The sequence below is a fragment of the Populus trichocarpa genome, chromosome 13, assembly GCF_000002775.5.
Source record: "Populus trichocarpa isolate Nisqually-1 chromosome 13, P.trichocarpa_v4.1, whole genome shotgun sequence".
Taxonomy (NCBI): Eukaryota; Viridiplantae; Streptophyta; class Magnoliopsida; order Malpighiales; family Salicaceae; genus Populus; species Populus trichocarpa.
Window position 1 is genome coordinate 4,591,709 of NC_037297.2, and position 53,123 is coordinate 4,644,831.

The window sequence follows — 53,123 nt, forward strand, 5'->3', positions numbered from 1 at the left end:
ATTTATTTCTATCTACACTCCTGATTGGCTTCGAACTTTCAATTTTGTTCAATTTTACCCATGAAGAGCTTCAATTTAAACCCCAGATTTCGGCACATTTTTCTCTTTGGTCCTTGGTTTTGGATTTATGCAATTTGACCCTTAATTGATCAATAAACTTTTAACTTCTTCAAATTGACCCCTGATTTGATCGATTTCAGTCCCTTTATTTACGCGCCTTTTCCAATTTGGTCCTTGGTTTTTGATTTCTTCAATCAAAGCCTCTAATTGGCCATCAAACTTCAATATCTATCTATTCAATTAAGTCCATGATTTGATCAAATCAACTCTTAAAAATTATATTTTGACCCCATAACTTTAATTTTTTCCGATTAAAGCTTAAATTGACTTAAAAATTAATTTTTGTTGTAATCAATCCCTCTAATAAAATTTAGTACACTGCAACTTGTATTTATAGTCCTTCGGTCCTTTCATGACGCCTTGTAATGCTTTATGTTGTCAATGTGTATATGCTATAATCGATACTTGATGAGTGCCCATACTCTCTTTCCTAGTTGTTAGAAAAATCAATAACAATAAGTAAATTGTATCCTTTTTTAAGAAAAAAATATCTTTTTTTCTACTAAATGAATAATCTTAATCTTTGGCTTTTAATATATGATTTATTAATTTGTAGATGATAAAAACCATGCGTTAATAAATTGATTCGACATAGAACACAAGCTTGGAGTTACCGTGTCCGATTTTTTATTATATATATATATATATATATATATATATATATATATATATATATATATATATATATATATATTGTTGAGAAGGGTGTGTGCGTGTGTTTCACCTCTAGTAAATAAAATCTTAAAACTGTTCGGACAAACTTTGTTATGGTGGGTGAATTTTCTTTAATATAATAATCCATATATTTCTTACAGCCCTTCCATGTGTTTCATTCCGTTGTCGCTGCCAGAACAATTTTAAGGAGGAAGAACATATCTTGCATGTACATGTGTATAGCTCGTATATGGTTAGAGCTTCTGTACCATAGCAGGTATATTTCACATATGTTTGACAATTTCTTTCAGGAACAAATTAAAATCACCCACATAAAACATAAATGTTAATAATAATTATTATCTTATTATAATATCATTTTCGGTTTACAGTCTTCCCTGCCTAGCAACACCACTTACAAGCACGATACAAAATATTGAACAGTACAGCTTCTTTTTTCTTTTTCTTTCTTTTTTCCTAGTGATAATCTGCAACACTGGTAGAAAGGACCTCGACCTCCTCCACACCTGCAAAGACAGAAGGATACGTACGTTAGAAATCAAAACCATGGAAGAACAGAAAGTGTAACAAACGATTCACCATTTTTGAGCTTTGACTTTGACATAATGTAAGAAGCAGAGCATGCAACAAGGCCTACGTACATATAATTAGTTTATGATCTAGAGGCAACAAAGACAAAGAAAAATAATGGGAAAAGAATTAACGAAAAAACAAGACAAAAAACCATGCTAGTAGGGAACAAATATATGTGTATATACCTAATGCATGGAAGCAGTGCAAGATTTTTAGTCGCTGTCACTGCTGCTATGGCCATCATCATTCTTCTTCTTGTCCTCCTTCTATTTCTCTCCTCCTACACCACGGACACCACTAGCACCGCCACCCCCCGGGATCTTGCCCTTGATCTTGTCAACAAACCCTTCCTTGCGCACACCTTGCGCGCCGCCCCTGTGATCTTGTTGATTGTACCCACCTTGCGTCATGCCACCGACACCACTAGCACCGCCACCCCCCGGGATCTTGCCCTTGATCTTGTCAACAAACCCTTCCTTGCGCACACCTTGCGCGCCGCCCCTGTGATCTTGTTGATTGTACCCACCTTGCGTCATGCCACCGACACCACTAGCACCGCCACCCCCCGGGATCTTGCCCTTGATCTTGTCAACAAACCCTTCCTTGCGCTGACCTTGCGCGCCGCCCCTGTGCTCTTGTTGATTGTACCCACCTTGCGTCATGCCACCGCCACCGCCTCCGCCACCGCCAGCGCCAGGGATCTTGTCCTTCATCTGGCCAACAAACCCTTCCTTGCGCTGACCTTGTGCGCCGCCCCTGTGCTCTTGTTGGTTGTACCCACCTTGCGTCATGCCACCGCCACCGCCACCGCCACCGCCCAGGATCTTGTCCTGCATCTGGCCAACAAACCCTTCCTTGCGCTGACCTTGTGCGCCGCCCCTGTGATCCTGTTGGTTGTACCCACCTTGTGTCTCACCCTTGCGCTCATCTTTCTTGCCTCCAATGTTCAGAGTGTCCTCAATCTTGTGCATGATTCCTGCCATTGTGTATTTCTTTCTTCTTTTTTCTCTCTTTGAAATGGCTTTTGATATGAAGTGATGAATGAAACAAGTGCCACATTTATAGGCTCAGAAGTGGAGCGAAGGAAATGGAAGCAGACAGAAAAAGAAGATAAAACTAATGGTATAATTGGAAATCACAAAAATGTCCATCTACGTGTACAGACTACAGACAGTGTTGATGATAAATGTAATAAACTCCAACGTATCATTTCCTTTAGAAAGGCCTTTGATCTAATCTGAAAGGCTCAAGGTGATGTTGAAAGTTGTTAGGTCCCTGTTCAGGGCACCATACAAGGGAAGGAAGCAAATTTATTTTAATTAAACATATATCCATGTTATTATGCCAAATTTATTTTCTCCTGTGGGAAGATATGGATAGATGGGATTTAAGTAATGTTGATATCTTGTCCACGAAAGAGATAAAAAAAAAGAGATCAGAATCTATAATAGAAAAGTAGTGGATGGGGTTTGGATTAAGGTAGCATTTTAGTTTTTAAAAATAAATTTTAAAAAAATATTTTTAGTTACAGTTTTATTAAAATTATAATAAAATAAATTTTTGCATGTAAAATAAATAAAAAATATATTATTTTAATTTTTACAAAACTAAAAATTAAAAAATAATTATATATGATCCGGGTATAAAAAATATAAATTATTTAAATAATCAGACAGATTTTTTTATATTATTGAACAAAAACAAAAACTATACTAATACCCACACATAAAGCACGTAAAATATCCAAAATAGTATAAAGATTTTTTTTTCTAACCATATGATTACCCTCTGCCAACCACTAAAGGCCTGCCATAAATTTTAATTTTTTTTTTTAAATTGAGCAAAAGGAATAACTCCACTGCCATAAAAGTAACATAGATGATCACAATTTTGATAGCCTCATTATTTTTGTATTTAAAATAATTTAAAATCTTTTTATTTTTTTAAATTAATTTTTTTTTCATGTTTTCATATTATTTTAATATAATAAGATTAAAAAAATATTAATTCCAGATATTTCGAAACAAAAGTCACTTGAAAAAAAAACAACCGCGTGTTGAATTGAGGAGCAGTGCTGACAAAAATGATCAGATATGGATGATGAAGAAATATCTACAATGTTGTGGGACCAGGCAAAAGGGCCCCATCTCTATCGTACCCTTATTCCTCTCTCCTTCTATCTTCTGGGCATGAATTAATATGAATGCTTTAATTTACCGCCGTTGAAAATACCAGTTTCTTTATCCATTTAGTGCACCCACTGACACGTCGGCGATGAAGAGTAGCTTGCCGACACCTTAGAAATGTTATCCTTAAAAAATATTTTTAGTTACGGTTTAAAAAATATAAATTTAAAAACTAAGTGTTTTATTAAAATTAAAATTAAATAAATTTTTACAAGTAAAATAAATAAAAACAGTCTTTATAAATAAATATAAAATATTGTCACAAATATGCGGCGTCGTGGCGATTGTTCACCACCCTCATCAGGTGTGGAGTGTTTATCTCAGCAAATATAGAAAGACAAGGAATTCTTGTCTTTTATCAGTAGAAAAAATAGAATGAGAGTTGTCACCTAGTATTTTGGTCACATGAACTCTAACTGGTCTTAAAGATCGGGTACGGAGATTGGTTGCGTAAAGGGAAGGTATTAGCACTCCAAATACGTCCTACCTAAGATAAGATGCATTGTTTTATTGTCTGATAAAAACTAAGGTCTTGTCGTGTTCTCTAATTTTTTATTTGTCTATGGTTTAAGAAAAGTCCTCGTAGGTAAGGAGGTCCTTATCTTATCGGGTAAAAACCTAATTATGCTAACGTCAAATAAAAAAAACTACCTTTTTAATATCGCGAGTACGTTTTACGTATAAATTCGTAATCCCGGATATTAAAAGAAAACAAAATATTTTTTTGAGTGTTTTTTTGAAATATTGACCTAGTTCTTGTGACTTAAATAAATTGGTTATTAAAGCCTAGATGCATGCTAATACATAATTTTTGAATTTTTGTTGTATAAAAATATGATGTGATTTTTTCTTTGAGAGACTTGGCCGTATGCATGAAAACAAAAAAAAATATTTTTTTTAAGTTTTGACAAAAACCGGGTATTTTAATACCGCATTTGTGTTTTTACGGTATATAAAAAACAAACCGATATTAATTAAAATGGATAGAAAAATATGTAAGAAAATCATGGATGTTTTTGAAAATGTATTTTTTTTTTGTAAATTTTTGAACGGGCCGGACCCGAAACAAAATTGGGCTGGGACCAATTCGAATAAAAACACAAACTACCTTATATTGGGTTAGACTCAGCCCAGCCGCGTGGACTGGGCTGATGATCCAACCCGGGCTAGTTACCATGCCATGCACAGTAACCAGCTAAATGTAATTATCCGGTAATTGTGCTCATGCACAGTAACCGGGTAATTATTTTGCCTTGCATTGCAGAAACATGCACAGTGCACGTTGTGCATACAAGGGAATGAAACGGGAAAACAGAGACGAAAGGACGAGAATTACCTTGAATGGAGGCGCTCTGGTAGCTGAGCTGACGGTGGCTGGTGGTGACTGTTGAGAGGTGACGGTGGTGTTGCTGTAGTGGCAGACGGTGGTTGTAGCAAGAAGAGGAAGAAAGGAGAAGAAATCTGCAGAGGTTGACGAAAGTGACAGTCGCGGTGGTTGATCCGCCTCCTATGAAGATCTGGGTTGATGTATATGGAGGTGTACAGACTGGTGGTGGTGGTGGTTGTGGCAGGAGGCCGCGGTGGAGAGAGAAACAGAGAGGTTCTGCTGGCAGCAGAAACCGAGTTAGGAAGGCTGTTCTTTTTGCTGTCTTTGGACCGAAATTTCTCCACACCTGGAGCATTAAGATCAAATCTATTTATAGGCGGTGGAAGAGGGACACTTTTTCTCTTCTGGTTCGACCTGAAAGCATCCCAACCATTGGCTCAAAGTAGCAATGATGAACTGTCAGTTTTGCATGAAAAATGGCTGGTCGGGTTGGCCACTTTAGGGCGGTGCCACTGCCTCTACAGCCTCGATCAGCCCAAACAGCTTACACTAGCGTGTAGTCAGGTATCACAGGATCGTTTGCTTGTACGTTTCATCCAATTTGGTGAAGAAACGAGGCGTCAAATGCCTTTGGAAGGTGGCCACCCAACCAACCTTGCTGGAGAAGAAGATGAATAGTATCTTACAATTTAGTCCTTTAATTTGTGATTTATTTCTATCTACACCTCTGATTGGCTTCAAACTTTCAAATTTGTTCAATTTTACCCATGGAGAACTTCAATTTAAACCCCAGATTTCGGCGTATTTTTCCATTTGGTCCTTGGTTTTGGATTTATGTAATTTGACCCTTAATTGATCAACAAACTTTCAATTTCTTCAATTTGACCCCTGATTTGGTCAATTTCAGTCCCTTTATTTACACGCCTTTTTCCAATTTGGTCCCTGGTTTTAAATTTCTTCAATCAAGCCCCTAATTGGCCATCAAACTTTAATATCTATTCAATTAAGCCCCTGATTTGACCAAATCAACTCTCAAAAATTGTACTTTGACCCCAGAACCTTAATTTCTTCCAATTAAAGCCTAAATTGACTTAAAAATCAATTTTTGTTGTAATCAATCCCTATATAAATTCAATTAAACATCCAATAAAATTTAATTGGGTCCATAAACATATGATTTTGGATTTTTTTTCCTCCAATTGAATTTTTCTTTGTCAACAGGGCTCTTCATCTGTAAAATATACTGTCAAATTTTAATCTTTGAATTTTTGAGCCTCCTCAACCAATTTATAGCCATTTTCTGGGCGCTCTGACATCCTCTTCTCACTGTTATTATTTTTTAGATTTTTTTTTGTTTTTAGTTGGAATATTTTTAGATTTTTTAGAAGAGAAAAAGTAAATTTGGGGAATAGCCCAAAAATGAGTTATGACAATTGCCCCCCTCTTTACAATGCTTACGACAGAAAATCTTTTAGATAGTAAGCTTTGTAAAGAAGAAAAAGAAAAGACAACAGACTCACCATATCAAGAAATGATGAATTGTTTGAGGGCTGGAAAACGCACTCAGACTAAAAATTGAAAGATTTTTCTTTTGAAATTTGAAAGATTTTGAAATGGAAAAATTGTAATGGGTGACCTACCTAGAAAACGGATGGTCTCATTGTAATGGGTGACCTACCCAAGAGGAAAAAAAGAAGAGTGGTCGCGTTGTAATAGGTGACCTACCCAGAAAAAGGATGGTCTCATTATAATGGGTGACCTCCCAAAAGGAAAAAAAGAATGAGTGGTCTCATTAATGTAATGGGTGACCTACCCAGGTGAAGGAATGATCTCATTGTAATGGGTGACCTACTCAGAAAAAGGATGGTCTCATTGTAATGGGTGAACTATCCAAGAGAAAAGATGGTCTTATTGTAATGGGTGACCTACCCAAGAGAAAAAAAAGGAAGAGTGGTCTTATTGTAATGGATGACCTACCCAGGTGAAGGAATGGTCTCATTGTAATGGGTGACCTACCCAGATAAAAAAAAATAGAGAATTGATCGCGTTGTAATGGGTGACCTACCCATAAAAATATTGGTCTCATTGTAATGGGTGACTTGCCCAGATAAAACAAACATGGAGAATTGGTCGCGTTGTAATGGGTGACCTACTCAAAAAAATTGTTGGTCTCATTGTAATGGGTGACCTACCTAGATAAAAAATATAGAGAATTGATCGCGTTGTAATGGGTGACCTACCCAGAAAAATGTTGGTCTCATTATAATGGGTGACCTACCTAAGAAAAAAAAGAAAGAGTGGTCTCATTGTAATGGGTGACCTATCCAAGTGGAAGATTGTAATGGGTGATCTACCTAGATAAAAAACATGGAGAATTGGTCGCGTTGTAATGGGTGACCTGCCCAGAAAAAAAATGTCGGTCTCATTGTAATGGGTGACCTACCCAAGGAAAAAGGAAAGAGTGGTCTCATTGTAATGGGTGACCTACCCAAGTGAAAGAATGGCCTCATTGTAATGGGTGACTTACCCAGACAAAAAAACATGGAGAATTGGTCGCGTTGTAATGGATTACCTACCCAGAAAAATGTTAATGAGGGCTCAAAGGCGCACTCGAAAAGAGGTAGGGTTAGAAAACGCACTACCTAAGGGATGGTGGCTCAAAGGCACACTCGAAAGGAGGTAGGGTTAGAAAACACATTACCTGAGAAGTGAGGGCACAAAGGCGCACTCAAAAGGAAGTAAGGGCACAAAAGCGCTCTTCAAATGAGGTATGGTTAAAAAACGCACTACCCAAAAGTGATGATGAAACATCGATCTGTCAATGTTGAAAGCAATGCATTATGATCAATATGCATGTATACTTACCTGAGAAATATAGGTCTCCATTTCTTCATGGTGTCTTTCTTTTTTCAAAAGTTGGAGTGTTGGCAGTAGACTTCGATGGCTTTTTCGCTCTTGCTTACTCGAGTCATCTCTTGTGATCTTGACCTCTAGGAAGGACTTGATATCGTCATACTTCTTTGTCCTCCATCCCTTTATCTCAAGGGTTGCCAATTTTGCCCGACAGTTTTCTTAGGAAGGTAATCATGGAGCCAGCCCTACCAGAAGTTTTTTATTGCCCCCCAGCTTGATCATACCCCCAAGTATTCAATTTGAGTTTAGGGATGAGGCTATGTGAAGGAAGGTTTGACAATGAGTTGTTATCATGCAGATTTGTTTTGGAATTTCAAAGCTATTCCAGACACAAAAATCATTTTGACATCGATTCAAAGCAAACTCATTCTGAAGAAATTCAAGTGATTCATATGGAGAGGTTTTCAGAAGTGATGAACCTTTTGTCTTGATTTTGGTGAAAATATGAAGTGACATTTGGTTGGTCAAAATGGTTCAAGATTTAATATGAGAGTTTCAATGAACCAGTCTTTAAAGCATTCATTTTATTTGTATGGATAATAGAGCTTGGTTCGCATGAGAAAGCATCGCCTACCGATCCAGATTGCTTGTCTTTGATCAGAAAGGGCTTGATTAAACGCGTAATGTAGGCTTGGGCTATTGGTTATGAAGAAAAAGGATATTTACAAGCTCAAAAGGTGTTTAAGAGATTTCAAGTCTAAGGATCACTTGTGCTTGTTTCCTGACCTTTTGTCTTTGGAATATCTTTCCAAAATGGTCTATCGTGCCCCCTAGTGTTGGGCTTAGGCTCTTTCTCTTTGTTTTTGTTTTTTTTTTAATTGGTTTTGAGTATCATTGTATTGGATTTTTTTTTATGCTCTGAATTTTTGGATCTTTTGGATTTTTCTTCATGTCCTCAGCTTTGTTTTGGCACTTTCGATGGTTGAGAATTTTCTTTTATGCCCCCCAGTGTTGCTTGGGCACTTTTAATCATTGTTTTTTTCTTCTTCTCGCACTTGCCCCCAGTGTGGGGTGTGATCCTAGCCAAGGTTATTCCTAAAAAAAACTTTATTAGGCTCAAAAGAGGACTGCAAAGGATATATTTTAGCCTCGTGAAAAGATTATCAAAGATGGCCTTTCTTCATTCCAAACTCCTGCATTTAGGATCGGTAAGCCTTGCTTTCATGCGAGTATGCAAAGTGATTTCTCATTATTCATTCAGATAAAACTCAGCTTTGGAGTCACATCATGGTGTTTTTGTTGTTTGTTTTTTTTTTTTGTTTTCTAGGTGTATGATTACCTTTCTAAGGAATCGCTTGAATTTTCAGAACTTGTTTGTTTAGACAAATACCAATATGATTTCTGTCTCATATCAAAAACTTTGAATTCCAAAAAAAAAACTTTATGAACATGTGAAATCATGCATAATTGGAGGGAAAAAGTGAAACACGTAAGTGGTTTCGTGGGTAAAGGTTATGCTTAGTGTGTTATTTGCATGAAATGACAACAAAAATAAAGGTACGTTATGAGAACACAGGAAAACACATGGTCTTATTTAACAAGAAAGGCTCATTTGACAGAGAAAGTCTTGTGGTATTATGAGCCCAAATTACCAATAAGACTGAAACAAGTTAAAACTGACATGATCAAACAAAAGACAATAATAAGGCATGCTTCATCCTTTCATTTTGGCAAATCCCTTTTTAGGCTAGCTTCCCCACAACAGCTCTTGTAGAGGACTCATTGACGATATGGACAAAAACTATGGTCGAAATTCGAGACCTTCAAAATTTATGCTACCTTTTTCGCACCCTACCTAAATCATCGGTGCTTTCAGATTTCCCGGACATTCCACCGCTAGTGCATTTATGATCTACCATTTCAAGCATGATTAGATAGAGGGTTCGTGTTCACATTAGAAGTGTCTTCCAATTCTATCCACCCTGCCTTGATTAATTGCAAAAGTTTTCTCTTGAAGGCGTTGCAAGTATGGATACTATGTCCAGCAACACCAGCATAGTATGCGCAAGTGAGCTCTGGCTTGTACCAGCTAGGGTAAGGTGGCTGCACCGGCGTCAGAGGTTCGGGAGCTACATGCCTGATGCTTAATAACTTCTGGTACATCGCATTTAGGGGTAACGGTAATGGAGGTAGTTGTTCTTGGACCCTTTGGTAATTTTCAATTTGGCTTTTGGCTTGAAAAGGCTCAGGTTTTTTGATGTTGGCAATTTGGGACGGAGTGTGGTAGTTTTGGGATGAGTTTTTCCTACCCTTGTAGCCATCTTCAACATGGTTGACCTCCTTCCTTTCGAAGCCTTTTTTTCGGTGGGTGCAGAAATTCTACCACTCTTGACGCCTTGCTCTATGCGTTCGCACACTACCACAACGTCAGTGAATTGTTGAGCCGAACTACCCATCACATGCTCGTAATATGGCGCTTTGAGTGTGTCGGCAAATAAAGTGACCATCTCTTTGTTCAAAAGTGGAGGATGGACTTGAGCAACTGATTCTCGCCATCTTTGAGCATATTCCCTTATGCTTTCTTTGTCCTTTTTCCCTAGATTGGACAAGCTAGTTCTATCGAGAGCAATGTTCATGTTGTACTTGTATTGCTTGACAAAAGCCTCCACAAGATCTTTTCATCTCCGGATCTTTGTGTTGTCCAATCTCATGTACTAGCTCAATGCTGACCCACTTAAGCTATCCTGAAAAAAATGCATCAGTAGTTTTTCATCATGCACTACTTCTGCCATTTTATTGCAATAGGACTTGAGGTGAGTCATGGGGCATTGTGTTCCACTATATTTGATGAACTTAGGAACACGAAACTTCTTCGGGACAACCACATTTGGGACTAGACACATCTCCGCTGCCCGTACTGGATCATATAAGTTTACCCCTTCAATGAATTTGATTCTGGCTTCCAGTGTCGCTATCTTTTCTTGATTAAGGCCATCAGATGACTTGGCCTGGTGGGACTCGTTAGCAAATGCATCTATGACTGCCGGGGCTGGTGCAGGTGTCGTTGACTGCACAAATGCTGGATTATGTTGAGGCTCTTGACCATGTTCACTCATTATTTCTTCGGGTTGAGCTGTTGTTGGAGCCTGATTAAAAGTGACCGGTCGGTTAGAAGGACCTTCACCAGAGGCATTTCTCAAAGTTTGCTCGAGTAAGCTAGTAAGGTGAGCTACGCTTGTCTTCAGAGACTCCAACTCTTCTTGAAAATAGGCATCACGGTGAGCGCGTTCTTCATCTTCCATGTTTCTCGCTCGAAGTCGGGTGTTGTAGACTCATTGGGGACCTATATTTCAACCTGTTGTATGTATGTATGTTATTTACAAATGAATGGATGTATGCATATGGATGCAAATGTATATACATGCATATTAGGGAGTTCATACTCTAGCGATAGGTTTTGGGCCATTACAGGATGGGTGGCTTTTTACCTGGTCTCAAAAGGGTCTCTTGCTGTCCCAGTGATCACCCTTGTGAAGGCAATATAGGGGCTCAACAGGTAATGGGATGGCATGTGCACCAATCATTATCAGTTTAAGCTCTCAACGAAGAGTTGAGGTTTACACAAACGTAAACCTTGACTAAAAGTCGTAAGGTAAGCTGCTAGTCCCTCACCTAATTAAAGTTTTTCGGTATAAATTCCCTTAAAATGTGAATGATGCATTAAGCAATTTTACAATGCAAACAAATATGTACAAAATTAAAGCGTATGAGCAAATGAGGAAATACATTGTCGCACCCTCGCGGCGGAGCTTGGCATCGCGGCGGCCCTCAATTGATTTCTGGGTCGTTTTGTTTATTTGTGGATAAAGAGAGTCGCCACCTAGTATTATGGTCACTAAGAACCCTAACTGGTCTTTCAGAGATTCTAAGGCAAGTGACTGGTTGCGTAAAGAGAAGGTATTAGCACCCCTAGTACGCCCTACCTAAGGTAAGCTGCTTGGTGTTTGGTTTACCTTATAATTGCTATGGTGTTGGTGTTTTCTAATCCCATCAGTTTTCCTATGATACATTTTGCTATGTTGAACAAACTCGAACTGAAAGTCTAAAAAGAAAGAACCCTTGGTCAATGTGGATCACACCCTTAGATGTGTCTACAAAGTACCAAGGAGAACCAATGCAGATCTCTTGAAATCTGTGTTTGATTCACACTAAACTTATTAAGATAAAAATCCAAGGAGATTCCATGTGCTTTAAAAGCTTATTTTTCCCTTAGTATTTCAAGAGTTTGCGACTCGTAAATCACAAGGAGGAGGGACAAAAATTTAAAAATCTAAGGAAATTCAGGGCGCTTTAAAAGTCTATTTTTGCCTTAGTGTTTCATACTCTCACGGCTCGTAAACCATGGAGTAAAAAAAATAGAAATGTCATTGATTATAATCACTTAGGGTTTCTTTATCCAAATATTAACAGTGAATAATAACCAGTTATTCCCAATAATATTTTGGATATTCATTCCTTTGGGATTTCTTTAACCAAACATTAACGGTGAATAATAGATGAATTCCTGACAAAATAAGATTTTTATAATTTTTTGAAATATTGGCCAATACCCTTTGGAGTTTTACAAACATGTTGTAAAATCCAGAAATGTAAAAAAATAATTTTGTTGTGTTTAAAAAATCCATGCGAAGACACATTTTCGAAAACTTCCAATATATTTTTTTTATATAAAAAAAGAACGTTCAAAACATGTTAGGGTATTGACCGTATGCAATACACAAGAACATTTTTTCTGGTCAAAAACACGAAAAACATGAGAGTCAGTCGGTTAAAAAAACCATACACATCCATTCCAAAATTTGTAAAAAAAAACTCAAAACACTGATATATATAAAAATAAATTTTCCAAAGCTAAATTTTACTCACATAAGATTCAGTCGGTCCACTTAAACCCAAATCCTATGAAAAAAATCCTTATGCACCAGAAGACTAAGATTCGGAGACCGAAACCATAACAGGAACCATAACTCACCAATTCCTTTTTTCAATCTTTTAATACTGCCACGCTTGTTTCACGCATAAAGAAAAGACTTGAGCAGCACCCTTATATTAAACAATTAAAAACTAACAACACAAACCAAAGGCCATCTCTCTCTTGTTTTCAAAAGAAAATAACATAAATGAAAACGTGAACCAAAAGTCTGCCAAAAGACTACCTTGACTGTAAAGGGACTCTTCTCATGCCTTTTACTTTCTCCACGGAACATTCTACTTTCTCCTTTGGCCAAAGCTTTGTTTAGAAACAGAACTTCTCTTATGCAGCATTATAAGCCCGAGAGGTACCGGACAAAGGGGACTAGAGGTGGTGAAGGCCTTTAAGCCTCACAGTCTCTTACAAAAAAAAAAGGGAGAAGGAAGAGACGCATAACTCTAATATAGACAAACTATCTAAACTCAACATGTATGAAAAAACAAATGAGCAAGCGTACAACTTGTTGACAAAACAGAAAAAACGTACGTCCCAGACAAGAGCAGAAACAGGTTTTTTGAAAGAACAATCAGCAGACACCAGCTTTGAAATATTGCAAGGAAGGAGAAACTAAAACTTATACCTGCGAATCCTGCTTGTTCTGAATGCCAAAGATGACGTACCAGCCGATGGGCAAAGCTTCTGCATTCTCGCCTCTGGTGACCACAGAAAGACTCCTTCTCTTTCCTTTCTCCTCTCTCTATTTTGGTCTTCTCTGTCTCTCCCGTTTTTCTCCTCTTTTCTGTCTTTTTTTTCTCCTTTTTTTCCGTCCCCTTTTCTGTCCTCTTTCTCTCTTTTTTTCATCCTCCTTTTTTTCTATTCTTAGGTCAGCAGAGGCAGCGTATATATAGTATATACACAGCTCTTATTAGGAAAGATTCAATGCATTAATCTAGGATGCAAATCCCAGCTGATTTTCAGCCAAATAATTAAAATGAGGAAACTACAATATTCTCATTGATTATGTGCTGATTCTAGTGATTTCTTTCCAACATTAACACATCATCCCAGCCATCTATGTTAAGGATAAAATCCCAGCCATTAGATGATGGTGAGGTTCTTCTCTTTATGGCATTTTGCAGCTGTCAAAAGCTGTTGTTTCCTATGAATTATAGCTGCACAAAAACGTGATTTTCCTTATTCGGTGTGGTAGAAATCCCGTCATTTATGATCACCCAGCCCCCTCTCCAGCTTCCAATATCCTTCTTCAATTAAATCTCTCATTTTAGCACTTTTCAATTCAGTCCTTGGTCCAAAAAAAATCCCTCGAATCAGGCCCGCAAACATGGGCAAAAATCCTTCTCGCAGCAAGAATCCCTGCTTTCACACTAGATATTCATATGGGAATATTTTGAGCTTCTGATATTGAAATCAAGCGATTCAAAAGCCCAAATTCATCTACGTGTCCCAGACTACAACTTTGATGAAGGATTCGAAGTGAGATAAATTCGTTTTGAATAACAGAATTGAAACCAAACTCGGCTAGAAACCTTCTCGCGGCAGGATTCTATGTTTTCACGCTAGATTTCAAACATGAATATCTTGAGCTTCTGATATCAAAATCAATCAATTCAAAAGCCTAAATTCATCTACGTGTCTCGAACTACAAATTTGATAAAGGATTCAAAGTGAGATAAAATCGTTTTAGATAACAGAATCTGGCAGGGATCTGGTTGGTCAAAAAGGTTTTCTTGATCTGACAATGTCGAGCATCCAAATCTGACTGAGAGTCTGCCCTAAGAACAGTGACCCCTATGACCCAATAAAGGTGTAGGTCAATTCTTCGACATGTCATGAATGATAGCAAATAGCTAGGATGGTCAGATATCGTACGAAACCAAGTCAAAATCAGAGCCTAAGTTCAAACAAAAAATTGCAACAGCAGCAGAATCAGTTTTTTTAGTGCAAATTTTGAGGGATTTATCCAACCTTTAAAACAAGATAACGAAAGAACGAATTTAGCATTATGAAGACCCCTAGTCAGTCTAAAAAACCTGACGATTTTGGCAGCAAAGGGGAAGGATAAAGAGAGCAGAAAACAGCTCAAACAGGGTTTCAAAAAAATATTTATTTTTCTGCTTTTGTCAATCTTCCAACAAACATGAGTTAAACTCCTACACTTAGTTCAAAAGAGGTATACACCATCTCCAGCACGTAGAGTACAAAAATGAGTAACAACAATTGCCCTCTCTTTACAATGCTTACAAAGCAAAACTTGTCAAGTGCTTCGCGTAGTAAGTGTTGTAAAGATAAATTGTCTAATCATGCTAAAACTCAGTGCTTTTTCTAAACAATAGTCTCCCTATCAGGAAACCTGCCTATCTTAAGATTTCTAGAAAAACTCAACTTTTTTTTTTAAATGGTCCAATTATCAGGTGACCTGCTCATCCTAAAATTCTTAGAAAACTCACGCTTTTCTAAGAAATTGTTTCAATATCAGGTGACCTGCCTATCTTAAAATTCTTAGAAAACTCAACGCTTTTCTAAGAAACGGTCTCAATATCGGGTGACTAGCCCCTCTTAAAATTCTTAGAAAACTCCACGCTTTTCTAAGAAACGGTCTCAATATCGAGTGACCGGCCCATCTTAAGATTCTTAGAAAACTCCACGCTTTTCTAAGAAACGGTCTCAAAATCGAGTGACCGCCCATCTTAAGATTCTTAAAAAACTCCACGCTTTTCTAAGAAACGGTCTCAATATCAGATGACCGGCTCATCTTAAAATTCTTAGAAAACTCCACGCTTTTCTAAGAAAAGGTCTCAATATCGGGTGACCTGCCTATCTTAAGATTCTTAGAAAACTCCATGCTTTTCTAAGAAACGGTCTCAATATCGGGTGACCGGCCCATCTTAAAATTCTTAAAAAACTCCACGTTTTTTTAAGAAACAGTTTCAATATCAGGTAACCGACCCATCCTAAAATTCTTAGAAAACTCCACGCTTTTCTAAGAAATGGTCTCAATATCGGGTGACCTGCCCATCTTAAGATTCTTAGAAAACTTCACGCTTTTCTAAGAAACGGTCTCAATATCAAGAGACTGGCCCATCTTAAAATTCTTAGAAAACTCCATGCTTTTCTAATGAATGATCTCAATATCGGGTGACCTGCCCATCTTAAGATTCTTAGAAAACTCCACGCTTTTCTAAGAAACGGTCTCAATATCAGGTGACCGGCCCATCTTAAAAATTCTTAGAAAACTCCACGCTTTTTTAAGAAACGGTTTCAATATCGAGTGACCGCCCCATCCTAAAATTCATAGAAAACTCCACGCTTTTCTAAGGAATGGTCTCAATATCGGGTGACCTGCCCATCTTAAGATTCTTAAAAAACTCCACGCTTTTCTAAGAAACGGTCTCAATATCAGATGACCGGCCCATCTTTAAAATTCTTAGAAAACTCCATGTTTTTCTAAGAAACGGTTTCAATATCCGATGACCAGCCCATCCTAAAATTCTTAGAAAACTCCATGCTTTTCTAAGAAATGGTCTCAATATCGGGTGACCTGCCCATCTTAAAATTCTTAGAAAACTCCACGCTTTTCTAAGAAACGGTCTCAATATCGGGTGAACTGCTCATCTCAAACTTCAAAAGAAAACATCTTACCTCAGAAAATGAAGCAGTGCTGGTTCACAATTCCTATCCTTTTTTGTAGTTTCGTTGACCTGAGATTTTATACCTCAGCGGTTTTTTCCAAAAACTTGGAACTATTTTGGCTTTCGTCACATCTTCTCCTGCTAGGTTAGTGTTATAACAATATAGCATGCATGTTTTTTTGTTACCTATTTTGGAAACATAGGTCCCCCTTTCTGTTGTAGACTTATTGAGCTCCTGTTTTCATTTGTTTGTCCGACTCGTCCTCTTGAAACGGAATATGCTCCACGTGTTATACTTCCTATCCTTTTGGTGAAGAGATCTCTGGTTCCTTTTGGGGCCCTTTCTTGCTCTATTGAGTATTGTCTTTTATTATTATTTTAAAAAGGAAAACTCAAAAGATTTGGTTTTGTTCATGAAAACTAAAACTTTCAATGCAATTAGCAATTCTCATAAAAGATGCTTTTTTAGAAGTTTTTATGATGATACCCCTTTGGGCTTTAGTTCACTATGGACCCCTATGTGCACTTTTTGCCCTAGTGTGGTGTGCAATACCTGTCAGTTTTAAAATTGGTTTGGTTCCCTCCAATTGATGGAGTCATTTCCTTAGTCATACGTAAGAAAAAAGTTTATTTAAGTATGAGATCATGCGTTTTATGAAGAAAAGGTGCTTTTCAGAGAGAATTCATGGCCGAACTTTATTTTATTGATTGGGAAATTACGGAATACATCAAGCGTAATATTTCCTTACAGAGTCAGAATTCACTGGCCTAACTAGGTCTTCTCCATCCATTCTAGATAATAGCAAAGCTCCTCCCGATAATGCTTTCTTCACCATGTAAAGGCCCTCATAGTCCGGTGCCCATTTACTCTGATCTTCTCCTGGTAAAGGCAATACTTTCTTCAGTACAAGATCTCCTTCGTGGAATCCTCAAAGTCGAACCTTCTTATCATATGATTTGGCCATTCTTCTTTGGTATAGTTGATGATGGCAGATTGCAGCGATATCCTCTTTTCACTTATCAGATTCAACTTTTCATATCTAACTTTTACTCACTCTACATCTTCTAGCTCAGAGTCTATCAATACTCTTAATGAGGGGATTTCAACTTCTAAAGGCATCACCGCCTCTATTCCATATACCAATGTATACAGGGTGGCTCTTATTGAGGTTTGGATTGCGGTGCGGTACGTGTGAAGGGAAAATGGCAACATCTCATGTCAATCCTTATAGGTGACTACCATCTTCTGAATAATCTTTTTGACATTCTTATTAGCAACTTCTACCGCATCATTCATCTTTGGTCTATACGGCGAAGAGTTGGAATGCTTGATTTTTCATTTAGCGCAGAGTTCTATTATCATCTTGCCATTGAAATTCTGGCAGAGCCACCCAACCAACCTTGCAGGAGAAGAAGATGAATAGTATCTTACGATTTAGTCCTTCAATTTGTGATTTATTTCTTTCTACACCCCTGATTGGCCTCAAACTTTCAATTTTGTTCAATTTTACCCATGAAGAACTTCAATTTAAACCCTAGATTTCGGCGCATTTTTTCCTTTGGTCCTTGGTTTTGGATTTATGCAATTTGACCTTTAATTGATCAATAAACTTTCAAATTCTTCAATTTGACCCCTGATTTGGTTACTTTCAGTTTATTTATTTACGCACCTTTTTCAATTTGGTCATTGGTTTTGGATTTCTTAAATCAAGTCCCTAATTAGCCATCAAACTTCAATATCTATTCAATTAAACCCTTGATTTGACCAAATCAACTCTTAAAATTGTACTTTGACCCCAGAACCTTAATTTCTTCCAATTAAAGCCTAAATTGACTTAAAAATCAATTTTTCTTGTAATAAATCCCTATATAAATTCAATTAAACCTCCAATAAAATTTAATTGAGTCCATAAACATCTGATTTTGGACTTTTTTTCCTCAAATTGAATTTTTTTTTGTCAACAGGGCTCTTCATCTGTAAAATATAATGTCAAATTTTAATCTTTGAATTTTTGAGCCTCCTCAACCAATTTCTAAATATTTTCTAGGCGCTCTGACATCCTCTTCTCACTGTTATTATTTTTTAGATTTTTTTTTGTTTTTAGTTCGAATATTTTTAGATTTTTTGAAAGAGAAAAGGTGAATTTGGGGAATAGCCCAAAAATGGGTTATGATAAATATATTATTTTAAATTTTACAAAACTAAAATTTAAAAAATAATTATATATAAGCCAGGTGTAAAAAACATAAATTATTTAAATAATCATACAGATTTTTCTATGTTCTTGGACAAAAACAAAAACTATTGTAATACCCAAACAAGCATGTAAAATATCCAAAATAGTATAAAGATATTTTTTTTCTAACCATAGGATTACCCTCTGCCAACAACTAAAGGCGTGCCATGGATTTTAATTATTATTTTTTTAAATTGAGCACCAAGCAGAAGCTCACCCTGCTACAAAAGCATTACAATAACATCAAGATCTTGAGAAACGATAACCAACAAAGCAGAAACTGATTAAGAGGAAGAAGATTCCAATAGCTTCACATGATAGTTTAGCATTACAAAGCCTTTACTGAACCAACTAAATGATTTGCCTGGTCAAAGCATCACTTTCCTTTTCTCTTTTTTTAAGTCTAATGTTGATATAGTTTAGGTTCGTACTTGAATTCTTTATAGTAAACATTCGGTTATGTGTTTAAGACTGGTTGTTGATATGGTTCAGCCTTGGGTTTTTCATGATGAGTCTTTATCTAGGGATGTATTCGGTCAGATTGAGGTTCTTATTGATGATGTGTTTGACCCAATTATTTTGATGGGTAATTCAACTAGATCAGGACAGGTTATGCATGAGATGTTTTTAGGCAGCAAAGAAAGTTTATTTGGAGTATATTTTGGGTCTGGTTTGGTCCCTATTAATGAATATAGGTTTAGGACACGTGGGGTTCAAAGTTGGATTGGGTTAATTAAGATGTTATAATCAGATTAGATCATATTTGTTTTGGATTGATTTTCTAATTCTACAAGGACTTAAATCAGCAAAATACTCTCCTAAAATTCAAGAAAATTTCAATCATTATTTTACCTATTATTTAGGAGAATAGTTAACAACAAGGGATGTTAGGGGGACTGCCAGATCTGATTTCATAAACTAGGAAGGATTAATTAATAATTCTCCTAGTCTAGATAGGAAACTAAATTGGCAAGTATAAAAGAGAGATTTTCTTCATTAATTGTCCATGTTAAACAAGAAAACTAAGCACAACAAGGTAATAAAACTTCAGAATCAATTCCACATTCAAATCAGATTTCCTAGTCTATTTGGAACTTTTTAAGGGTGGCAAATCTGATTCATATTAACTTTGAATTTTTATTATTTTCTTCTTACTCTTTGGTTTATTATTACTTATTTGGGTCAATTTTGTAAGTGGGCTCAAATCAGTCCACACATGGGTTCCATTAGGGTTATTTGAAACATTATATAAGTTTTGTGTATGTTGAAAAGCAGAACACATGAATTTATGAAATAAACTTGTGTTTTGCATGATGAAACACATTATCTTTGCTGGGACAAATATCAAATCTGACTTATTAATGCTGACCTTGTGGTGTCATTCGTTTCAATTCCAATAGTGTTGGTGCCTTGAGACAGGTTTTTATTATGCCAAACTTCTCAAACCTGATTCTCGGCTTTCTTGGAGAAGTATCATCTTCGTTGGAGGTTGCTTAACCACGTTATCAAGAGGTTCGCATTAAATATTTCTCCATGATCATATTGTATTGATGAATCAATATATTTTATATATTTTATTTTATTGCCTAAGTCCATGTTTAAAAAAGCTAAAGGCGGGGGGATGAGAATCACATAAAAAGAGCATGTCAATCCTTTGAAAGTTCCAAGGTTATTGCTTTAGAGAGACCTACATGTTTTTTTTTTTTTCATATGAAGGAATTTGTAGTGTTAAAATTACATTTGTTAGGTTTTCTTTTCATTTTTAACTCCCTTTTTAATCTATTCTCATATATGACAAAACATTAATTTTTAAATACGAGGCACATCATGAATATTTTATTTATAATAAAATTCTTAAACTAGCCAAACAAATAAAAATTTAAACAAGAATAAAAAAAAATAAAAGGTAAAGAAAACCTACAAGAAAATTTGAAAATAATATAATCAAGATGGTAATTTTTTTTCTTTTATTAGAAAGAAAAGAAAAGAAATTAAATTAGTCATGCCTTCATACCCACAACCAATCAACATGATGTAGTAAATGGGAAAAAAAAAGACTAGAAATTGCCAGAAACTATAAATTTACGAAGAGGCTTGAAACAAAAAAAACAGAGAGAGAGAGAGAGAATCATTTCCTAGTCACCAACATCATCTATTTCATTAGCGTTTTGCATGCTTTCTTTTCTATTTTTGATGTATTAGCCTTAGCCTTGTGCTTTATTTTATTTTATGAATTTTATACAACTTAACCTTTTTCAAAAAAAAATAATAAAACAAAAAAGATGGTGTTTGTAACTTCTTTTAGTACTTGTTTAGCCATTTTATCTCTAGCTTAATTTGATCGAATTTTGACAATACTAAATATAAATTAAGCTTTGGCTATTCTTATCTTCAAGGTAATATTAAGTACATATTATATTTCACTCAAACAAGTACATGTTTCTTTTTGTAATTTTGGTAAAAAAACTAAATATACAAGCTTTTCAAATGTATTTTTTTTATTCTAATTAAAAATAAAAAAAATCTATTCCTTCATTTAATTAAATAATTGAGAACCATCTATGCAAAAGAATGCTTAAATATAGTAAAGATCATATGTGTTAATAAAAACATATAAAATTTTAAATTAATTTTTAACGTAGAATAAAAATAAGAATATAGCTTTTTGCAACATGTAAACATATTAAGTACATGTTATATTTCACTCAAACAAGTTCATGTCTCTTTTTGTAATTTGAACATCGAAGCAGTGACTATGCTTTAAATAAAATAAAAAATAAACCTTCCTTGTATTTGAACCTTACAAGGCATTTTATATATTAACAATATCTAAATGGTGTGGGGGAATCATTGTTTCCCCATACCTAAATCACTATGAATTACAACAGTAATCCACCGTGATTCTCCCCCCCTTCTTTTTTTGCTAACTTTTCCTTTTTTCTTTTTTTTCAAAATTACTTTTTTTTTTCAACTTTCCTATTTTTTCTTTTTTTTTATTTCTTTTTTTTTTCCAAAATTATTTTTGTTGATTTTACTTTTTAAATATTGACCTGGTTAAAATTTTTGCTTTGTAATTTTTTTCTTTAAAATATTGTGGATTGCTGCAATATTTTTCCACATAGTTTTTCTATTTTATTTCTTTATTTTTCAAAATTATATTTGTCGATTGTTTTTTAATATTGAGCTGATTGAGAATTTAGTTTTGTAATTTTTTTTCTTTAAAACATTGTTGATTGCTACAGTGTTTCTCCACATGGTTTTTTTACGATTTTCTCTGAAATTATCTTTTTTTATTTTATTTTTTTAATATTAAGCTGGTTAAAAATTACAGTTACAATATGCGAGGAAAGCACTGTAACTTTCTTCGAAAGTTACTGTTGATTGCCACATGGTTTTTTTCTGTTTTTGTTATGTTTTTCCCTAAAATTATCTTTGTCAATTTTATTTTTTAAATATTAAGCTGGTTAAGAATTGCAATTACAAGTAAATACAAGTTTTTCCTCACATGGTTTTTTTCCAGTTTCTTTTGTGTTTTCTTTTTTTGTGATATTTTTTTTCAAAATTATCTTCGTCGATTTTATTTTTTTTAATATTGAGTTGTTTAGAATTTAACTTTGTAATAAAGCTTAATCACATAGGGAAAGCATTGTAGCTTTGCTCATAAAACATTATGGATTGCTACAGTGTCTCTCCGCATGGTTTTTTTTGTTATAATTTTTTTCAAATTATCTTTTTCAATTTTATTTTTTTAATATTGAGTTGTTTGTGAATTACAATTACAAGTCATTACAAATAAGGCTAAATCATGTGGGGAAGTATTGTAGCTTTCATCACAAAACACTGTGAATTACTACAGTGTTTCCAACATGATTTTTTTTCCTTTTTTTTGTTATTTTTTTTCTTAAAATTGTCTTTGTCGATTTTTTTTTAATATTGAGCTGATTAAGAATTTAGCTTTGTAATTTTATTTTCTTTAAAACACTGTGAATTGTTGCAGTGTTTTCCCATATGATTTTTATTTTATTTTTTTCAAAATTATCTTTGTCGATTTTTTTTTTAATATTGAGTTTGTTAAGAATTATAATTACAATAAAGGTAAATCATATGAGGAAAACGTTGTAGTTTTTCTCACAAAACACTGTGGACTGCTACAATATTTCTCTAAATGGTTTTTTATTTTATTTTATTGGGAAAAGCGCTATAGTTTTCCTCACAAAACATTGTCAATTGCTACAACGTTTTTTCTCATGGGTTTTTTTCCTTCCAAAATTATCTTTGTTGGTTTTTTTTTAATATTAAGTTGGTGGAGAATTTAGCTTTGTAATTGTTTTTCTTTTTATTAACTGAAAAACTAAATCATGTGGCGAAAGCACTGTATCTTTCCTCACAAAACATTGTAAATTGCTAAAAATTATTTTGTTCAGTCTCTAAGTTTTTGATCACCAACACAACTTTTTTTTTTCATCATGAAATATTTGTTCCTTCATACCTTTAATTTCTATTATTTATCTAGCGTTGGTTCACAATTATAACACTATCAAGTACATTTATTTTATAAGCCCGCGGTAGCGCGCGGGCATTTCATCTCGTATATATGAAATTTCAGTATCAACTATATGAATATAGCTTTTAATTCATGTGATCCTCAAAACCAACTAGGATGACAATTCTTAAAGATAAATAAAATCACCGTGTAGATTTTTATTGATTATTTTCCATACATTTTATCATGGATATAAAAAAACACCGTACAATTATTATTTTTCATGCCCTTCGTCGCGGGTTGGATAATCTTTTTAGTAAAAAAACTAAATATACAAGCTTTTCAAATGTATTTCTTTTAATTCTAATTAAAAATAAAAAAAAAGTCTATGCATGCATTTAATTAAATACATTGAGAACCATCTATGGGAATAAATGCGAAAAAAAAAAAAGCGTTATCGCGTCTATTCAACTCTCCTTGTTGTGGATTGAATTATTATTTTTCTAAGACAAAAGAATTAATGTGTAGGTATTATTAACGCTTTTTCTAACATCAAGTAAGAAATATAACCGTGAATCAAAAAGTTGATGCTTAAATATAATAAAGATAATATGCGTTAATAAAAACTTGTAAGATCCTAAACTAATTATTAATGTAGCAGAAAAATAAAACAATGTTGCAATTGCTATAGTGAAACATCATTTTCTTAATCTTTGTATAATATTTTTTTCGAAAAAGAGTGTAAAGAACAAAACTTACAAAATAAATTACAAAAGAATAAAGATAAGAACAAAAAAAAATAGTATAAATGACGCAAGTATAGAGTGATAAATATTCAATATATATATATATATATATATATATATATATATATATATATATCCTTTTTTAAGAAAAAAAATGTCATCTCTTTTTCTACTAAATGAATAATCTTAATCTTTGGCTTTTAATATATAATTAAATTTCATAATTTTTTCGTGAAATAAAAAACTTAAACGAAGCAGTATATTTAATCTGGGAGAATGACTCATTATTGAATTCAACAAACTCTAACTATTATATAGCCTTATAATTTCGTAGATAAAAGCAAGATTACTGCCCATGTTTACTCTAATAGAAACATGATAATCAACGAAGGAAAGAGTCGAAACAAAACAATATATTCTCTAGTCAAAAAGGATTATTATCAAATCTAAAAGAAACTCCTACAAACTTGATAATTTTATCTCCTTAGCATTCAATACTGTTAAAGTAATCCAAATTAACATAAAAAAATATAAACATAAAAGAAAAAAAAGCCAAAGTTCTCGTTAATTTGTTTTAATCTAAATACAAAAAGATTATATATATGTTAAACTAAAAATATAATTCTATCCTTAATAAATAAAATAAGATAAATATAGTATTTAAAAAATACAAGATCTTAACAATATACTTATTTGGCATTTAAAACCAAGTTAGGTTTTTTTTATATAAAAAAAAAACCTATATGCAAAAATTATATCATTTCATTGTTATGTGAAGGTCATACAATTGGCATCTTTTATTTTTGCTTTAAAAAAATTTGAATTTTTTTTCTTCCAGTTATTTTTTTAATGTTTTTATATTTTTTTGATATATTAAAAATAAATTTTAAAAATAAAAATTTATTTTAATATATTTTTAAATAAAAAATACTTTAAATAAAAATAATAAAAATAATAATAATAATATCAAACACAAAGACACTCATGTTGCCAGCTAAACCTGTAAGCTTTAAACCTTTCAATAGTCAAATCGAATCGAAGTTTATGCAGCAGCCCAAAACTAAGAGGTCCGGTCCACAAATAGCTGGGTTCCGAATTTATAAATTAATTTTATTGTATTTTTTTACCACGAGTAGTCCGGTCCATAAATTAATTTATATATTTTTTTATAAATTAATATAGATCTCCTTGCGGCTTCTATATTGCGTCTAAAGGATTTTTTTAATGTTTTATTTGCTTGAGACAAATTTAATAAGGGTAATAAAGATTTTAATTCATTCAATTCTTTTTTTAGAATTTGATTAAAGAGTTTCCCCCTTCTCTAAATCCAGGATAATACAGAAAGTACACCGGAAAAAATCCTGTTTATTTTTTAACTTTTTTTAATATTTTTTTTAAAAAAAAGTTCATTTTATTCCCTGTATTGTAAATTATTGCAATTTTATAATAAAAACCATGCGTTAATAAATTGATTCGACATAGAACACAAGCATGGAGTTACCGTTGAGAAGATTTGTTTGTTGAGAAGGGTGTGTTTCACCTCTAGTAAATAAAATCTCGAAACTGTTCAGACAAACTTTGTTATGATGGGTGAATTTTCTTTAATATAATCCATAAATCTCTTACAGTCCCTTCCATGTGTTCCATTCCATTGTCGCTGGCAGAACAATTTTAAGGAGGAAGAACATATCTTGCATGTACGTGTATAGCTCGTATATGGTGAGAGCTTCTGTACCATGGCAGGTATATTTCACATATGTTTAACAATTTCTTTCAGGAACAAATTAAAATCACCCACATAAAACATAATGTTAATAATAATTATTATCTTATTATATAATATCATTTTCTGTTTACAGTCTTCCCTGGCCTAGCAACACCACTTAAAAGCAGGATACAAAATATTGAACAGTACAGCTTTTTTCTTTTCTTTTTTACTAGTGATATATAATCTGCAACACTGGTAGAAAGGACCTCGACCTCCTCCACACCTGCAAAGACAGAAGGATACGTTAGAAATCAAAATTATGGAAGAACAGAACGTGCATGTAACAAACGATTCATCACCATTTTTGAGCTTTGACTTTGACATAATGGAGAAGCAGAGCATGCAACAAGACCTACGTACATATAATTAGTTTATGATCTAGAGGCAACAAAGACGAAGAAAAAATAATGGGAAAAGAATTAACGAAAAAAATAAGACAAAAAACTGTGCTGTAGGGAACAAATATATGTTTATATACCTAATGCATGGAAGCAGTGCAAGATTTTTAGTCGCTGTCACTGCTGCCATCATCATGCTGCTTCTACTATTTCTCTCCTCCTTCACCACGGACACCACTAGCACGGCCACCCCCCGGGAGCTTGCCCTTGATCTTGTCAACAAACCCTTCCTTGCGCTCACCTTGTGCGTCGCCCCTGTGCTCTTGTTGATTGTACCCACCTTGCGTCATGCCACCGACACCGACACCGCCACCGCCCCTGTGCTCTTGTTGATTGTACCCACCTTGCGTCATGCCACTGACACCACCACCGCCCCTGTGCTCTTGTTGATTGTACCCACCTTGCGTCATGCCACCGCCACCGCCCGGGAGCTTGTCCTTCATCTGGCCAACAAACCCTTCCTGGCGATCACCTTGTGCGCCGCCCCTGTGCTCTTGTTGGTTGTACCCACCTTGCGTCATGCCACCGCCACCGCCACCGCCCGGGAGCTTGTCCTTCATCTGGCCAACAAACCCTTCCTGGCGCTCACCTTGTGCGCCGCCCCTGTGCTCTTTTTGGTTGTACCCACCTTGCGTCATGCCACCGCCCGGGAGCTTGTCCTTCATCTGGCCAACAAACCCTTCCTGGCGCTCACCTTGTGCGCAGCCCCTGTGCTCTTGTTGGTTGTACCCACCTTGCGTCATGCCACCGCCATCGCCCCCGCCCCCGCCCGGGAGCTTGTCCTTCATCTGGCCAACAAACCCTTCCTGGCGCTCACCTTGTGCGCCGCCCCTGTGCTCTTGTTGGTTGTACCCACCTTGCGTCATGCCACCGCCACCGCCACCGCCCGGGAGCTTGTCCTTCATCTGGCCAACAAACCCTTCCTGGCGCTCACCTTGTGCGCAGCCCCTGTGCTCTTGTTGGTTGTACCCACCTTGCGTCATGCCACCGCCACCGCCCCCGCCCGGGAGCTTGTCCTTCATCTGGCCAACAAACCCTTCCTGGCGCTCACCTTGTGCGCCGCCCCTGTGCTCTTGTTGGTTGTACCCACCTTGATCTTGGTGGTTGTACCCACCTTGTGTCTCCCCCTTGTGCACGCCACCGCCTCCCCCCGGGATCTTGTCCTTCATCTGGTCAGCAAACCCTTCCTTGCGCTGACCTTGTGCGGCGCCCCTGTGATCCTGTTGGTTGTACCCACCTTGTGTCTCACCCTTGCGCTCATCTTTCTTGCCTCCAATGTTCAGAGTCTCCTCAATCTTGTGCATGATTCCTGCCATTGTGTATTTCTTTCTTCTTTTCTCTCTCGTTGAAATGGTTTTTGATATGAAGTGATGAAGGAAACAAGTGCGCCATATTTATAGGCTCCGAAGTGGAGCGAAGGAAATGGAAGCAGACAGAAAAAGAAGATAAAACTAATGGTATAATTGGAAATCACAAAAATGTCCATCTACGTGTACAGACTACAGACAGTGTTGATGATAAATGTAATAAACACCAACGTATCATTTCCTTTAGAAAGGCCTTTGATCTAATCTGAAAGGCTCAAGGTGATGTTGAAAGTTGTTAGGTCCCTGTTTAGGGCACCATACAAGGGAAGGAAGCAAATTCATTTTAATTAAACATATATACATGTTATTATGCCGAATATTTTAAAGAAGAAATGTCGCAGGAGGCACTTGTGGTCTCCGCCATGGTCATTTTCTCCTGTCCGAAGATATGGATTGATGGGATTTAAGCAATGTTGATATCTTGTCCAAGAAAGAGTAAGTGTTTTATTAAAATTAAAATGAAATAAATTTTTGCAAGTAAAATAAATAAAAGCAGTCTTTAGGAATAAATAAAAATATATTATTTTAATTTTTACAAAACTAAAATTTAAAAAATAATTATATATAAGCCAGGTGTAGAAACATAAATTATTTAAATAATAATACAGATTTTTCTATGTTATTAGACAAAAACAAAAACTATTGTAATTAATACCTAAACATATTTTAACAAGAAAGCATGTAAAATATCCAAAATAGTATAAAGATATTTTTTTTTAATTATAGGATTATCCTCTGCCAACAACTAAAGACGTGGCATGGATTTTAATTTTTTTTTTTAAATTAAGGAAAGGAAGAACTTCATTGCCATGAAAGTAACATGGATGATCACAAGTTTGATAGCCTCATTATTTTTGTATTTAAAAAAAATTAAAATTTTATTATTTTTTTAAATTAATTATTTTTCATGTTTTTATATTATTTTAATATAATAAGATTAAAAAAATATTAATTCCAGATATTTCGAAACAAAAGTCACTTGAAAAAAAAACAACCGTGGAACGATGATGTTGAATTGAGGAGCAGTGCTGACAAAAATGATCAGATATGGATGATGAAGAAATATCTACAATGTTGTGGGACCAGGCAAAAGGGCCCCATCTCTATCGTACCCTTATTCCTCTCTCCTTCTATCTTCTGGGCATGAATTAATGAATGCTTTAATTTACCGCCGTTGAAAATACCAGTTTCTTTATCCATTTCGTGCACACAGTGACACGTCGGCGATGAAGAGTAGCTTGCCGACACCTTAGAAACGTTATCCTAAAAAAATATTTTTATTTACCGTTTAAAAAATATAAATTTAAAAACTAAGTGTTTTATTAAAATTAAAATGAAATAATTTTTTTGCATGTAAAATAAATAAAAGCAGTCTTTATAAATAAATAAAAAATATTGTCGAACGTTTGTGGTGTCGCGACGATCGCTCATCACCCTCATCAGGTGTGGAGTGTCTATCTTGGCAAATATGGAAAGACAAGGAATTCTTGTCTTTTATCGAAGAAAAAAATAGAATGGCAGTGGCCACCTAATATTTTGGTCACTAGAAACTCTAACTGGTCTTAGAGATCAGGTACGGAGACTGGTTGCGTAAAGGAAAGGTATTAGCACCCCAAATACGTCTTATCTAAGGTAAGCTGCATTGTTTTATTGTCTGATAAAAACTAAGGTCTTGTCGTGTTCTATAATTTTTTGTTTGTCTATGGCTTAAGAAAAGTCATACTCGGTAAGGAGGTCCTTATCTTATCGGGTAAAAACCTTATTGTGCTAACGTCAAATAAAAAAACTACCTTTTTAATATCGGGAGTACGTTTTACTATAAATTTATAATCCTGAATATTAAAAGAGAACAAAATATTTTTTTGGGTTTTTTTTTGAAATATTGGTCTAGTTCTTGTGACTTTAATAAACTGGTTATTAAAGCCAAGATGCATACTAATACATATTTTTTGAATTTTTTTTTGTATGAAAATATGATGTGATTTTTTATTTGAGAGATTTGGTCGTATGCATGAAAACAAAAAATATTTTTAAAATTTTTTTTGAAGAAAACCAGGTATTTTAATACCGCATTTGTGTTTTTACGGTATATAAAAAACAAGCCGATATTAATTAAAATGGATAGAAAAATATGCAAGAAAATCATGGATGTTTTTGAAAATGTATTTTTTTAAAACAAATTTGAACGGGCCGGACCCGAAACAAAATTGGGCTGGGACCGACCCAAATAAAACACAAACTATCTTATATTGGGTTGGACTCAGCCCCGCCACGTGGACTGGGCTGATGATCCAACTCGGACTGGTTACTGTGCCATGCACAGTAACCATGGTCCAACCCGGGCTGGTTACTGTGCCATGCATAGTAACCAGCCAAATGTAATTCTCCGGTTACTGTGCTTTGTGCTCATGCACAGTAACCGGGTAATTATTTTGTCTTGCATTGCAGAAACATGCACATTGCACGTTCTGCATGCAAGGGAATGAAATGGGAAAACATAAACGAAAGGACGAGAATTACCTTGAATAGAGGAGCTCTGGTAGCTGAGCTGAAGGTGGCTGGTGGTGACGGTGGTTTTGTTGCAGTGGCAGACGGTGGTTGCTGCAAGAAGAGGAAGAAAGGAGAAGAAATCTGCAGAGGCTGACGATGGTGACAGTCGCGGTGGCTGATTCGCCTCCTATGAAGATCTGGGTTGGTGGTGGTGGTGGTGGTTGTGGTAGGAGGTCGTGGTGGAGAGAGAAACAGAGAGGTTCTGCTGGCATCAGAAACCTGGTTAGGGAGGCTGGTTTTTTTGCTGTCTTTGGACCGAAATTTCTCCATACCTAGAGCATGAAGATCAAATCTATTTATAGGAGGTGGAAGAGGGACAATTTGTCTCTTATGGTGCAAAATATCAGCCCTTGGTTCGACCTGAAAGCATCCCAACCATTGGCTCAAAATAGCAATGATGAACTGTCAGTTTTGCAGGAAAAATGGTCGGTCGGGTTGGCCAATTTGAGGCGGTTCCACCACCTCGGCAGCCTCGATAGGCCCGAACAGCTTACACTAACGTGTAGTCAAGTATCCCAGGATCGTTTTCGTGTATGTTTCATCTAATTTGGTGAAGAAACAAGGCGTCAAATGCCTTGGGAAGGTGGCCACCTAAGAAAAAAAAAAGAAATTAAATTAGTGGCATACCCACAACCAATCAACATGATGTAGTAAATGGGAAAAAAATGCTAGAAATTTCGAGAAACTATAAATTTACGAAGAGGCTTGAATAAAAAGAGAGAGAGAGAGAGAGAATCATTTCCTAGTCACCAACATCATCTATTTCATTAGCGTTTTGCTTTCTTTTCTATTTTTGATGTACTAGCCTTGTGCCTTATTTTATTTTATGAATTTTATACAACTTAACCTTTTTAAAAAAAATTAATAAAACAAAAAAGATGTCTCTTTTTGTACTTGTTTAGCCATTTTATTTCTAGCTTATTAATTTGATTAAATTTTGACAATACTAAATATAAATTAAGCTTTGGCTATTCTTATCTTCAAGGTAATATTAAGTAAATGTTATATTTCACTCAAACAAATTCATGTCTCTTTTTGTAATTTTACCATCGAAGCAGTAGCTATGATTTAAATAAAAAAAATAAACCTTCCTTGTATTTGAACCTTACAAGGCATTATATATATATATATATATATATATGAATATAGCTTTTAATTCATGTAATCCTCAAAACCAACTAGGATGACAATTCTTAGAGATAAATAAAATCACCATATACTCACCATATACATCTTTATTGATTATTTTCCATACATTTTATAATGGATATCAAAAAACACGGTACAATTATTATTTCTCATACCCTTCGCCATGGGTTGGATAATATTTTTGGTAAAAAACTAAATATATAAGCTTTTTAAATGTATTTTTTTAATTCTAATTAAAAAAAAAAAGTCTATGCATTCATTTAATTAAATACATTGAGAATCATATATGTAAATAAATGTAAAAAAACAAAATGTTATCATGTCTATTCAACTCTCTTTGTTGTTGGTTAAATAAAGTTTTTTCTAACGCAAAAGAATTAATGTGTAGGTATTATTAACGTTTTTTCTGATATAAAATACGAAATATAACCGTGAATCAAAAACTCAATGCTTAAATATAATAAAATATAGTAAAGCTTATATGTGTTAATAAAAACATATAAAATTTCAAATTAATTTTTAATATATCAGAAATTGCAATTGCTAATAGGTACAGTCCACAATCGCTAATGTTGAAACAATGTTTAAACATGTGCAAACTAAACCTGTAAGCTTTTACCTTTTCAATGGTCATATCGAAAGTTTATGCAGCAGCCCAAAACTAAGAGGTCCGGTCCACAAATAGCTGGGTTCTGAATTTATAAATTAATTTTATTGTTTTTTTTTACCACGAGGAGTCCGGTCCACAGTATGAGTGAGGTCTCCTTACGGCTCATATATTTGTGTCTAATGGATTTTTTAAAGTTTTATTTGCTCGAGACAAATTTAATTACGGTATAAAGATTTAATTCATTCAATTTTTTTTTATTTGATTAAAGAGAGTTTTCCCCTTTTTATAAATCCAGGGATCATATAGAAAAGGAGACCAGGGGGGGGAAATCGATTGGTGAGAAGATTGCTAATTAAGCACAGCTACAAGGAAAACAATTCACTTTAGTCCCTGTACTGTAAATTATTGCAATTTTATAATCGTTTATCATACCCCTTAGAGCAATTAGGTCCCTAGAAGATATTTTGTGTAATCGATTATGTTTTTGGGATGCCAAAACTATGTCCATAATACATTAATGCCACTTGAGATTGTTATATAATATAGTATTCCATTTAACCTTGAAACGATAAAATATTATTGTGTGGAGGATCATTATCAACATGCATGGAAATATACAAGTTAATATTGGTTGAGAATTATAAAAAAAAAATACAAAAAAATAGATATATATTTATATGCTAGCGCCTCCGACTTTCGAATTGTATATGCATGATCCCCGCCCTTTGGGCAAATCTAAATCCAGATTTATAAATTTGTAGAAATTAACATACCATTGGTTAATAAATTGATTCGACATAGAGCACAAGAATAGAGTTTTACCGTGTCCGATTTTTGTTTTTTGATGAGAAGGGTGTGTTTTTTTTTCACCTCTAGCAAACAAAATCTCGAAACTGTTCAGACAACCTTTGTTATGATGGTGAATTTTCTTTTCTTTTCTTTAATATAATCCATAAATTTCTTACAGGCCTCCCTTGGGTTTTAAGGAAGAACATATCTTGGTGTGTACATGTGTGTAGCTCGTATATGGTGAGCTTCTGTAACATAGAAGGCATATTTCACATATGTTTTAACAATTTCTTTCAGGAACATATTAAAATCATACACATAAAACATAATGTAAATAATAATTATTATTTTATTATAATATCATTTTCGGTTTACAGTCCTTCCCTGCCTAGCAACACCACTTAAAGCAAAGATACAAAATATTGAACAGTACAGCTTTTTCTTTTTTTTTTCTAGTGATAATCAGCAACACTGGTAGACAGGACCTCGACCTCCTCCACACCTGCAAAGACAGAAGGATACGTTAGAAATCAAAACCATGGAAGAACAGAACGTGTAACAAACGATTCACCATTTTTGAGCTTTGACTTTGACATAATGTAAGAAGAAGAGCATGCTACAAGTCCTACGTACATATAATTAGTAGGCAACAAGGACATCAAGGAATCAAGATGGGAAAAGAATTAACGAAAATAAATACAAAAAACCATGCTAGTAGGGAACAAATATGTGTATATACCTAATGCATGGAAGCACTGCAAGATTTTTAGTCGCTGTCACTGCTGCTGCTATGGCCATCTTCATTCTTCTTCTTGTCCTTTTTCTTCTTTTTCTCTCCTCCTTCACCACGGACGCCACTGCCACCGCCACCCCCAGGGATCTTGCCCTTGATCTTGTCAACAAACCCTTCCTTGCGCTCGCCTTGTGCGTCGCCCCTGTGCTCTTGTTGGTTGTACCCACCTTGAGAAATATAAGAAAGACGACATTAAAATGAAAGAACTCTAAAATGAAATAATAAAGTACAAAATAAGAAAATCGTTGCGCTCACCTTGTGCGCCGCCCCTGTGCTCTTGTTGGTTGTACCCACCTTGCGTCATGCCACCGCCACCGCCCGGGAGCTTGTCCTTCATCTGGGCAACAAACCCTTCCTTGCGCTCACCTTGTGCGCCGCCCCTGTGCTGTTGTTGGTTGTACCCACCTTGCTCTTGGTGGTTGTACCCACCTTGTGTCTCCCCCTTGTGCACGCCTCCGCCTCCCCCCGGGATCTTGTCCTTCATCTGGTCAACAAACCCTTCCTTGCGCTGACCTTGTGCACCGTCCCTGTGATCCTGTTGGTTGTACCCACCTTGTGTCTCACCCTTGCGCTCATCTTTCTTGCCTCCAATGTTCAGAGTCTCCTCAATCTTGTGCATGATTCCTGCCATTGTGTATTTCTTTCTTCTTTTTTCTCTCTTTGAAATGGCTTCTGATATGAAGTGATGAATGAAACAAGTGCCACATTTATAGGCTCAGAAGTGGAGCACAGGAAATGGAAGCAGACAGAAAAAGAATATAAAACTAATGGTATAACTGGAAATCACAAAAATGTCCATCTACGTGTACAGACAGTGTTGATGATAAATGTAATAAACTCCAACGTATCATTTCCTTTAGAAAGGCCTTTGATCTAATCCGAAAGGCTAAAGGTGATGTTGAAAGTTGTTGGGTCCCTGTTTAGGGCACCATACAAGGGAAGGAAGCAAATTCATTTTAAATAAACATATATCCATGTTATTATGCCAAATAATTTAAAGAAGAAATGTCGCAGGAGGCACTTGATGGGATTTAAGTAATGTTGATATCTTGTTCAAGAGAGAGAGAGAGAGAGAGAATTAGAATCTATAATAGAAAAGTAGTGGATGGGTTAACTGTGTGTTTGAGATTACAATAGTATTTAGCTTTTAAAAATATAATTAAAAAAATTTAGTTACGGTTTAAAAAATATAAATTTAAAAATAAAATATTTTATTAAATTATAATGAGATGAATTTTTGCATGTAAAATAAATAAAAATCAGTTTTCATGGATAAAAAAAATCTTTATAAATAAAAAAATATATTATTTTAATTTTTATAAAATTAAAATTTAAAATGTAATTATATATAAGTCAGGTAAAAAAAACATAAATTATTTAAATAATCATACAGTTTTTTCTATGTTGTCAGACAAAAATAAAAACTATTATACCAAACATATTTTAACAAGAAAGCATGTACAATATCCAAAATAGTATAAAGATATTTTTTTTCTTACAATAGGATTGCCCCTCTGCCTGTAACTAAACGCGTGCCATGGATTTTAATTATTTTTTAAAATTAATTTTTTTTCATATTATTTTAATATAATAAGATTAAAAAAATATTAATTCCAGATATTTCGAAACAAAAGTCACTTGAAAAAAAAACAACCGTGGAACGATGATGTTGAATTGAGGAGCAGTGCTGACAAAAATGATCAGATATGGATGATGAAGAAATATCTACAATGTTGTGGGACCAGGAAAAAGGGCCCCATCTCTATCGTACCCTTATTCCTCTCTCCTTCTATCTTCTGGGCAATGGGCATGAATTAATGAATGCTTTAATTTACCGCCGTTGAAAATACCAGTTTCTTTATCCATTTCGTGCACACACTGACACGTCGGCGGTGAATAGTAGCTTGCCGACACCTTAGAAATGTTATCCTGCTGTCAGGCTCACCGCCATGGAAACTCCCTCTGGCTGCCACGTTCAAGATAAGGAAAAGGTCTCTCGGGTCCTCGTTCATGGGATTTCAAGAGATCAGATAGCTAGCACTGTAACTCTTATGATGCATTCACTGTATCTGATCAATCTCCCACCGGCCATTCTAATAATATATACCGGAAGTGCCCTGGATCCTGAGCAAGTCTCCCACCGACCAGTCTTTATTATTACTCTTACTATGTACTACCTTCTTGATTTTGGTGCCATCTTGCTGGTAAGAGATGAGAAGCAATGTTTATTAAAAATGTATTAAGATAATTATGCTATTATCATATATTTAAAAATATAAAAATAAATAAATTTTTGCTAAGCTTTATTTGAGCTACAATTCTAAATGGGGCCTAAAGCAAGGAACTCCTTAAAGGGCACAGTGCCCAGAGCAAAATGGCTATTCCTAGAGGATGTGTTTGCCGATGTCTAGATTGTGTACTTTCCGGTGAGGCGACAACATAAAGGTCTATGACTACAACAACCACTGACATATGCACCAAAAAAGAGGAGAGAAAAGTAGTGCTTGTCCAAAAAAGTCCTCGTGATTTTCTCATCTATCCATTTTTCAAGCTTCCAATGGACTGGCTACACGTGTTTGGATAAGAAGAGGATGGCCAGACTACATAAGATTAAGATTAAGATAGTGTTTGGCTCTCGTTACCTTCTGCTTTTTTTATCAAACGCAATAATTTGATGTTTGATTATTTTTAATAACTGTGTTTTGGTTATGGGACCCATGAAAATTTAATGTTTCACCTTATCTTCTGTGCAAGCAATTTTTTTTTTGCTTTTCTTGCACTGTTAATGTTAATTATACTGTTTAATAAACAGTATAATTAATATAAACAGTATATATTGGTACATTATTGCACTGTTTACTTTAAAATAGTGAACAGTGCAATTTTCTCGCATTATTCATTTGCACTCCGCGAATTTAATTTTTTTTAAGTGTGTTAATTTTTTTAATATTTTTTTAAAAAATGCTTGATAATATTTTATCTAATTTTATTATACACTAAAATAATTATGGAAACTGTAATTTTTATCGGATGTATTTCGTACGTAATGGAATTGTAGATGCTTTCATGGAATAATAAAAAAATATTTTATATTAAGTATGATTTATTTCATGATGTAATAACAATAGTTAAATTCACAATATTTAAATTAAAAATCATCAATATTAATATATATTTTTTAAAATTATTTTATAACCTCAATTTTAAAAGCATTTTTAACAAAACACATTAAATTACTTTTTCTTCAACCTCAATTTCAACCACAGTTTTAACCAAACATTTATTTTTTCAAATCAACCTCAACTAAAAGTACTTTTTATAAAACAACTTCCTCAACTAAAAATACTTTTTATAAAACAATTTTTTTCAAACCACAACCACAACAGCAACCATAATACCAAATATACTCAAAGGTGCTAGTTTTTGCGTTATAAAAATTTTTTATTTTTAATTTATTAAATGACTAATTTTTTATGTTTTTAAAATGATTTAATATGTTAATATTAAAAATAAAATTTTAAAAATAAATAAAAATTATTTCAATTAATTTTTAAATAAAAAATATTTAAAAAAAAAACAATTACTAACACCGTACCAAAAAATAATATGTGGCCTAGGATGACTGCCTGCCTGTTAGGTTTCATTCACAAGTAAATGCAGCAGTGCTTCTCACAAACTTCGCCTGAAACCAATAAATGTTGGCTGTCGAGTTTTAGCGAGTTTTAGCTGCCTTGATGGTTGGGTAGTTGGGGTGATTATTTTTAATTTAATTTGATTTGATTTTTATTAGAAAAATAATAAAATTAAAAAAAAATTAAAATAAAAAACCAAAACCGACCAGTTTCGGTTCTGTTTTTAAGAACAAAAACCAACTCAAACCAGTTTGGCTCGATTTTGGCTCGATTTTTTCAGTTTTGGCTCGGTTTTTTTCGGTTTGAGTTCAGTTCAATTCGGTTTTTTCAATGTTAGGCTTATAAAACAAAACCAAACCGGTTAATTTTTTCAAAATTTTAATCAGTTTTTTTTTAATAGTTTAGTTTTTTCTATTATTTTTTTTTTAGTTTTCTCAGTTTTTTTATTTTTACTCATTCCTACTTGATGGGTTACTTGATGGGTTACTTTATGAGTTCAAAGCAAATAAATTCATCCACCAACCTCGTGGTTTCCATTAAGAAATTATTACACAACTATTACATGGAACTGGTCCAACACTAAAAAAATCTAGGTGATTGCCCGTACTATGCCATGAGTCAGAACAAAAGATTTTTAAAGTGTTAAAAAAAATATATTCAAATATTGATTACATATTTCTTAAAAAAAAAAAAATTAACCATTTCATGATATTTTAATTTAATACTAAGCTATTTAATTTATTTGAGTTATTTTTTTTATTAACATGAATATCCAGATGAGCCTATACATACCTCAACTAATCTTACAGATTATGAAGCTAACGACCATATAAACCTCCAACAGTTCTAAGGTTTGTGAGACTCAAACTGATGATCTCTAGAGAACTTAGGTTAATTTTACTCGGGTTAATTGTATCCGACTCACATGGATAATCTTAAAAAAAATTAAAAATTTAATTTTAAATTAACTCAATGTTAAAAAATAAAATCAATAAAAATACAACATTAAATTAAAAAATAAATAAACTTAAGTTAACCAAACACACTCCCAATACGGGTTATAGCGTCATCAATGATCAATAAATTTTTTATTCTCACAAACTAGTACTAAGACAATTGAAAATGCTATTAATGTCGTATTTCTGACCACAGACTGGATGGATTCTAGTCAATTCGCCATTTTAACGACCAGTTAAATGAAACCAACCATTTTCTCATCTTCAATAAATTTTGGGATGTCTGGTCAAAGAAACTGTGGATAATAAGGACAAACTTAGGATAGATTTCCACTGCAAAATAACTTTTAATTTCAACCAACACAAGATCTTATCCACCTGAGAAATTCTTTCCTCTAATTCGCTCTTACATGTTGTTGATTATCCAACCAAGGCGGTCACATCTTTGATTTTTAACTTGGGGTGCACTTCTATTAACAGCGGCCATGAAGGCAGCAGAGGTTCCCGGAAGATAACAACCAAGAGAGAAACCTCGCATCTAAGCCATGTTTTATGTTGTCTTTCAAAGTCAGTTTGTCAAACTATCCACAAATTGCACATAAATTACTTATCACAGACATCCAATCTGTAGAAAATGGGATAGAAATGAAACAGGTTACTCACAAATGAGAATATATACATGTATTCTGGACACAGTCTCCCGCCAGTTTTATCGAATTGCTCCAAGCAAATTGGCACCATCAAGCTTTGCATCTTCCAAATGCTGTGATAGAAACAAGAAATTAGATGTTTGATAGCAAACAAATCCCTGAAATGGGAGCCAAAACTGGACATCCAAACCAGTTTATGCACATAGCACCCAAACTTGGGATCGCATTAAATCTTCTGACCTAAGTAAAGAACTCTCAGCTTGACAAGTCACACTTCATTTATATGAGCAACTTGTAGCAAATCTCTTCCACAAAAACCATTTTCAAGTAGAACTATGCAACTTGAGGAGGAATTTGAGGACCATTCATTAAACCTTTATTTTAAAAAATGAAATGGAAAACAAAAACTACTTGCAGAAAAGTTGCCAGCATGTTGAGTATTCTGCATAAACATCAGTAAAATTAAAAGCAAAACAAAAACTAGCACGCAGAAAATTGAGATATTCTGCATAAACACCACAGCTCTTAATATTATTGTGCTCAAGCTACACTCCAATGACAAACATTCTAATTAATTATGCATTTGGTGGATAATGGAACTCATACATCATCTGCATGGCCAGAAAGCCTAATTAATCAAAATTATTGATCCCTGCACCGGACAGGGATCAGATTTTAAGCAACAATACCATGTTCTTAATCTTTGACTTCATTGCACTTCAAATGCACCGTCAAAATCTCTCTTTGATTCAATGCAATTTATTTTCAGTATATATAATTTCATTATGCAAATGCCTGCACATATAACTATTTCGGTGGTGGAAACTGTTGCTTCTATTCATGATGCTGTGGCACAAGAATGATTAAATCATTATTCTGTCAGGTCAATCTTTCTGAAGAAATATTACTGATCTTGTGAAAATATCGATGCCATCCAGCATCCAATACAAATTTCAGCATTCTCCATGAATATTACATGGGTTTAAATGTTGACCATTATCAGCAAAGACATCAACATCAACAGGCCTTTCATTTTTCCTTTTCAAGAATTGAAAAGCAATAAATTTAAAGAAAAAGAGGTGTTTATCATATGATGCAAAGGATCCCTTAGGCAGATTAAAAATCTATAATATAAACTCATGGCCAACATAGAGGCAAATCAACTTTAGGCACCTCAGACTTTGAGAATAATTGCCACGCCATCTCCAAGTAAAGCCCATACTGATTGAGAGTATTCTACATAGTCAAATCAGTTACTTACTGCATTTTGAAGATTGACACGTCGTAGATAAGCCCGTTGAAGATTTGCACCCTTTAGATTGGCATTATTCAATTTTGCACCCTGAAAAATGTCAGTTTCAGCAAGTTAAACTTAACAGCTGCAAGGGTTAGGAAAGAAACTTGATTTTGCAGGGGCATCCCTTCTTGCAGTCGTTTTATACTTGCTAAATCCACTAATAAACTGGTTTAGGCCCCTTTTTCTTTCCACACATTTGATTCTGCCTCAAAAGTGAGTCTTATTATCATTTTATATTTATATTCATGGTTTCCACACTGAAAATGTTTTTACCTTCAGATTGGCTCCTTCTAGATTAGCTCCTTCAAAGTTGGCATTAGTGAGATCAGCAGTCTGAAATTAGGTTAGCTGAACCGGTTAGTATATGAAATCAACCTGGTCTGGAAACAAATATTGGCTCTTGTTTACATTATGCTTAAATCCATAAACTATTTCAATTATATTTGTTCTATAAACTATAACCAAACTTTGGTAAAAATCAGAAGGAAGATGAGACCCTGCTCCTATTGATATTTCTTCTTCATATGAAGCACATTACCATTTTTGCCTCTTAAAAACAATAAGGGTTTTTGTTTGATAAATAAGAAAGTTAATGCTTCTAGCAAGTGTTTTACACATGGACAATTGATTTCAAAGAATAATATGTTGTGTTTAGAAATTAGATTAGTGGCAGTACACAATGATTACCATTTGAATTCTGCATGTCCAATATTTATGGATTGAACCCCTTAGACATGCAGGTTAAACTAAAACTTTCCTAATTCAAGCAACCAAAACACAAGTGTAAACCAGAACCAAGCCCCATTCTCACAGTCAATGAACATTGAAGGAATCAAACCAGAATCACCAGCTAATTAGTATGGTCAATTAATCAGAGGGAAAATAAAACAGGCACAAAATGAAATTCAGTTACTTAAGAGATTAACAGATGCTGAACCTGTAAGTGTGCAGAACGCAGATTTGCTCCGCAGAAATTGCAATCAACCAAACAAGCATCTGGAACAGAACATAAAATCAAAGTTAGAAGTAGTTTCCTACAGAGATTGCCGTGAACATTAATCGAGCCTTAAATGGCTAGGTCAAGGTTTCCACTAGAAGATAAAAACCTTTGTGTACATAACAAATCTAATGTTCAAGAAAATATAGTTGGGTTATATAAAATGCTAGAACATTCACATAAATTTGTGAATGAATTAGAGAAATAAATTATACGTCGAGGGATTATGAGGCTACAAGCCTGTAAATATGCAAAAGTACAATATGCAACAGTCCTAGTAGCCTTGAGTAGAGGAAATGATTAAAGCATGCACTTCTATAATCTATATCACCAGAATAACTACAAATATTACCTTGTAGGGTTGCACTCTGAAGGTTGGCACCTGCTAAAGAAGCTCCTCGGAGATTTGCACCAGTAAATTCACACCTTCCCTAGGCATGAAACAGCCATCAAGAAAGATTCTATAATACTAGATGTTTTACAAATGTTATCCTAGTTTGATTTCAGTGTCTTACTCCCGCAAAGTTGCATTGTGGAATATGGAACCCTCGGCATCCACATCCTGCAGTATCAATTTAAAGGTTTTAACATGATCCATTAAATAGATAAAAGTGGTAAAGGAGCTAAACACGGAGAACAAATATGTGATATTTCTTAGATAGCCAAGAGCAATGCCAAAACTAACTTCAATATTCCATACCCATTGCAATAAGATTCTTAAAATATGCAACTGTTTAAGCATTCTACGATTTGTTCATCGGAATATACACATGATCATCAATACAGAACCACACTGCCTGTCCCAATTTTGATTCCCTTTTTTGCCTATCTCAAATAGTATACCCACCATGATAAAGTCAAATCATAATCTTTCCCCAGTTATTACATCACACTTGCTAGAACATGTCCTTCCTCTCAAGGAGGTTAGCTTAGAAAATGAAATTAAGCATGTAATGTGTGATAGCAGTGACTGCTTGGGCTTAAACAAGAAGCAAAAGAATTCAAGACACTCATTGTAAGGTCGAGAGAATTCATTGCAGTGACCACAGTGCAAGTCTCTGGGAAGTACAATGCAAAGACAATAAGGAGATGTTCAGGACAGAGTGCATTACAGGAATATGAAATTACACCTACCCGGAATTTTGCACAAAGTAGGTTTGCATGTGAGAAGAGCACATTTTGAAGAGATGCATAGCTAAAGTCAACATATGAGAGGTCCTGCATCTCAATAAACCATACATTAGAGGACAGAATAATTGTCATTAATTTAACTTAAAGCCATTTAAATCCAAACAAGCTAGCATTCTGCATTTTTTTGCCTTCACAGGTTGTTCCTATAACAGTTTTAGAAGAAGAAAACAGCACCTAATCACAATTGTCTATTGACATAAGTTATACTTTCTCTAAGAACAAACCCCAACAAAACAAATGAATCTATTGGCTTAGTTCAGAGAGACAAATCTGACATGAAACTTTAAGAAAGCAAGAGAAATCCTTCCAAATTAGACAACTTCTAAACCCAAAAGACTTGCCAGTTTGGAGAGATCAAGGCCAGAAAAATTAATTCCTCGAAATTTCACTTTCTTATACTGTATACATTTGATGATATCTGCCCGTGTCAATTCAGCATCCAACTCATTACCTTCCTTCCTCTTATTCAGAACAGAATTGATTCCCTCCAAGAGCCCCTGACATATAAGGTCATAGAGAATGGAAAGTCAGAAACATTAGGGATATGCTTGACTAGATACATGAATCCAAATGCATGCATATGGACCTCACAGTATTCAAGGATGAGCGCCAAAACTCATTGCAGAATGATGCTAAGTAAAAACAGATTAGCAGAGAAAATAGAAAATATAAATTTGACAACAAGAATAAGGTAAATTGGAAACACCTTTTGCTAACAAAATCTCATGCACTGGGACAGCATAAACATGTGATGCATGTGTTTGTGAAAAACTCCATTTATTACTTGGATCCAGTAATATATAAAATCAAGGACGCATGACGGCATATGGTTCCTTGAACAAATTAGGCAGATCTTTCAAACAAAGGTTTATATGGAAATGGCATGAAGTGTGTGAAAAGTGTGCTCTCCTTTTGAAATGCCTGCATGCAAGCTCAGGGCCATAATTTCCAACATGTCAAAAATTGCAACCTAGCACTACATACAAACAAGAACAAATTACTTGCTCATGTGAAGAGATAAAATCGAAGACACACAATGACTTCTGGTTCTTCCAAAGAATTTAGGCAGATATTTTAAGAAAAAAAAGTGTTTACAGGGAAGTGGTGTAAATTTTCTAAAAATTGCGTGCTCCCTTTGGAAAAGCCTGCATAAGCTCAGGAGATTCCTGCTGTGACTGGTATGCAGGAAAATCTTGTCCTCTCAAAAACTGCTTTATACCAATTCCCCCAGGCCATGTGCACACATGAAGGAAGAAATCAAATTAATTAAGATTGATAAAGTAAGAAAATTCACCACACACATATGCAAGAAAATCCAACATAATATAGACTATTGAGCCTATTGCTATTCCTATGCATCTTAAGCCTGGGCCAGCTTATCAGAAGTGAAGTGCCACTCAACAAGAGGCTTGTACTTCATGTACTGTCCTTCAAAGAATAGGCAGTACACGAAGAACCAAAAAAGGGAATGGAAGAAGAGGTAATAGCCAGAAAAGAACCAAAAGAAAAGGGAAATAATCACATACAAGAAGCTGATAGTATTCTGCCTCTCGCATAAGCTCTGAATATCCAGCATCAGTTAGTGTGGGAACCACACCATCCCTCAACCAATTCAAAATATGCCGGAAGTGTTTCCCGTCCCTATCAATGAAAACGTATCCCTGCAGAATCAAAATTCAGAAACGATTCATTACTCGCAACACCCTCTGATATGAAACTCAATGAAGTAAACCTCCTGTCCCATTTGCCCCTTTCCCTTCCTTTTCCTCTCAACTTAAATAAAATATAAGTTCACTTCCCTCTAAGAAACAAAGTGTCATTCTCTCAACAAATAATAATAATAATAATAATTGGCCAGGCAACACTTCCATCTTCATCAAACCAGGCGGTTATCCCTCAAAGTTTCTAAAATACTAACCAGTCATTCCAAGAAACTTGACAAAAATAAATAAAAATAGCAGCCATTTGTTAACTGGGCAGTCCTTGGCATTTACTCCTCGTAATTGTGTACACACTATGGAACAACAAATAAGCATAATTCTAATGTTACTACCTTATCAGGATCCTCAGACACCATGAGTCTTCCTCTGAACATAGCAGCAAGCATGGAATCAGGCTCACCCCGCGTTAATGTATCAATTGTGGTGCAAAATTTCTTCCCTCCTGTAAATTAATTAACCCCATTACATTTTCACAATAAACTATTCATAATCAAGCACAATTAACTTTAGAAGAAGAAGAAGAAGAAGTTATAACTCTTTTAAATAGAGTGGGAAAAACGGTGAAATTTCATCTGGGTCTTCACAGTTTGATTTATTTTAGGATCTAAAAATGATTATCCGCAGACATTTTACTACATAGACAAATTCGTAAATAAATTAGAGACGGAGAGAGAGACCGATGTTGAGACGAATTAGAGAAGAGAAAGTGTGGTCTTTCATTATTTGCATTCCGTAGATAGAGAGAGAGATGGGTACTTTTGAGCAAAAGAAAAAAGGGAAGCTTTTCAAGCATCCATGAATTACAGAGGTGATGAAGGCAGAGGGTCCCTTTAGCTGTCTGTATGTATTTGGTAATTTTAGGTCCGTTTTCCTCTCAAATTATAATTATTACAACAAAAAAAAAACTCAAAAACTGCTCAGTGTTAGTGTTTCAACGTAGACGGTGAGATCATTCAAAGTGGATTCGATATAATTATTATTTTGTTATTTTCTATATAAAGTCTTTACCTTACTGCTAGAAAAGGTATATTTTCACAAGACCCGCAAATCATTTGCGGATATAATTTACCAGTTTATAATTTTTTATATAGTTGAGTTACATAGATGCCTTTAGGGAAAATAAAGAAAAGACTAAGACGGTTTTTATGTAATTTTGGTTTTCTATAAATCGCTTCATTTATCTTAAAGTCAAGAAAGTTAAAAGATGAGTCAAATGATATTTTAATATTTTTTATGATTTTTTTTATATTTTATTTGAATTAAAGAAAAAATAGTATTTTCATAAATAATAATAAAAAAAAAATTGTTGATATGTAAACTTCACTCACCCTCCAAGCAATGTATGCGACGATCAAAGTTCCTCAATTGCCATATCATTCGAAGTATACGGTGGAGGAGAAGCTTACAGGGGCGGCATGTTTGCTTAAATCACTGTGGTTTTTTTCCTCTTCTTATTTTTTCTCTCTCTAGATCTTGAAATTCATGTTAGGTCATCTAAAGATCAAGGGTGTCCTTCTATTTATTTTGTTTTTTAATTATGATTATTTTTTTTATTGGTATTTTTTTATTTTGAAATTTTTTTTAGATAATTTTTTTCAATTTCATCTATTTCAATTTGATTTTATTTTGTTTTTATATCATTTCATTTTTTTACGAGATTGAGTCCCTATTCTTTTCTTTTTTTTTACTTTTCTTAATTTATTTTTTTCTTTCAATTGGTCCCTTAATATTTTATTTTATTTTATTTTATCTAATTTTGATCTTTATTTTTTTAATTATTTTTTTTATTCTTTTCTTAATTTGTTTTTTCTTTCCCTCAATGCTCTATTTTTCTTATTCAATTTGGATTTTTATTCTTTTAACTGCTTTTTTTTTATCATTTTCTTTTATTTTCTTTTTTATTTTTTGATTAAGTCCCTCATTATTTTTTTTCATTAGTTTTTATACCAAATTAGATCATCATTGTTTTAATTACTATTTGTTTTTAAAAAAAAAAATTATGGTTAAGAATTTTTATTCAAGATTTTTTTTTTTGTCTTCTTTAGGGTCATTTTGGTCTCAAAACCAGAGTTGTTGATTTTGAAGATTAACCCGATTTAACTTTAGTCTTTTTTATTATTTTTTTATTTCATCCTTTGACATTAGACTATTGAACCTTGAGCTTTCTATTTTTTCTCTCTTTCTTTCCTCTAGGGTTATACGGGGTCGCGAGTTAGTCAAGTAAACAAGGGTTGCTTTGGATTTTTTATCAATGTTTTTTATTATTATTAATTTTATCCTTTGATGTTGGACTATTTGGGTCTTGGCATTTCTTATTTTTATGTTTTTCTTTCAATATGGTTATCTCAACTCGTTAGGTTAATCAGGTGTGACTTAGGTTTTTTTTCAATGTTTTTTTTTTATTTTCTAGGTCATTTTTTTAATTAAAAAAACTAATTTTCTTATCTCAATTTCATGTCATGGGTGGTGGGTTAGTAGAGTGAACCTAGGTTGACTCGAGGCTTTTTCTTTCATGATTTTTTATTTTTTTTATCCTTTGAAATTAGCTATATTGGACCTTGAGCTTTTTATTTTTTTTTTCCTTTCCTTCCTCTAAGGTTATCTCAGGTTGTAGGTTACTCAAATTAACACGGGTTCACTCAGGTTATCATCATTTGTTTATCTTTTTTGTGTTAGAAAAAAAGCTATCCAATTCATGGCATAGCGTAGGCAAAAATAATCTAGTATAAAGTTAACTATGGAGTGTCTAAGACTGTGGTGTAAGGTGTTTTTCAAAATAATTTTTTTTAAATGCATCAAAATAATATTTATTTTTAAATTTTCATTTTAAATTTTTTTTACATCAACATATCAAAATCATTAAAAAAATAATCATAAATTTAGAGGGTATTTGATATTGTGGTGCACGGTACGATACTTTTCAAAATTGTTTTTCGTTTAAAAATGCATCGAAATAGAGTTTTTTTATTTTTGATATTAATATATCAAAATCATCAAAAAGTATTAAAAAACCATTAATTTAATATTTTTTCAAGCCAAAAGTACTTTTAAAAAACTCCTAAAAGTAGAAAGAGAAGTTGTGTCAATTAATGTTTTTTCAAGTCAAATGCACTTTTAAAAAAAGAACCTAAAAGCTTTAACAAAAGTTGTGTCAAACACCCCAGGTGCTAAGCCACATATAAGTCAATTTCTTCCTAACTTAAAAAAAATGTTAATGTGACGCAAATGTTTTTAAAGAAGCAAGTAAAATATAGGAATCGAGTTATTAACTTTGTAGGGTTCAATAAACTCAATTAATTTAATAATATAATTATAAAAAAGTGCAAACAACAAATAAAACAAACAAACAAAATTTGAAACAATTAACTATAAAAACTAAATTGTCAATATCATATTCGAAAGGAGAAGAAAGAAAAGCTCGTTGAAGACTCATTGTCACTCCATCGTGAACATTGCCCTGCCACAAGAAAGAACTCACCGAGACGGTTTTAACAACACTATGAAAGGTTGCATGACGACACCGAAAAAGGTTACTCATGTTGTTAGAGTAACGACCTGGAAAGCAAACCAAAGAAAATATTATGAAGTGAATATATCTTGTTTATATTTGATCAATTAATTTAATTTAATTAAAAGAATTATTTTTTAAAAAATCCTCAATTTAACAAAGAACAACAAATAAAAAAATCCAAGAGAACCCGTGTGATTTTCAAATTAAGAAATAATCTTATAGAAAACAAAAAAAATAATGGAGTTCAATCGCCAATTCAATAAATATTGAAGGATGAAACTAAAAAAACATGAGCTTGATAAAAGGGGGGGCTTAATTTCTTAGACCCGAGTTAATCTTCTAAACTTATAACCCATGAAATCTTAGATGCACACTCAATCAAAAAACTCAATTTCCAACCAATTTAATATTAAATGATGAAATCAAAAGAAAAAAAATCAATTTAAAAGATTTGCCAAAGTTTTTAAAAAAATAATCAAAATAATGGAGGATGAAATTATAAAAAAAAAATTAAAAACTATCTCAAATAAAATAAATAGCAATCAAAAGAATAATAATCAAATATGACTTATGAAAAAAAAATGAAGCAGGATGATGTTGAAAAAAAAAAGATAATTTTATAAATTATTTCAAATAAAAAAATAGTATTAAAAAAAATAAAAACTAAATCTGAAGGAAAAATAAATTGAATGGATGCTTTGAAAAATTAAAGGGTTAGGTGCGAAAATCAAAAGAAAGAAAGAAAATAATAGGAAAAAAAAAAGGTTATTAGCACCAAATCAAAGGTCAATACTCTACGCACGCTATCTAAGGATGGAGGGTTATCAAAAAGGCTTGAACACCCCCAGAAGCCATTGTTTGGCCATCAGATACCCCCAACGCATCTCTTGAGCGGCGTGAAAACAATTAAGATGCTAGAAACTTTTAAATTTTTTAATAATTTTTTAAATTTATTAAATTATCCAATTACCTCTAAGTCAATTTGATTATAATAAAAAACCCGTAATGATTTGCATTTAAAGGTAATTTAGTTATGTTAACGTGCTTTGAAAAAAGTAAAATTACAAAAATACCCATAGACGTGAGTTAACAAATTTTAATTTTAAGAGTGATTTAGTCATCTACCATGCCAAAAAAACGTTAAAATGACTGATATATTCCTTATCAATCTAATAAAAACCAATAGATTTTTATGAAAAGATTGTATTATCCTGAAAAATAGTTTAATGATTTTTTTTTAAGAATGGAAAAATAATCATTTCTCTTTATCAATTTAAAGCAAAATATACCTTGCTTTACAGTAAAAAACTGAGTTATATTATTTTTTTTAAATTTAACTTTAGTCCTATAGTTTAACAAATTTAATTAGTTTAAGCTTTGTTTCTCCAAATTTATTATAACTTAATTCTTTGATCAATTGATTTGTCTTTTTTCAGAAATAAAAAACAAAGTAGATAAGATGAAATTTTCTTATAACGAAATATTGCATTTTTATAATAAATAAAAACTATTATAATTTTTTACATTGCATAAATTAATTAATTGATTTTGATATATTTGTAGGAATGTGTTATAATTAACTTTTATGATAGAAAAATATACAGATGCATAGTTTAGAAATAAAAACTTTTCTTTTCTTTTCTTTTATTAACTTCTATTAACTTCTATTTTTTCTTTTCTTTTATTAAGGTAGTATCCCAAACTTATAGGAAATAAATATGAATAGTTTAGAAATAAAAAATTTAGAGAAGTTTTATTCATCGCATGGGGCAAGTTTGTTAGGATAAGAGAAGTTCACAATTAAAAAAAAAAAAAAAAAAAAAAAACTAGTCAGATGCTTACTTGTTGAGCAGGTGTTTGATTTTGCTAAGCGGGTCAAATAAAAAAAATTAATCATAAAAAATTATTTAATTTAAAAACTATTCTATATTGTTATTAAATTTAATTTAATAGATGAATTTTAATTTTTTCTACCATACTTCTTATTTAACTTAGATTTAAAATCAATCAGCTTGGGAGTTGTCTACAACCACATTGACATAGAGGGTCCAGAGTAAACTTAGATAAGTAGTAAAAGACATGGTTGATTTTTTTTCAAGATAACATTTTTATTATTATCAAAGCAATGACATTGTTATTAAAAACAAATAAAATTGACTAGTTATCGAAGATAAAAAACAAAAAGGCTTCAATCGAAAGAAAAAAAGAAGATAGAATTTAAAAATAAAAAAACTTTTTGGCATTGTTATTAAACATGGTCCAGCGAGTCAACGTTGAAATCTCCTAATTTAACTTCTTACTTAGCCTGAATTAAAATTAATTTGCGTGGGAGTTGTCCTTGTGTGACACAATCGACTTGGCATGTCCAAATATAATCCATATAATAGGTAAACATATGGTTTGACTTTAAAAAAATTCAAGATGTCATCTTTTTTAAAAAAAATATTGAGACGACAACATATTGATTGATTCGAGATTCGTGACTTAACTCGTTAAACCCGCAACCGAGATCAAAGATTTCACTGGGCTTAAAAATTATCTTTTATTTAATAATGTAATAATAAAATAGACACTTACATAATTAAACACCAACAAAATGTTGGGATGTTTATTTGAGACTTCGATAACCTTATATAAAACAAGCTAAAATAAATTATGACAATCAATTTGAAACCAATAAAATATTGAATAATAAAATTGAAATAAAAAAAAATAAAAAGCATTTAATCGAAAGAACAAAAAATCAAAAATAGATTTTAAAAAATAATTTCTTTTTTTAAAAAAGGAAAGGTCCTTAAATGTTCATATAAACAATGTAGTAGGTGGACAGAACCTCGGCATTTTTAATATACTAGTTAATTTTTAATTAAATTAAAAAATTTATCTCAGGTCAAAAAAGAATCAAATAAAATAGGCCAAGAAGTCTAAGGACCAATTTATAAAAAGAAATAAAAAATCAAATCAAAAGGAGAAAAAAATGTAAGTACCGATTTAAAAAAACAAAAACAAAAAAGCTAAAAAGAAGAGACCATCATAGAATTCAAGATTTTTAAATGTGTAAGGTAATTAGCTTGTTAATAATAAATTCTTAAATTATCAAAATAAATTATCTACAATTTATCTCATAATCAACTTCACTTATCATAAAAGTCAAAGTCATTGAAAATATAGAGTTGGATACACATAAATCCATTAAATTGTTTCCGCTATATTATTTAGCATTGCTTCGTAATGCCTGGAATTATAGTTTTTAAACCCGGTTTGGTGGCTGGCCCAGTCCAAAACTCAGGTTTTAGGATTTGACGGGGTCACCATGTCACCCGTGTCAATTGTTTTTTTTTTAAATCAAAACGACGTCGTTTTATTAAAAAAACAAACAAAAATTAACAGGTTGCAACCGGGTCTTGCCGGGTCAACCAGGTCATTAGGTCAACCAGTCTGGTCAGCCGGGTTACACCGAGTTTTTTCTTTTTTTATTTTTTCTTAAACCCGGCTTGGTTCCAACCCCGGAACTCTGGTCGACTCGTTTGGCCGGACTAAATTTTAAAAGTATGCCTAGCAATTTTGATAGTTTGATTATGTGTAAATAAGAAAATCTTTTACCATATTAAGATGATGATTTTATCAAAACATTATGCTAATAGATATAATTATTTTTTTTATTTTTTTTGTTGTATTTAAACAAGAACATTAACAAATCAGATATCCTTGATGATCATTGATTTAGATTTTAAATATTATATACTAATATTAACAATCTAAATTATTTTCTTGTTAGATCGAAACACATTTTTATGTTACTTTCATTCATCCAAAACATGCTTGTTCATCAATTGATATTGGTTGAAATGAAAACAAATTATTATGACAGGAAAAAGGAAAAAAAATCATATATATACATATAATATTCTACATTCTCCATGCATACTCAATTTAAATACAAATTACAAAGTTATATTACATGATTTCATCATTTTTTAAATAAATGATTTGATTGAAAAACAAAGAAGGCAAATAAATTAATAGGTAGCGTTTGGTTCCTATACAGATTACAGAGAGTTGGGACAAGTGCCCATTTACAAAGCCAATTTTTGTCCCTTCACAGAGGAGGGATGTGTAGGGTTTTTTTTTTTTTTTTTCATTTAATGTTTAATTGAGGTGTTTATGAATATAATAATGGCTGTTTTTTAAAATATGTTTTTGTTTAAAAATATTTTAAGGTAATATTTTTTATTTTTTTAAATTATTACATCAAAATAATCTAAAACACAAAAATAATTAATTTAAATTAAAAAATAATAAAATTTTTAATTTTTTTAATAACAGTTTTAGAATATAAAAATAAATAAATAAATAACTACTGTGCTTTCTCGTCTTGTGTACATTTTTTTCATTTTTTGTCGGCTTCAGGCTTGGTTTTCAGAGGTTGTGATATGATGCTTTCTATCGAATTTCTTTGCTTTATGAGATTAGTTTTATTCGAATTTGGTTATGCCTTGACCATGTAACTTTATTCCTTTTTGCCTTCGATTTTTTATTTTGTTTTTTTTGTGCACTCCTAATTCTTGTCGGTAGCTATTTCGTTGACACTTGTTTTAATTTATTGGTTTGTTTTTTTTTTTTTTCATGTTTGTTTTTTTTATTTTAAAAATGCTTTTGAAAAAATTTAATTTTTATTTTATTTTTTTCTTTACTTCAAATTAACATTTTTTTTGGTATTCTTAAGCCATTTTAATGCGCTGGTGTTAAAAATAATTTTTAAAAAATAAAAAAAATATTATTTTAATATATTTTTAAAGGAAAAACACTTTAAAAAGCAACCATAACCATACTTCCAATCACTACCGTATCTTCTTCGAGAACTCATATTTTTATTTATTTATCGAGGACTTCTCCTTGCTTCTGTCCATTTATGTCTGAATGCCCTTCTATAAAGCTTTTTTATTTTTTATCATAAATTAAATTAATCAATATTTTTATTTATTTAATATCTTAGGCAAATGTATTTTGAAGAACATGGTTTGTGTGGCCAAAATATGCAATAGTTGTATCTATTCCTTTCATTGAATGAATCTAGACTCTATGTGGGGCATTTACATCCATTAATATCTTGTCCAAGCCGATGTATAGTGTTTGTAACGTTTCAAGTTCATTTTCCTCGTCCCTTCAACAATGTTTTGTCTCCCTCTTTTTTTTTAATGTTACATTCTAGCATGGTGTAATAAATGTGAGGCCACACTATTAGCCTGTTTGTTTTTTTATGTTTTTTAATTTTTTTGTTTTAAATTAATATTTTTTTAGTGTTTTTAGATTATTTTGAAGTATTGATGTTAAAAATAATTTTTTAAAAATAAAAAATATTATTTTAATGTATTACTGAGTAAAAAACACTTTGAAAAGCAACTGCAACCACACTCCCAACCCTAATTACTGGGCTATATTATTATTATATTTTTAAAAAAAACATGTTGTTTAGGTATTGCAAATGTTTTTTAAAAAAGAAAAACAATCAACAACTATCCCATTATATTAAATAAATTGATTTTATTAATTATATGAAAATAATTAGAAACAATAGTAAATAAATCAAATTTAAAGAAAAGTGATTATGATAACTAGAGAAATTTTTTTTATTTAATTTTTAGTTAATTAAATATGAAAGGAAGAAATCAAATAGAAAAAAAAAAATGACAAACATGTAATTTGAATAATAAAAAATAAGTCAATATGTAGTACTCGTGGTTTAGATAATAAAATTGAGATAAGTTGATAAAAAACAGGTCAATCTGTATGGTCTAGATAATAAAATTGAGATAAATTGATAAAAAATATTACAAAACTTTTTATTTTTTTTAAAAACCTAATATTGTAAAATAAAATTAAAAAATATTAATTTTTCAAACACGTTATCCAAAGACAAAA

General features: G+C 33.1%; 2 protein-coding genes across 4 annotated transcripts; both read right to left on the reverse strand.

Moving 5' to 3' along the window:
* Window positions 1–1,634: 1,634 nt before the first annotated feature.
* Window positions 1,635–33,967, reverse strand: LOC18104132 (glycine-rich cell wall structural protein 1.8). Its single transcript, XM_052446509.1, has 6 exons — window positions 33,502–33,967; window positions 27,187–27,225; window positions 26,923–27,039; window positions 26,722–26,805; window positions 26,461–26,616; window positions 1,635–2,233 (listed from the first exon to the last, which is right to left on the reverse strand). Exons 1-6 carry the CDS (start codon window positions 33,875–33,877, stop codon window positions 1,635–1,637), a joined length of 1,371 nt encoding a protein of 456 aa, XP_052302469.1. The 5' UTR covers window positions 33,878–33,967.
* A 4,237-nt stretch (window positions 33,968–38,204) lies between these two features.
* On the reverse strand, window positions 38,205–44,574 carry LOC7482371 (FH protein interacting protein FIP2). Of its 3 annotated transcripts, XM_024583207.2 has the most exons (12): window positions 44,368–44,574; window positions 44,023–44,132; window positions 43,496–43,630; window positions 42,311–42,466; window positions 41,913–41,996; window positions 41,294–41,340; window positions 41,131–41,204; window positions 40,719–40,777; window positions 40,055–40,114; window positions 39,746–39,826; window positions 38,498–38,597; window positions 38,205–38,415 (listed from the first exon to the last, which is right to left on the reverse strand). In XM_024583207.2, exons 1-11 carry the CDS (start codon window positions 44,417–44,419, stop codon window positions 38,544–38,546), a joined length of 912 nt encoding a protein of 303 aa, XP_024438975.1. In that variant the 5' UTR covers window positions 44,420–44,574; the 3' UTR covers window positions 38,205–38,415; window positions 38,498–38,543. The 3 variants fall into 3 exon arrangements, with proteins under 3 accessions (XP_024438975.1, XP_024438974.1, XP_024438976.1); XM_024583206.2 differs by having other exon boundaries at window positions 38,205–38,597; XM_024583208.2 differs by having other exon boundaries at window positions 38,205–38,597; window positions 44,226–44,574.
* Window positions 44,575–53,123: the final 8,549 nt, after the last annotated feature.

Excerpts from the sequence above, each read along its gene's own strand:
- LOC18104132 (XM_052446509.1), bottom strand. The coding sequence starts at position 33,877 with ATGGCAGGAATCATGCACAAGATTGAGGAGACTCTGAACATTGGAGGC. Across the intron at positions 27,226-33,501 it reads GCACAGGGGCGGCGCACAAG|GTGGGTACAACCAACAGGAT; the intron begins GTGAGCGCAACG and ends GTGAGACACAAG. Across the intron at positions 2,234-26,460 it reads GCACAGGGGCGGCGCACAAG|GTCAGCGCAAGGAAGGGTTT; the intron begins GTGATCGCCAGG and ends GCGGCGCACAAG.
- LOC7482371 (XM_024583207.2), bottom strand. The coding sequence starts at position 44,419 with ATGCAAATAATGAAAGACCACACTTTCTCTTCTCTAATTCGTCTCAAC. Across the intron at positions 43,631-44,022 it reads TGTCTGAGGATCCTGATAAG|GGATACGTTTTCATTGATAG; the intron begins GTAGTAACATTA and ends TTGATTCTGCAG. Across the intron at positions 41,997-42,310 it reads GCCTTGATCTCTCCAAACTG|GACCTCTCATATGTTGACTT; the intron begins GCAAGTCTTTTG and ends ATTGAGATGCAG.